The following is a 70,507-nucleotide window of genomic DNA, read 5'->3' on the forward strand; positions in this document are numbered from 1 at the left end:
TCTATCCTCCACCATTCTCATCATACCAATTCAACAATTCTCTTCTCATACTCTCTTAGGTTTTCATACACTCTTATACTCTCGATACTTTCTCTCTCTACTCTCCAATTCTCAAGTCTCTACTTTTTTCAAGTTTCAACAAGAAGAAGGCTTGCTCAAGTATCTCAAGTTAGCAATTTAGGAGGCTTGGAGGCTTCGACTATTGAAATCAAGTTGAGATTCTAAACCAACAATTTGGGTGAGTGCAATTAAATTAATTTTTTATTTTTTAGAATTAAAAAAAGGACAACTCCTCCCGAAACCAATTCCCAAGCATGTTCAATGTCGACGATGTTCAATCGCAACATGATAGTGTTAGCATTGATATAAATGCTATTAACATTGCTAGAGTTCCCACCCCTAATACTACTGCTGGGGGAAAGAAAAAGAAGGGAGCTAAATTGACTAGCCTAGTTTGGAAATTATTTAAAATAGAGGAGGTTGAGGGGAAGGGAAAAAGGCCCATTTGCTAAAAATGTAGGAGTAGTTTTAACTATTGTAGTTTTAGAAATACTATTAGAGCATATTCTTTGGACATTTTTTATTCATATAAAGAATATTTAATTTCTATTTTATCAGATCTTAATTATAGAGTTGCAATTACTTTTGATATTTGGACCTATAAATTTAATATAAGTTATATTTGTGTTATTAGTCATTTTATTGATGAAAACTGGGTTTTACAAAAAGGAATTTTAAGTTTTACTAGGCTTGAATGTTCACATATTGGCTAGCTATTGCTGCAAGTATTTTAAATACTTTACATGCATATGGAATTGACAATAAACTTTTTTTTCTATTAATTTTGATAATGCTAGCAATAATAATTCAGTAATAAAATATTTTAAAATCTTAATTAAAATCATGTTTAAATGGAAATTTTTTCATATTAGATGTGTATGTTATATCTTAAATTTATGTATTCAAATGCTTTAACTATTATTTCTCATCATGTTTCTAAAATTAGAAATTGTATTATATATATTAAAAGTTCTTGAGAAAAAAAACAAGAATTTAAATATTTATGTCATAATTATGGTTTCAAGTACAAACATTTTTTGTTAGTTGTTTGATGGAATCCTATTTTATGGTAGAAAGTCGTATTCCCTACAAACAAATTCTTACTAATTTTTATAATGCAGTTCCATCGGAGTTTTGTTTAGTGCAGGTACTAGGGTGCTAGATGATAGAAGAAGTTGCATGAATGATGAAAATCTAGAGATGTGCATCTACTTCAAAAGATTGCTTGGATGCTAAGGATAGATTACAAGACAAAGGAGTGCATGATACTACACCTGATGAAAGCATGACCAAAAATCAAGATGGAGATAGAGGTGAAACTTGAAGAAAAATGATATTATTTGATTTTATTTAAATTATTTGTTATTTTTTCAACAGTGTAATTTTTATTTTCAATTTATAATTGTATTATATTTTTTATATTTTATTCAATTTTGTTAAGTATTTTTGACCATTGTATTGTTCAATTTTCAAATTTAAATAAAATAAAAGTCCTATTTTTTTCCAATTTGTTGTCCATTTTGTATTTTTTTAAGATTTTTTTTTCATTTCTTTGTTAAAATTTTTAGGGTAAATTACAAAGACCCCCTTGTGCTCTGGGGTCTGTGACAAAGACCCCCTGTACTTTGTTTTGTGACAAAGACCACCCCTGTACTATGACCGTGAGACAAAGACCTTCCGTTAGCCTTTTGTCTGAAAAGGCCATTATAATATTTTTTAATTCCCATGCCACCCTTGTAATAACTATTTGAACAATTGAGAAAAAAGCACTGTTCATCTTCCCCAACCTCACGATAGACGAATACCAACAACGGTAATCCCTTCTACCTCAAATTCCTTCACATTCCTCTCTCTCTCTCTCTCGCTCTCTCGACCTCTCTTCTTCCCCTTCCCCTTTCTTCTTCCCGCTTTCCTCTGTTCTATCTGTAACCCGAATACAGGATTGTAATTAGCTGGTCAATAATCTCTTCATCATTGAGTTTGTATCTTGAGTCTTCTCCTCTCAATAGGCCACCAAGCATGTCATGGTGGATAGATGAAGAGGCTCGTCTTCTCTCTATGATTGTTTTCAAGATGCTAATGATATTCTTCCGTGCCTGTGGAACTACAGTAAGTGAAAATGTTCACCGAAACAAAAACAAAATCAAGAATCATGTTTTCAATAACATACCTGGAATCTACATCTGTAATTTGTCCCTGGTAGATTGATTGGCAGTGAAAGGGTCCCTAGAACCAGTTTATAGAACTCTGGCTTGAAGGCTTCAGCTATCAAACTGGATTCGGTGCCAGCAATCTGATTGAGTGATGACAACAGAGCCATCTGCACAGGAGAACAGAATACTGTAAATTAAAACTGGAAATGATCAACTAATGGGATTTTCCTCTTTTTTGTTGTTCTTTCTATTTTTCTTGGAAATATGCAAGTTTTTATTCTACCCGATGACTCGGTGAATGATCTATTGATTCTGCGAAGCTTAAAAAGTAAATTTATATTAAAAGCTAACAAATTTATATTAAAAGCTTAAAAAGTAAATTTATATCAGAAACAACAAAGAAATTTAGCTACGGTTAGTTGATAATGTGGTTCGTTTCTGGGTCAGAGTTGTTTTGGGTTTTGAAGATTCAACTAACCTCTTTCGTTTTCTCTTGGATATCGATAGTTTTTCCATCCCAGTTACTGAGGTGGGATCTCATAAACTTATCAATCTTTGGAAGAAGCTGCTCTCTGATCATGACAGGGCTTATGAGGCTAACCAGGGCTCCTCTCATAGACTTGTGTAGTGGACCATGAACAGCAGCAATGTTGCATTTCCCCAGAATATCCAACATGGACTGGGGGTAACTGGGAATAAGACCTTTTCCTTCGTTCAACAGTATATACCTGTTGAGCTCTGGATCCATGGAAACAATCGTAGGGCAGTCCAATATGTGTGAGTTGAATAAGCTTCCATACCTGTTTTGTGGACAAGGGAAAGGAAAACTTTTACATATTAATGAAAAATGTGGAATTACAGAGGGAAGCTGTAAGAATGATAAGTGACTCCGAATGGTAATTCAAATCTAAATCAGCAAGATTAAAACTGTTACATAGAAAGAAAACCCAAGACATAAAAGCTTTTTCATGCTTAAAATCTTCGTAGCCATTTTTTTTTAATCAAGAAATAAACCACTTTCTTGGAAGAACCAAGAGGTATTTCTCATTAACGGTATTCTATTCGTGGGAGGTTTGCTAGACTAGAAAGCCAGAAGACCAACTTATATCAGTAAAAAGGAGGTTCCCTTTTTGCATGTAAACTAACTTGGAATGAGAGCTAAAAAATAGATTAAACAGGATATACGTTTTTGTAATGGTAAGCACCAATGCGTCTGAACCAATATAGCCAGAAAAGAGAAAAAGAAGAAACCATCCCTCAAACAGGGAAAAACCGGTGATCTTAACCATCAAAAACAAGCCAGATAAGGAGAAACAACAAAAAAGAGCGGGAAAGACATGGTCGTGAATGAGTCAATATTTCATAAATGCATTAAAATGGGTAATTAGAACCGAGAAAAGAAGAAAAGAAGAAACACCAGCCATAATAAAAACCAGGGAAAACAGACCTTGCTCTCTGGTTTCTCATGAAGCTTGGTCCTTGCTTCAAAAACTCTGTAGTCTCTCCAACCACAGGCCACCCCATTGTCCCCGGAGGCAGCCCCTTCTTCCTGTATCTCACCTCATTCCATCTCAACAGGGTAGTGCAGATACAGAGTCCCAAAACCACCCCAAAAACCATCACCAAAACCGCCATTGGTGCTCCCAAGAAGCTCAAAACACTCACTACACAGTTCAAAGAGCCGTAAATGAAATGGGTATGCTCTGATGCTCAGTTGCTCACGTTCAAGTCAGTCAGTGGTATATATAGGCCTCTGGACTGCTTTCCAAGGAGAGAGACCACAGCCCACATAAGCCAAAGGCCATTCACGCCCACCCAGGATCCTATAACCACTCTATTAAAAACCCAATTAAGTAAAGCACGGGAAAGCGGGAAGAAGAAAAGGAAACAGATAGAAGGAAAGCGGGAATAATAAGAAAGGGAAAGGGGAAGAAGATAGATGGGGGAGAGAGAAAAATGTGAAGGAATCTAAGGTAGAAGGGATTACGGTCACCGCTGTTCGTGTGTCATGAGGTTAGGGAAGATAAACAGTGTTTTTCTCTCAATTGTATGGGATTACAGGAAGATTAACGGAAGGGGGTTTTTGTCTCACAGTTATAGTACAAGGGGGTCTTTGTCTCGCAAAACAAAGTACAGGGGGTCTTTGTCACAGACCCCATAGTACAGGGAGAGTCTTTGTAATTTATCCAAATTTTTTTAAGTATTTTCATTTTACTTAGAAAAAAAAAATTAGAATGCAAAAAAAAAAAAAAAATATAGCCTAGTTCAGCCCAGATCTAGGCTCGACCAACCCCCCAACTTATCTTAAGGGAGGGAAGTATGACCTGACTCAGCCCACTCTTTGTGCGAGCTGTGTCATGCCAATCCAACATGACCTGATTTACATCTCTAGGCTCAAAAAAAAGTGAAATAAGCCGAGACCCTTGGCTATAATATTCGGGCAGGTTGGCACGACCTGTCATGTGCCAGCTTCGTGCCATACCGTGCCGACAAACGGACCACAAAACTCAAACCTGGCACGACTCTGGATACAGGCAAGGCCTGGCATGCATGGGCAGATTGCTACAGTGACCAGTCTGTGACTGGCCCGGCCTACTTTATAGCCTTACCCAACCAACCCTATTTTTTCGGTTTGGGTTGGGCTTGGAATGGGCTCTGGATCAGCTCAGTGCAAACCTAAGCTATAACTGTGTAAGCTCTGGCCCAGGTTTGATTGATCGTCCCTCATTTTCTTCTCTTCCTGTTCAAAATTAGAGCACTCCTGAGTCCTGACGACTCCACCTTCAAATTGTCTCGGTCTCGGCATAGAAGCCAGGCAGCAGAAAGCTGGTAGTAGCGGCAAGAACAGCAACAAAATCGTCAAGACTCAAAAGCTTTGATTTTTAATTAAAGACTCGAAGAACAAAACCCTAGTTTCCATGGCGTCGAAGAAGAAAGCATCCGAAGGTATTGCCCTGTTGTCGATGTACAACGACGAAGACGAAGACATGGAGGATCTGGATGAAGACGCCGAGGAAGACGAGGAGACCAGAGAGGACATGGTCGCTTCTGTTTCTTCTCCTCAAACTTCAGCCACTCCTCCCCTCCCCAATGACGATTTCACCCCGAAAAGCGATAGGGTTGCACCTTTGACGCCGCAGCAACCCCAAACATCACTTCCACCCTCACCATTGAATCAATTGCCGCCTTTACAGCCTTCCCCTCATTTGGAAGGTCAGAGGACAAGAAAAGGGACTCTAGCCATCGTCGATTATGCTCACGATGAAACAGCAATGTCTCCCGAAGCTGAGGTACTTCCTGCCTTTTTTTTTCTGTGCTTTTCTATGTCAATATATCTTTTAGAACGACAACTTTCCTAACTCAGGACTTGCTCAAAGTTAATTTTCTTAATTCAGAATTTATTAATTGATAGTTTCTCACTGTATTTCCGACTTCGGTTGTCTGGTTGCAGGAAGGAGAAATAGTAAGTTCTGGTCGTGTCACGTTAACTGCAGAACTTCAAACTGCAAATGGTATAGTTATATTTGGACACGTGAACATGCGTTTTATGGCAAATTGGTTTCAATAATTACGTGTTCTCCATTTGTATAGTTTTTCTTCTTCATATGCAATTATGTATATGATAGAGTATATTCTCTTTGCGGAAGAATTGGAAAAGTGCCAAATGTTATAGTAGTTTCTGGTAAATAATGGTTTAAGTTTCAAAACTGTTATCTCCATATCTTCAATACTTTCAACCTTCATTAATGAATCATGAAAGGATACTTGTTTTATCATGTTTGGAATAATAGCATCATTCAAAGACATAGTAGTGATATTGGATTTCTAGAAGGTGCTTTTGGATGCAAATGCAATTTTTTAATAGGGGTGCATGTCGGGTTGCCTGATATGAAGAATTTCAGCTACATCAGGCTTGGCTTAGGGTTCGAGCCCATTGAAAATTTAACAAATTCCCAACTCAAGTTGCAACCTTGTTTTTTTTCCTGATCTATTGGACTTTTAACCTATTTTCCTTCATTTTTGAATTTATTTGCATTTCCAGGTGAATTCCAAGAAAAATCGCCTCCAGGAACAGTTCAAATTTTAACACCAGGCACTCAACCAACTCCTCCTCAAATGTCAGAACAGCCAGAGCTTTTACAGCTAAATAATAGTGCCATGATGAATTCTATTAGAATGGAAACCGAAGCTACAGGGGTCGAGGATGTTGTTATGGTTTCTGTAGAAATACAGGAAGATGATGATCCATTGGACAAGTTTCTTCCACCTCCTCCAAAAACCAAGTGCTCTGAGGAGCTGCAAGTAAGTATATCTTGCTAGAAATAGATATTTTGAATTGCAGTGTTTCTTTTTCCTTTTTTTTTTTTTTTTTGATGAGTCAATATTTCAACTAGGGGAAGACCCTAGCTGAATGTAGCTATACATGGTTACTAAGACAAATAAAATCCCTTAATTATCCATGTAAACAATTATAATCTATGCATCAAAAGAAGAATAGAAAAACCACTCTCCAAAGTTTCTTGTGAAATAGTTGTGGTTTAGTCTTGTAAAATCCTTCAAAGTCAATGACCAACTAACAAAAGTTCTATTGATCTTTTATTTTGAAAGGTAACAAAAAAAGATTCAGTAAAAAGAAAGAAGAATACATAAGAAAGGTGATAAGAAATCACCCAAAAGAGGAAGGACTACACATCTACACCTAAACCAAAAAACAACAGGATACAAATACATACACTGACCAAAGACATAAACTAGACTCCTCTTGCAACTAGACCTGTTCATGGGCCGGGCTTGGGCTTGGCTTTTGTCAAAATTCTAATGGGCCAGGCCCCAAGCTTGAGCTAATGCTATGTAAACTCAAGCCTGAAGCCTGGCTTGTGAACAGGTCTACTTGCAACCAAAATACCACCCCAAAAACCCCACCACAAAATAAACACAAACCTCAAGCTCCACTGAACCGAAGGACCAAATACTTCAACTGCTCTTAATCCTCCCCCTCAAACAATTCCTATCCATCATCATCTTCACTCCCAATTTCTCCTTCTTTCCCTGTTACATTTTTCTTCATTCGTTTTTCCTTTCTACTCCTCTCAAACTTTTTAAATGCTTTTCTGGGAAAATCCTCTCCACTCCAAAAGAACATCCCAAGGCTTTTACCCACCTAAACATCTCTAACTATTTTCTCAAGGTTCATGGGTTGAGCCAGCCCTTTGAGTTCCTGACATAAACTCCTCTTCTATTGTAAACATTCTTGTAGGACCTGCTCCAATGACCCTAAGTTTTAGTCTCAAGAACACCTTTGTCAAGTGAACTAAATGAAACTTGAGTTACGAGGTTTCTTAGTATCCATCTTGGTGAGATACCGCTCACCTCGGAAGCCCCTTCGAGGGTGGCTTAACCTCCTCAAACAGAAAATGGGGAGGAAGAAGAGAAGGGAAGGTAGGAAAAGAGGGATGCTGTGAAAGATAAAAACAGGGGATATTCATTCATTCCTTCTTTAAAAGAGTAGGGCCTTATATATCTGGCCTACAGGTGTAATCATAGAGGGAATATCCTCTGATTGGCAGAATAACTAACTGATAACAAACTCTAGGAAATATCATGGAGGGAATATCTTCTGTCGACAGAATCACCCTCTCTGTGTGTAACTAATTCTGAGGCTCTGTTGCCTGTCCCTGAGGCTCTGTCGCCTGTCCTTTTTGCTTCCTTGAGTACTGCTGATGGGTAGTGGCCTGCTCCACTCCCTGTGTTGGGTTAGGGGAAGGTATTTGGGTCCCAACAATTCCTCCCTTCTTAGCATTGACCTTGCCCTCAAGGTCTAGGTTCGGGAACCTCTCATTCAGCCTGAGATAAGGTTCCCAAGTGGCGTCTTTTGGGGGCAGCCCGGTTCATTCTACCTTGGCTTCTGGTACAACCTGCCCACCTCGTCGGACCCATCGAAAATCCACAATTTTGATGGTCTCTGTGTAAATGTCCCCTTCTTTAGTGAATTGGGGTAAGCTAGATGAGGTAGGAATATGATTTCCCACAACCTTCTTGAGAAGAGAGATGTGAAACACTGGATGAAGCTTCGAGGTAGTAGGGAGGTCCAATCTGTAAGCAACAAGGCCCACTCTTTCCAGCACCTTGTAGGGCCCATAATACCTGGGAGCTAGCTTGTGCCAAGCCCGTCTTACCACTGAGACCTGGCGGTAAGGTTGGAGCTTAAGGTAGACAAAATCACCCACCTAAAACTCTAATGGGCGGTGGTGAGAGTCATAGCTGATCTTCATTCGTTGCTGGGCCTTTGTCAAATTGGCCTTGAGCAGTCTAAGAATCTCGTCTCTTTCCAGTAGGCGAGTCTCTACTTCTGCCACCTTGGACGACCCATATTCATAGGGTAATATGGGAGGGGGTTCTCTGCCATATAGGGCCTTGAAATGTGTCATCCCTGCAGCTGACTGATAAGTTGAGTTGTACTAGTATTCTGCCCACGGAAGCCAGTGAGCCCATTGTCTAGGCTTCTCCCCTATGAAGCATCTAAGGTAGGCTTCTAAGCATCGATTAATGACTTCAGTTTGTCCATCAGTTTGCGGGTGATAGCTGTTGGATGGGTGTAGTCGGGTTCCTTGCAATCTGAAGTACTCCTTCCAAAATGAACTTAGGAAGGCAGGGTCACGGTCCGAGACAATGGATCTTGGTGTTCCATGCAGTTTCGCCACGTCTCGTATGAAAATGTCGGCCACCATCGCTGCAGTGTAAGGGTGAGGCAAAGCAGAGAAATGGCTATACTTGGTGAGGTGGTCAACCACTACCATGATGACCTCTTTTCCTGCGGAACGAGGGAGTCCTGTGATGAAATCCATGGAGAGGTCTTCCCGCACTTGCTCTGGAATCTTGAGGGGTTGTAGAAGGCCCGCGGGTGACTGTGAGGAGTATTTCTGCTGTTGGCAAGTTGGGCATTCTGATACATAGTGCAACACATCCTTGTGCATTCTTACCCAATGGTAGTGGCTGCTGAGTCTTTTTAGGGTCCGTAGCACCCCTGAATGTCCTCCCAATGCGGAATCATGAAACAACCTTAGCAGTTCCGTTTTGTGGGTGAAATTTGGAGCAACCACAAACCTACCCTTGAAGAAAAGACCCCACAATTTGGTAACCCGGAACCTGAGAAGGGTCACTTTTCCACCTTTCCCTGATGTCTTGCAGCTGTGGATCAGATCTGGCTTCTTGCCGTATAGCTTCAAATAAGGGAAAACTGGGCTGAGAGCAGGTTAGTTGGGTCAGCTCTTCTACCCGTGATAAGGCATCAGCTACTTTGTTGGCAGGCTCAGGTTTATACTCGATGTGGTAGTCAAATCCCATTAGTTTACTAAGCCATTTTTGCTGCTCCGGGGTGTGCACCCTTTGTTCTGCTATGTACTTCAAACTTCTTTGGTCTGTCCTGATGATAAATTGGCGTCCCAATAGGTATGCACGCCATTTCTGTACTGCCATTACCACGGCCATCATTTCCTTGGCATAGGTGGACTGATTTTGGTGGGCTGCTGAGAGAGCTTTGCTGAAATAAGCAATGGGTTGCCCCTTCTGCATCAGAACGGCCCCCACTCCGACACCCGATGCATCACACTCTATCTCAAAGGGTTGAGAGAAATCCGGAAGAGTGAGGACTGGAGGGCTAGAGACTGCTGTCTTTAAGTCTTCAAAGGCCCATTGGGCATCATCAGCCCACCCAAACGAATCCTTCTTTAACAGGCGTGTTAGAGGGGCGGCCATAAGCCCATACCCCTTAATGAAGCGCCTATAATAACCGGTAAGCCCAAGAAAACCCCTGAGAGCCTTTACAGTGGTGGGCTTGGGCCAATTTTGGATGGCACCTATCTTTTCTGGGTCTGCCATGACCTGGCCTGCAGCAACCACATGGCCTAAGTGCCGAATCTGTCTTTGTCCAAAGGAGCACTTTGCTAATTTGGCATGCAACTGGTGCTCTCTCAGAATTGTGAGGGTAAGTTTGAGATGTTTCATATGGGTGCCCCAATCCTTGCTGTAAACCAAGATGTCATCGAAAAATACCAGAATAAATTGCCTTAAGAAAGGCCTGAAGATGTCATTCATGAGGGCCTGAAAGGTGGAGGGGGCGTTGGTAAGACCAAACGGCATAACCAGAAACTCATAGTGGCCATCGTGGGTCCTAAAGGATGTCTTGTGGATATCAGCCTGGTTAACCCGGATCTAATGATACCCGGACCGCAGGTCCAGTTTGGAGAACACTTGTGCTTCCCCTAACTCGTCCAACAGTTCGTCAATGAGAGGTATTGGGAACTTGTCCTTCACTGTAATCTGGTTCAGGGCCCGGTAATCTACGCAAAACTGCCAATTACCATCTTTCTTCACTAGGAGTACGGGGGATGAAACGGGTTGGTGCTGGTCTGTATATGCCCCTTGTCCAGTAGCTCTTTTACTGCCTTCTCAATTTCTAGCTTTTGGAAATAAGGGTATCTATATGGCCTCACATTGGCTGGTTTGGATTCCGGTAAGAGGGGTATCTGATGGTCATGGGCCCGGGGTGGAGGTAACTGGTTCGGTTCCTTGAATATGTCACCAAACTGCTCGAGGATCGATCTTAGGCTCTGGTGTTGGGCTTCAGTAGGTTGATCACAGTCTTGATTGTTTAAAATCGGAACTGTGGGCCGAATGCCCAAATGCATAAACAAGGGCTGTCCAGTATCCTTGGAGGCCCGTATTATAGAGGCTAAGGTATCACCTCGGGGACTAGGGGGCCGCACCCCTTGCAAATGGCAGGTCTGTCCATTTTGGCAAAAATCCATTGTCATTCTGGCCCAATCACATAGTTTAAGACCTAGGCCACGTAACCAATGGATTCCCAAAATGATATCAGCCCCCAAGAATTCCAATGGGTGAAGATCTACCACAAAATTATGGCCCTGTACGAGGATCCTTTCCTTCTTACGTACACCATCACATAACATCTGATTCCGATTAGCCACATGGATTGAAAAGAGAGGAGTGGGGTGTATAGTCATACCTAGTTGCTTTGCCAAACGACAAGTGATGAAATTCAAAGTAGAGCCACTGTCAATCAAAACCATCACAGATCGGCCACCCAATCTTCCTTCTACTCGCATGGACTGAAGAGGGTTGAGGCCCATGAGAGCGTGTAGAGAGATCTCGGCTCCAACCGATTCTGGTTCGCCTGATATCAGCTCACAGTCTTCGAGGTGCTCTAGTTCTGTCTCCTCCGGTTCTCCCTCTGTTTGAAGGAGAAATATTCGCTGGACCCGACACTTATGGCCCGGCCCAAACTTATCATCACAATTGTAACAGAGGCCCTTCTCGTGTCGGGCCTGCATCTCAGCCCACGAGAGGCGCTTGAAAGGCACAGTGGGCTTGGGCAAAATGGGCTTCTGTGGATCCCCAACTTGTTTCTGGGGTTGCTGTTCGGCCTGTTGGAGAGCCCTCACATTCGGATAGGATGGCTTGCTAGTCCTGTGCATGCTATCAATCTTCTCTTCTTGCAAGCGAGCCATGCCCATCGCCGCCATGACTGTCGCTGGTTGAAGAGCTCTCATTTCCAGGCGGATGTCTTCTCTGAGACCTCCCACAAAACACCCAACCAAGGCCTTCTCCGGCCATCCGTGTACTCTGGTCGCCATTCTTTCGAACTCGAGCTGGTAGTCTGCTACTGTCCCCGTCTGTTTTAATCGAGTGAGAAGTTCGTCATAATCCACGAACGCCGTAGGCCCAAAACGGATGCACAGAGCTTCCGTGAACTCCGCCCAAGCTACCTGAGGATGGGTTTGTTGATACCACTAAAGCCAGAGAATAGCGTCTCCTTCAAGGTGAATGGAGGCGATGGCGACGCGCTGGTGTGCAGGGGTTTCATGGTACTCGAAGAATCTCTCTGCTCTGAAGATCCAAGGAATGGGATCTCCACCGGAATAGTTGGGAAATTGATTTTAGTAACCTTTCCGGCAGGGTAACCCCCAGTTCCCTGGCTTCCGGAAACAGAGGCGTCGGCCCCTGTTGGCTGACTGGTCTCGCCGGACTGTTGTTGGGAGGCGAGGTTAGAGATGATCACCTTGAGATCCCTGAGTTCGTTCAGTACTTGGTGGAACCCAATCTCAAGTTGGTCGACTCTGTCTTCCATGGTAGAGGATCTTGTCTGCGGCATAGCTGGTCTACAACCAACTTGGTGAGATACCGCTCACCTCGGAAGCCCCTTCGAGGGTGGCTTAACCTCCTGAAACAGAAAATGGGGAGGAAGAAGAGAAGGGAAGGTAGGAAAAGAGGGATGCAGTGAAAGAGAAAAACAGGGGATATTCATTCATTCCTTCTTTAAAAGAGTAGGGCCTTATATATCTGGCCTACAGGTGTAATCATAGAGGGAATATCCTCTGATTGGCAGAATAACTAACTGATAACAAACTCTGGGAAATATCATGGAGGGAATATCTTCTGTCGACAGAATCACCCTCTCTGTGTGTAACTAATTCTGAGGCTCTGTTGCCTGTCCCTGAGGCTCTGTCGCCTGTCCTTTCTGCTTCCTTGAGTACTGCTGATGGGTAGTGGCCTGCTCCACTCCCTGTGTTGGGTTAGGGGAAGGTATTTGGGTCCCAACACATCTCCTCACTTGCTGCTTTGTCTTTTTCTTCCACATTCCTCTTGCTCCCTACCTCCACCTAGTCTACCAACCATCACTTCCTTAATTAAAAATTTTTCAATAGGAGAAAACATGTCTTGGAGATCACCCCTATCTCCAGCAACTTTGACTATTTCCCCTTTGATGACACCACCAATAACTTCGAAATTCTCACACTTCACCACCTCCCCATCTTCCAACACTTCTCTCCCCCGATCTAGGCTCCACTCCATCAACTTTCTCCTTTGAGTCGGAAAAGAGCTTTGTGGCCAGAGGAGTATCAACTCAAATGCCAAGACGTGGAAAGCATTTAAGCGAAGCATCCCTTTAGACCTTCTTGATATCAATAGACTTCTTCTCATCAAACCAAGTAATCTTCTTCTTTCCTGATTTGTCGAACTTGAAAACCACCCAAATCCAGCCCTCCACCTCTTTTCTTCGAAGATTAAGCAACCTAGATCTGTTCGGCACGCCAAACCTTTTGTGCTTAAGACGTTTAAAATTGGAATCAAATGTCTTGTTCCTGTAACCTACCCATCTAGTTCCTACTCTTAAGCCCTAAAGACCTTTTCCTTAAAAATGTTCCTCACTTGAACCTCCAGCAGGCCTTGTGGCCTAACTTGAAATGTTGGTTTTAGTGTTTTCAAGGCGCAAGGACCATTTTGTGCTTGAGGCACAAGGTGCAAGGTGAGGTATTCAGAGGAATACCAGCTTCAAAACTCTTCAAGCACATGGTATTCAAAGGAATACCATCTTGATAAAACCACCTAGCAATATGCATGCATACTTGCTCTCTCCCTTATTTATTATATGTATCACTAATAGTGGTTTGCTTCATCTTTCTTCTCTCTTCTCAGATTCACAATTTCTTTGGACTAGTAGGAAAGAATTTCTCCAAAGGCCCCTTTTGCCTTTTTATGGGGGGCTGTTTAGACTTTGAACCATATCTTGAACCTGGAGTAGAGTTTACATTTCCACCAACACTGGAAATGCGATTACCACCATACACTTGCACCTTGTCCCCCATTTCATCTCCTTCTTCAATTATATTTTCAGAATCTTCAAAATATGGAATTCTGCCCCCTATCTCCAACCATGTCTTTTTTCCATTGACTTTTTTCTCTGCAGATACACTAATATCTCTACCTCCTTCGGGCATTTACTACAGACTTTACATTTGTCCTTCCACCAATTAAATGCTCTTTTGCTCTGAAGATCCCTCCATTTGTCAATTTGCCACAAAATTTGCAAGTGATAGAATTTGTGTTCTTTGGATCTTGTAAATAGCAATATTTCCATCCCATGTCTTTCTTATTGCTTTCTCGAGTGTTGTCTGACTCGTCTCCCATCTCTTTACTCTACTTGGCAAGAGCTAAGAAGTCTAATGTAACTCTTTGAAGTTTGAAGGTCAAGGTCTATAACAAAAAAGAAAATAAATTAGTTATCAATCTAAAATTCTAAATTAAAAAAATAAAAATATGCGATTGGTATTGGTTATTGTTATTCAATAACCAACTTGCAGCTATAAATAATCAACTTTACATAGAACTGCAAACGGGGTAGCAGATGCATTAGCTAAATAGGGGGTAAATATGCAAATTATTTTCTAGGCATACTTGTAAACAGTGTTACTGATGGGTATTGGAATTTTTCAACAGTTGTAAGTTTAAATTTTTAATTGGTGAAACCCTTTTGTCGATAACAAAATCAAATTTAAATAAAAAAATTCATAATAGGTTCAGAAATAAAATAAACTATCTATTATGATGTTATCCATATTCCATATCCTATATTAGACTCAAATACCAGCAGCTCTAACACGAGAAGAATGGAAAGAGGTGAAGAAAGGAGCTTTGTTCGTGCAAACAGGTGGAGAGAGAAGATTAGAGTGGAGGCAAAGACATTCGTACTGGAGGAAATCCTCACCAGAAGAGGAGTCGTATTGAAGTTCAATGTGCTCTCAAAGGTGATGATCTTGCTGAGGGGCAAAGCTATCTTGTGGTTCAAAGGTTTTCTGAAAGGAGCTATCCATTCACAGCGGAAGGTGAACTAGCAAGTCTCATACAAAGAAGGTGATACCATTTACTGGGCGGAAGTACTGGAAAACAAAAATGGAGCCTATGTGTCACTGGCTGAATTCTTTAGCCATGGAAAGAAAAAGCTGGTTTGCATCCCAGAAGGCAAGCTAATTAGGGGATGAAACTAGTGGCGGAAGCTCTATAACATCTTTTAGTATTACCAGAGGACCTGAGCAAAACTAATGGAAAGTTAGGGGAAAGAGAGGAAATCTCAGGTAAGCGCTTAGAAGAGAAGACATCAGAGGAACAAGCATCAGGCTCCAAGACAGGGGCACAAACAACTGTTAACGATCCCATAGAGTTGATTTGGTTCTCATCTGCAGAACAAAAGTTGTCCCTTGAAGGTGTTAAAGAGATTGGGAACAGAGGTATGTAATCATAGTAAACAAAGAGACACCAAATTGGAACAAAATTGTGGAGGATGTTTCTGTGAAGCTAAGCTTATCTGAACCATCTATATTAAGTCCTTTTGGAGTGGGTAAGGCTTTGCTGGATGTGGGAAATAAGGTTTTGGAGACCTTACAGTTGACACCAGTGAGGGTGTAGCATTAATTAATCGGTGGTGCCCCCTTTCAAACGAGTTGGTGTTTTTTGATGGAGCCCTTACTATTAAACTGTGAGGCTTGTCGTTCCTTCTCTGGATGGAAGCTACCTTTCACAGGGTCACAGTGGTGATGGGAGGCTTGTTAGAATTTTCAACTCTAAAGATTTGTCTGCAGCGAAATTTAAGTAATTGGAGTACTGTGGGAAGCGGTTCCAAGGGTGCTGCATCTACTAACAGAGGGTTGTTGGTACAAGGTTTGGGTTGTTTTGGGAGAAGAAGAGGTTCTCTGGGGAGGGAGAAGCAAGGAGGAGGGCGGAGTTGACGTGGAAGGGCGGGTGATGTGTGGTGCTAAAGAGAAATTTGGTTGGTGCCAGATGGTGGAAAGTGGGTCAAGGCCTAAGACTTTAAGTTTTCGAAAAAGGAAGTAAGCTGGACATTGAAAAAGCTTATGACCATTTAAATTGGAAGTGTCTGGACTTTGTGCTAGAAAAAATGAATTTTGGTAAAAAATGGAGAAATTGGATTAAAGCGTGCATTTCTTCCCCCAAATTTTCTGTTTTGGTAAATGGGCAATCTGTAGGTTTTTTATTTTTGAGAGCACTAGAGGGTTAAGACAGGGTGATCCTCTCTCTCCCCTTTTGTTCATCTACCTTATAGTTTGCATATGTCACTCTTTATTTTCTTGAGCCGATCTTGATTAGTTAGAGGTGTTACTTGGAGTTCTTTGTTGGTTTGAAGTGGTCTTAGGCCTAAAGGTGAACTTGGGCAAGAGTTTGATCATTCCTGTGGGACAAGTTGCCAATTTGGAGGACTGTGCTAAAGTCTTGGCTTGTAGAGTGGATTCCCTCCCTGTAAAGTATTTGGGTCTCCCTCTGGGGGCAAAGTGTACATCTGCCACTTTGTGGGGCCCTGTGATTGAAAGATTGGAGAGGAAACTCTCTTCTTGGAAAGCTAAATATCTCTCAATGGGGGGTAGGGTGACACTTATAAAGCGCACTCTGTCTAACGTTCCCACTTATTTCCTTTCCCTCATCCCAGTCCTAGCTAAATAGGGATGCAAATGGATCGGATTGGATTTGAATCATGGTATATCCGAATCCGAAGTGATACCATGGAGAGTAGATCCGATCTGATCGGATCACACAAACATGGATTTGAATTCGAATCTGATGAGGAAGTCAGATATTTGGATTTGATTTGATCCGATTTAATTTTTAAAAAAGTAATAAATTATTAAAAGAAAAATAAAATATAACAATTTTACATAAAGAAAAACAAAAAATACAAGTATCTATTCAACTATTCTGATCATATATATACATGTTTTTTATAAAAAATAAATAATATAACAAATTTACAAAAATGCAATATAAATAATATATTTATAAATAAATAAATAACATATATACATATGTATATATATCGGATTGGATAGGAGGGTGATCCGAATTTGATCCAATTTCTGATCGGATCCTATTATCTGATCCAAAATGGGGGATATCCAAATCCGGACAAAATGGGATTGGACTTCAGACTGTATGATCTGATCCATTTGCACCCCTACAGCTAAAATTGTCAAAAAAGCTAGAATGCTTACAAAGAAACTTCCTGTGGAAAGGGTGGGAAGAAGAAAAGAAAATCCATCTCATTAAGTTGGAGCAAGTCTGTCTTCCTATTGAAGAAGGGGGTCTGGGAATCAGAAAATTAAAATTGTTTAATACAACCCTCCTTGGTAAGTGGATTTGGAGGTTTGGTACTGAAAGGAACTCATAGTGGAGAAACCTAATTGCGGCCAAGTTTGGAGTGGTTGGTGCTCTCAAGATCCCCTTCCAAATTGGGGCTGTTCTATTTGGAAAGGAATCATGAAATGTTTTCCCTGTTTTTCTGAAGGGGTGGGGTTTAAGATAGGCAAAGGTGACAGGTTAAAGTTTTGGAAGGATCCTTGGTGTATGGACAGTACCTTGGCTGAAGCTTTCCCTCTCCTCTTCCAGTGGGCTTCTGATCAAGATGTCTCAGTGCTGATTCTTATGTCTATTCTGAAAATTAAGTAGTCTGGGTCCCTCAGTTCAGAAGAAATTTGTTTGACTGGGAGTTTGGCGAAGTGTTGGAGTTGCTGAACCTGTTACAGAGGCAAGAAATTGACATCAGCAAGGAGGATGAGTGGTATTGGAAGTGGAATGGTGATGGGTGTTTCTCAGTGAGATCTTTGGCTTCAAAACTGAGCAGATCTGGTCTTTCAGATTTCCCTAGTAAGCGGATTTGGAATCCTACCCCTCCCTCAAAAGTGAACTTTCTGATTTGGGTTATGACTTTAGATAAGTGCCTCACTAGAACAAATCTGGAGAGAAGGGGACTATATCTCTTGGATCTGTCTTGTGGCCTTTGTGGACTAGTGCTTGAAACAACTGACCACTTGAGTATACACTGTTCTGTTACTTCCAAGGTGTGGGATCATTTTCTCAATGCAGTTGGGATCAGTTGGGTTATGCCGACTGCCGAGCTCAGTCAAAGACTTAATGTGCTGCTGGAAAGCCCAAGGTCTGAAGAAAAAAGGAAAGATTGTCTGGAAGTCTGTTCCTGCAGCTGTACTCTGGTCTATCTGGACTGAAAGAAACAATAGAACCTTCTGTAACAAAGTGAAGAGTTCAGAAGACTTTAATCCATTATGCTGTTAGCAGACTGATATCTTGGGTATCTGTAAATTCTGAGTTCAAAAACCAGAATGTGTTTGAGTTGTTAAGATCCCATTCCCTTTGGAATTTGTAATCTGATCTGCTTTCCTGGCCAATCTCAGTGTGGTTAGGGAGCTGTTGTACTATTTGCTTGTTGTTTTCTAATAAAATTTATCTTACCTTTCACAAAAAACAAAAAAAAAGTGTACCTGGTGCTTACTATTGGAGAATTTTCTATTCTAAGGCAGGCTGTCAATAACAACTGTGACTTTTGCAACCTTTATTTGAACTCTGTGCCAACTTTTTGTTGGGTGATCAGGAAATTGCCATGAAATCCATGTTCATGCTAGCACTTTTTTTCTTTTTATAGGGAGGAGGGGTGGGGGTAGGTAATGATGTTCAATGCTGGTTTAGTTGCTCAAAGTGGGAAATGGTTCTAGAATTGCATTTTGGAAAAATGGTTGGATTGGCATTGGAAACTTTGTGGTTTATGCCTGTTTCTCTAGTAGATTTGCTGTATATAAGGGGCTGTTGGTTTATTGCATTATAGGTATTTTATGCATGTGCAACAAGGAAAGCATTTTTCCATCCATTTCTTCATAGCAGGTCAATTAGATATGGATGGAGTCTATTTGTTATGTTCCATATTACAAGTTGGTTGGATTAAGGGAGATTTTGACAGTTTTTATTACTTGTCCACCAGTCTGTCTAGAGTGAGTGCCAGGATCTGTTGGTTTATCCTTTGTTTGCTACCTGTTATCTCCAGTGATCCTAGTAGGTACATATTATGGAAGTAATGCAAAGATACTGTTTATTGCAACCATTACATCCTTGTGTTTTTTTTTGGACTTACCTACTCTATATCTAGATGTCTAAACCTTTTCAGCTTTAGCGGTTGCTTTAAATCTTCCTGCTTTTCTATTAATGGTTGCAGGAAAAAATAAACAGATTTCTTGCATATAAAAGAGCTGGGAAAAGCTTCAATGCAGAAGTTCGCAATAGGAAGGACTATCGTAACCCTGACTTCTTGCTGCATGCAGTGAGATATCAAGATATAGATCAGATAGGGTCTTGCTTCAGTAAAGATGTGTTTGACCCTCATGGATATGAGAAAAGTGACTACTATGATGAAATAGGTTGTTAGCAATTCCTTCTACATTTTTCATTTCTATATCCTGTATGCATTCTGTTATATCGTCCACTTTTTGACTTTATGTTACCTTTGTCAAATAAAGTGCAAATTGTCAAATGTAAATTCATCAACAGCAGCCTCATCTTACCCAGGGTGCCAGTTTTATGCTTTTACCATTTTAAAATCAAGAGCTGATAACATGTTACATATGTCAAGCTAGCTAAATTATAAGAGCAGGTATTTTATTGTTCTAGACAATATTGTGGAAACTATATGTTATTGGAAATATACAGTATATGGGTACAAGGTGTATTTCACAAGTTCATACTTTTATTTATCATTTCAGAGATTCATAATTCTTTCTCTTCACTATATTTTGGTCTCAACTTCTCAAGGATTCCCAAATGTTAGAGAGCAATGTCTTTTTTTATTGGACATGCACATGGACACCCACAAGCATCATTCTCAGCCTTGACACATGCAAAGAAGAAATAAAAGCAGAAAAAAAATCCAAATTTTTAGAGATATCTTATCTGGGCCCACCAGAATCAGTGGGGTCCACTAATCTGGATGCCTAAGGGACTTGTGTATGTTTCCTTGCAGCAGTTTCCTTGGATAGAAATCTTTGATTTTTGGAGGTTTGTTTATGTTTTTTTTCTTTGATAGCATTTTGTTGCTAGTAGAGGGAGAGGTTCCCTCAATATTACATGGTAAGTAGAAGAGGAGATAATGTAAGCCCCTAGATAGTAAAAGAAGGCTCAAAGATAATACAATCCCATCTATTCTTCAATAGGTTGAAATTGAAACGTTCAAGTTGCCTTAAACAACACCTATGGATCATGAGACACTCAACCTTCCCAATGATGGCCTCCACAGAGTAAGAATTTGGACTCAGAAATCCTCTTATTTCACTCTTGCCAAATGGACCAATACAATGTGAAAGGAAGAAGCCTCCAAAGAACCACTTTGTTGAGACCATCACTCCTCCAGACCACAATGGGCTAGGTTTGCTGGAAGAACACATTGCTGGTGGAATGGCTTTAAGAAGTGAGACCACACCTTAAGGGACAGGTTAAAATGGAGCAACATAGGACCAACCAGTTCCCCAAACACATTGCACAAGCAACCAATTCCTTGTACTCGTTTTTGGAGATTTGTAGATATTAAAAAAGAGGGTCTAGTGTATCATTCCCTTGCCTTTTTTTTTTGATCAATAACAACTTCAGTAATTTTATTAAAATATAATAGGAATAGTTACATCAAGGAAGATAAACACTCTTATCTTCCAAAGACAACTTAAGTCCTCAAAGAAAGAAAGGAAAAAAGAAGCAAATTAGTTACAACTTAGCCCAAACTCAGCCTGATTTCCATTTCCCACACCAGCCACTTGAACTTTCTTTTCTCATTTACTTCTATAATCCACAGTTGTCTTTCCTCAGCCACCCTATGACCACCTCCAAGTCCCCTTCAATTATGAGTTTTCTGACGTCCATTTCCTTAGCTTTCTGAACACCTTCCATAACTGCCAAGATCTCAACTCTAAGAGAGTTCCCCACTCCAATTGGACCTGAGAACATGGCTGAAATGACCCCATTCTCATCCCTAAAAATGCCCCCAATCCCTGACTGTCCAGGATTCCCCCTACAACTCCCATCAATGTTCAGTTTTAGGAATCCAGCAGGTGGGGGTGTCCAAGACACCTTCACAACTGATTTGGACTTCATACAACTTGTAATCTCATCCCACTTCCTTAACATGTCATCCACCGTGTAGTCTGTGAATAACTCTAGAGATTTCAGCCATTGTACAGCCCTGATATGGATCGCAGCCCTCAATTCTTCATCCCCTCTCTCCTTATCCGAAAAGATTCTAAGATTTCTTTCTTCCCATAAGGACCAACATACTGCAGCCCTCAGTCCTCCCCACATTGTCCTTCCCCTTTTCACGTGCCACCTGAACAAAGGAGAAAATAGGCTCTGCAAATTTGATGGAGGGTTCCACCTGCACCCAAAGAGAGAAAAAGCCCATTCCCAAATTGACTTTGCAAATTGGCATGACACCAATAAGTGAAAACTAGTCTCCTCATCCGCTTTGCATAGAACACACCAATGAGGTGATAAGCATGTATTGGGTCTCTTCTTTTGAAGCAAGTCACCAGTATTGAATCTTTCCAGATAGGCTTCCCAACAAAAACTACCAACCCTAGGAGGGATTTGTCTACACCAAACTTCATTAACTGGGAAAGGAGAGGTAGCGAGATTGGTGGATTGACATAAGACTCTGAAAAAGGAAGCACAGGAAAAAGAGCCCATGGGAGTCAGGGTCCAAGTTCTAGAGTCCACCTTTAAGGGGTCAATGAAGACATTATCAAGGAGGTCAAGAAGGCTCAAGACACTATGGAAGTCAGAGTCCCTCACAACCCTCCTCAATCCCAGGTTCCACCCAAACTCAGAACTGGAGGATGAAGGGGTGATGAAAAAAGAAATTGACTTATTTTTAAACTCAGAGAGGGCATACAGGGAGGGAAACAGGTCCTTAAGAGGAACATTCCCCACCCAAGTTTGTCCCCAGAATTTTATTCAAGTGCCAGAGTTCAAATCATACTTGACCAGTGGGGAAAAGACTGGAAGCAAATCATGAATGGCTTTCCAAGGTGAGTTGCTTGTGGTCCTTGCTCTGATTCCAGCATCCCATCCATTCTGCTCCATCCCATGTATGCTTTCCACTACTCTAGTCCATAACTTCTCCTACTCCAAAGGAAACCTCCACAACCACTTTCCCAAGAGGGCCAAGTTCCTTTTCCCAATATTCCCAAGCCCCAAACCTCCACAAGCTTTGCTCTTGGTCACCATTTTCCAGCTAACTCTATGGTCCCTCTTCTCCTCTCCCGGCTCCCAAAGGAAATCTCTCATTAATCTCTCCAACCTATTGGAAACCTTTATTGGAATTTTGAACACTAAAAGGAAATAGATAGGTAAGTTTGCAAGCGTGGCCTTGATCAGTGTGGTCCTTCCATCAAGGGAGAGAGAATTCTTTTGCCAAGAAGCAAGCCTTTTTTCAAACCTCTCCACCACCGGGCTCCAAAAACTCTCTCTTGGGATTGTCACCTAGGGGCAAACCTAAGTAACTCAATGGCCAACCTGAGACTTCACACCCAATCACTTCTGCATTCTCCCTAACCTCTCCCTCCTCCATATTCACACCCACAACACAACTTTTCCCGAAGTTCACTTTTAAGTTTGACATTTGCTCAAAAAGTTGAATCACTAATTTCAGATTCCTGATGAACCTCACATTCCCTTGCCTTTTCTTAGGAGAAAGAAGCGGGAGCTACAGACTTGCTACTATTTCTAATCTTGTTTTTTTAGTGTGTGTGTGTGTGTGTGTGTTGTGAGGATCTAGATCATTCCCTTGCCTTTTCTCAGGAGAAAGAAGTGAGAGCTACTGACTTGCTATTATTTCTAGTCTTGTTTTTTTAGTGTGCATGTGTGTGTAAGTTAGGATTTAAATTAGGCTTATTTTTGGAGTTATTTTAGCTTGTCTGGGAGTATTTCTGTAAGCAATAGGGATTTCTTCTAAGTCTATAAAAAGTGCAGTCCTATTTAAAAAACAGTATAGTGAAAGGATTGAATAAATAATGTATTTGGGAAGTTGTTTCTTCTCTCAATATATCCACTTTATCCCTTCTCTATTTCTTTGTTCTTGCTGTCGTTTTATTTTTATTATAGCATATTATCCTCTGCTTACTTCTCTCTAGTCTACTTTTTACTCATCTTACTCATTTCTGCACTTAAAGATTTATCCCACCTACAATACATATATCCCAACCCTAAAATTACCTTCTCCAGGATGACAGTCCATTTGTCCCACCTACAGTACATTTATTTATTTTTTTATCAGCTGGGTATGGCATATCCTACTAGTCTTGTATTATTAAAGTGTCTCTTGATTGCATTCCCGGTATCTGACAGGAAAAATTGGAGCAAAATCACAATAGTAGCTTCAAATTATTGCATTCGGCATGCATGTCTTTTGCACAAATATGTCAAAAATAATTCCACCTGACCATTCTCCTGTTTTGTAAACAGAGGCTGATATGAAACGTGAAATGGAGAGGAAGGAACAAGAGAGGAAGAAGAGTCCAAAGGGTGATTTTATTGCTGGAGGCACACTACCTGGTACAGTTGCTGCAGCACAAAAGATCAGCATTATTCCAGGTTTAGACCCCCCCCTCCAAAGGGAAAAATCTGTAGAGTGGATGCAAATTGGTTTCCTAAGTTTTTTCTTCTTCCCTCAAGCCCTCCAAAGAAAGGGATGATGTTTATCTGTTGTATTAATTATTAAATGGGTATGTTTTCCCTTAGAAAATAATAACCATCATTTTCAGGTGTTTCAACTGTTCCGGCTAGTGGATTGCACTCGCTTCCACCAGCTTCAGATGGCATGACAAAAGATGGCAGGCAGAATAAGAAATCAAAGTGGGATAAGGTGTTTACCTATGTGGAAGAAAAGTAACACATGAATTTTTTCCCTTGTAAGATAAAATGGAAATAAATACCTCATAACATTCTAATATGTTTACCTGGTTCTAGGTTGATGGTGATAGAAGACCAGATTCTGTGTCCACAGTTGGGGCACATGCAGCACTGTTATCTGCTGCTAACGTGGGTGCTGGATATACTGCTTTTGCGTAAGTTTCTTTACTTTTGCAATGTCATTTCTGCACTCTCTTTACTTATATGAATTTCTTCATGTACATGGTTCAAGATCTAGGTCAGTTCTGACTGAATGAGTTGGTTGATCCCTTAAATCCTAAATTATGAAGTTCTTAGGGATATGGTTGGTTTATGGGTTTCTAAATTGTGGAATATAATTGCTGTTGCTTTAATAGCTTTGTGGTTAGGCATCTCTGTTTTGTTAGTATTCAGTTTCACCAACCTTCTTAGTTTAGTATTACTAGTATCTTTTTTATGTGCTGCTAGATGAGCACTATATTGCAGATGCACATCAATCAGCTGATAATTTGGTTTCTGCAGGTGAAACCTCTACTGGGCCCAACTAGCAATACATGTAGAACATTTTGTTTGTTCCAATCTTATCTCTGTATATGTACACTACATACTAAGAAATGCTTATTGCAATGAAATGAGTGTTTAAAGAATCTTCCATTGAAATGCAATTAATGACTGATGACCCAAAACTGCAAGTCTGCAACCTCTGATATGTTGGATGATTTGGTAGTGAATTGCCTGAAAAATGGTCCAAATTAGATCTTTTAAGTATCAAAGAAACCCAAGAAATATCTATCCCAACAGATTTTGCCTTTTGTATGGTTCATGACAAGAAATTTAGAAGTGTTCTTGCAAGCATACCTATGTACAATCTATCCCTAATATATAGGCATCATTGCTGAGAAATTGAAAACATTCGGCAAGATATTCCTGTGGGATGGAGGTGTGATATGATTTTCATTGGTGAGGTGGGCCAGGTGGCATTGGGAATGCAGACCAAAGAAACCAGGACCTTGGAGGTCAAAGATATGCCTGTAAAAGACCTTTTTATACATGATCTCGAGGGTGTCTTTCCCTCCTTTTCATCGACTGAAATACATTTACACTTGCTTATCAAAAAAAGAAAAGAAAAGAAAAAAGGTTGGCTAAAAAGAGGCTATTGACTCGTGGGAACATAGACACATTTAGGGAGATCAATAGGCTTTGGAGCTGAGAACAAGTTACAAATGGACACCTAACAGCATTGTGGGTGGTCTAGTAAAACAAGGGATAAATACAGATCAGTTCTTTTGGGGTTTAAATCCCCTAGGGCTGTGAATGAATTGGGGAGAATCAAACCAACTCAATTTTATTGGGTCTGGGTCTACATTATGTGCCCCAATTATAATTGGGTTGGGACTTGGACCTGGTTTTGGTTGTTCCGATCTGACTAAGACCCAAACTGACTACATGCGTAATTATACATGTATATTAGTATATTACAAAGATACCCCCAGTCTAAGCTCTCTTATTGGGGGATTCTGTTCCTAATGAAATACAACCTAGGGATTCAGGACCAGGTAATGATAAGAATGGTTCAGATTAGGAGGAAGTTTGGAGCTGCAGGACAGTGGTGACAATCAAATTGTTGATCAAGAGAGGTTGAGAGAAAATTTGGACGGAAGTTGTTGAGGTGGAAGTGTGAGCAAGTAAAATTATGGGGCTTTTCTTCTTGGGTTGGAAGAGTTTGCAAGAAAAGCTTTCATGGAATTGGAGAAGGGAAGGGAAGGGATGATAAGGTCTGTGAATAAGGAGTTTGAGGGAGAGGGGAGGGGAAAGGGGGGGATGCATATTTTAAAAATTTTCTTTTTTTATGATTCTGGGTTGTTTTCTTGTTTTGTTTTCTCTCTTTTGTTTTGGGTGACCTCTCATCACATGGTGATGTATATTGTCCTGCTTTTAATAAATTTTCTTTTTTATTTATCTTAAAAAAATATATCATTATGTTCAGGCCTCATTGGTTAGACCCGATAGGCCCAATTACAGACCCTATAGGGTCTAGATTGGTACTGGATCCACCCTGTCCCAGACCAGACCCAACTCATTGACAATTCTAAATTCTCCAAGTGGGTAACTTGTAAAAGAAATTAGAAGTAGCCTTTTAGCTGACGGTAGCTACCCAGTTGGAGTGCTTTGCACGCAATTTATGTACTGTTCCTTTATCCTGATATTAATAAAACTTTAGTGTTATACTTCAAAATAAAAGATATTGATTGGCAAAGGGAATGATTAGAAAGAGAGATATAGGAGAATTTTTGAAAACAAGAAGAGAGAAGAGTTTGTTCTGACATTTTCTCTTTTATATTTGATTGGTTAATGGTGCATTCAGACTTTGGAGGCATAGGTAGAGTAGTGTTCAGTTTGGGATTTTGATATGCTCTTCATGCCATGTCTGAGAATGAAAAGAATTTTCATAGTGTTACTAACAAAGTGGAGGAAAGCATATAACCAAGAGTTAACAGTCTAAGCATCCATTTAACAACAGTTGGGGGATGCAATATGAAGAATAAATTGCTATGACTAACTCAATGCATTAGTAATTAGTCATATTTACATGCAAAGCTGAAGGCTTATTGAAACATCCCAAGCTATAGATTACATTGTTCAGGCAAAGACAACAGGGCCATGACAAATAGGATATCGAGTGTGCATTAGGAGGGCACAAGCAGCCTTGATTTGGATATAACTCAAAATCCTACATTTGTGTAGATGTAAGGACCACATCTAGTTGGTTACCGTCCAGCAGTTGTATGAGATTCTGCAAATTATTATTATTATTCTTTTGATATCTTTTTGAAGGGCTACACAATGGTGGGGGCGTAGCCCATCTCCCAATCCATACCTTCCTAACCCAGGTGCAGGCGGGATTCGATCCCAAGTCTCCACTATGACCAGTAGGAGACCTTACTAACCCACTGGTTGGCACCTTGCATTTCTGCCAGTTATCCTTCCTAGTGTTGTCAACATTTTATGTTAGTGAAAACCCAAATCAGCAGGCTATGAATTTTGTCATTTAATTGCACTTAAGAGATCATGAAACTGGCATTGGTGGAAATAAAAAGTGGATGTCTTACACAGATTAACTTTTTACATTTGATTCATTCGGATTGCTCAGCTTTTTCAATTGGTTGATGAACTTGTTATTAACTACCTAAAGTCAGGCTGAGCAGAAAACCAAGTAAGCGGGCTACTAGTTTACCATGAACCACTATGGTATTGTCACCCAAAAAAAATAGATTCACTATTATCATGTGTATGACAAAATAACTCTATGGTAAAGCATGAAACTAGCCTTTCTAAAGATAAAAATGGGAAATCTCACAAGAATTATTTCATTTGATCTTTTCTTGGTTGATGAACTGGTTAAACCTAGGTGATGGTTGTGACTGGATGTGTGTGTAATCCGGTGTCCTATTTCATTGGCAGGCAACAAAGGCGAAAAGAGGCTGAGGAGAAAAGATCTAGTGAACGGAAATTGGAAAGAAGATCATGAATAGAACTTCCTAAACCATTTATAGTTCAAATTTTTGCAGATTCCAATACATATTCTGAGAAATGCGTGTACAAGCAACACAATTGAGATAGAATAATGACAACTCAGAACTCTGTAACATTGTAGACAAACGGACAAAGCTCTATACATGGGTGTCAATTGGACTGGATTTGGTCTAATCCGATCCAGTCCCAATGAATATCTTGGACCATTTTGGACTGGTCTAATTCAATTTCTGGACCGTTCCAATCTGTTCAAATTTGTTTTGATATAGATTGGTTTCAACCCAAACACAGTCCATTAGTACATTCTTATCTTATATCAATGGATTAGATATTGGCTTAATTCAATCTAAGGTTCAAAGTATTGGTCCGTATTGGTCGATACGTATCATATTGGAACTTCCTGATATGTCCCGAGTATATTGGGGTTTTGACCGATTAAAGGGGTCGATGGTCCTTAAATTGGCCCCTTTAAACTGGATTTAAAAAAAAAACTACCAATAATGCCCGATATGCCTTTATTGGCGTATTGGACGTATCAATATTTTGAACCTTGATTTAATTCAATAAATTCAATATAAATTTATTACGAATGGATCAGATCTAATCCAATATAATAAATATTTTGGACTGGATTGATCTAATCCAATATATCTTGTTGGTCCGTCCAATCCATCCAAATTGATTTTGGACTGGACGGGGTCCAATCCAAAACCAGTCCATCGACACTCTTACTTATATATGGCCACTTTATAAATGAAATGCATCACTTCTCTATTTCATGCGTTACTAAAATCTGAAGGCTCGAGTTTTCACCCAAAAAAGGAAAAAGTTTACCCTGAAGTGGCTTAGGCCCTACGTCCCGACTTGTAAACCAACAAAAATGTACTTGGATGGGGATGTATGTGTGCTCGTGTAGGAGAGATGAAGTTCGGGCTTAAAGAGGTTGGCCCCACACAAACATCCTATAAGCTATATGTTTGGTGAAAAATTCAGTGCCCGAATTGACCGTCTGTCAGTCATTTGAAGGGCTGCTTGCTTCTACCTCTTAAGCAGCTGAATCAGCTTAATTAAATCTTCAGTTCAACTCTCTCAAACGGGGCCGTGCATTTAATTGTATTAAATGGTAGGGCATTGTTCTGCTTATAAATGGTCCATTTCCTGGGTTCACTCTTGCATTTAAGGCATAAATGGAGGGGGGAGTTGGTCAATGGTAACATTCCCATATACCACCAAATGGATATATCAGGCAAGTGATATACCCTATCATTTAGGTGGATAAGTAATTGCTATGGAAAAAGTTAACACTTACCAATAAAGGAAAAAATTGACAATATTATGAAACAAAATTGTTCCTTTTTAATAATTGCATTTTAGGTAAAATGGTTAAAAAAATTTAACTAATTATCATTTTTCATTAAAAAAACAAGTAAATGCATTTTTTATTAGGTAAGCATGGTTTTTGAACCCCTATTGATTTGGATGGTCCGACTATTCGGCCCAGAAACTGTTCAGGCAACCGGTTCCATTTTACACCAAACTCGATCTGTGGTAAAAAAACGTTGAATCAATCAATGATCCATTGACCTGGGTGGTCAAACCATTAACCCTAAGAGAGCAAAAAAACCGGAAAGTCAAACCGACTGGTTTGGTTTCGATAAACCTTGTACAAAAACCGATGATTAACCAAATTGGTACAGGTGAACCTTGTGCAATAATTACATTAAAAAACCAAATTTCGATTTGGTTTCAGTTGAGATTTTTAAAAAACCAATCAAGTCAGTTTGATTAAAAAAAAAACCCATGGTTTGGTTAATCAAACAGCGAGCACCCCTAATTGACCCGTTCAACAATTTTTTGACCGTTTTTTACTTTTAATTATTTATTTATTTTAAATTTTGTTTCATTATTAACATCCATTTGAACTGGACATTCAAACTATCAACCTGAAAACTGGTGGCCAAATCGATTCCATTTCCAGGTCATTTTTTAAAACCATGCATGCAAGTGCAATTACCCAAGTGGCTTACCAGAAAATTAATGGATTTAATTTTGAACTTAAGCCAAATAACTTATTTGTAATTACATACTCATCATTTTGATGTTGAGGTCTCCGAGTGTTCAGAGCAACGCCAGAAAATGAATGCTTCGTAACACTCGAATGAATAAAATCCAAGGCCATCTGATGAGAAGTGATTTTTGTTCATGTCTAAAAAATAAGTTAAGGCTCATTTCGTCTTAACTTTTATTTCATACAACTTTTATTTCGTCTTAAATTGTAATCATATAATTTTTTATTTTCCAATAATAATTATTACATTTTAAAATGCGCGACTTCTGAGCAAACGAACAGACCCTTAAACTAGCCATTGGATGGATCACTTTTTCGCTTTTGGTTTTTCATTTTTTGGCCTTAGCAAGACAGAAACGGCGTAGAAAACGTTTGATCGATGTTTTTTTGGTATAATGGAAGAAAGGATCTAAAAGAAAGGCGAGGGGTAGAGCTGGCCCCCCATCCAAAAAATTGATCGAACTTTAGTCAAACACCCCAAACTCACAAATTCACAGTTTCATACACAATTGCAACATCAGGACTGGATTTCACCACCTAAAATGTGCAGAATTACCAGCAATTTTTTCCTTGTAGAAATGCAATGTAGTTTGATTCTTTTTTTCTTTTCTTGGCTGTTTTTTTGTCACGTTTGTTTTGGGGTAGGCGAGGCTACCTAAAAGTAGAAATATTTCCTCAACAAAAACTTTCCTATTGCTGATAAAAAAAATCATAGTTCAGTTTCATACTTTGATTAAGCAAAGCTTCCAAATATATATCCAAGTGGAGATTGAACCACCAAAAAAACAAACAGGAGTTGAACTAAGAGTAGGAATTCGAAAACGAAATAACTAAAAATCCAAAATTTAATTGATACGCAGCAACATTGCACCAGAACCACTCTTGCCACAACAATTCCCCGGGTACCCAGTTTGAACGAAGATCTCACTTGAGAGGAATGAACCTTGACGAATGGGTAGCACCAATACCTGGCCTACCATGTTTAACTGGCTTGTAAGAGATAGAGAACTCGGCTAGGTAATGACCAATCATTTCGGGCTTGATTTCGACCTGGTTGAAGGTCTTTCCATTATAAACCCCAATGATGCTTCCAATCATTTCTGGTACTATGATCATGTTCCGAAGGTGAGTTCTAACTGGCTCTGGCTTCTCACCAGGTGGAGCCTCCCGTTTCTGTTTCAAGTCAGCAACGTATAACAAATTATAAGAGTATGACATGTATATCCTTTCTTTTTCCATTAGGAATGGATTACATAATACAAAATTCAGGTCAATCCCAAACAGTATAAAATATACTTCGCAAAAGTTGACCTACCATGAAGTTGCTAGATTGGTATCAGTCAGTATAAAAAAAAAAAAGAAAATGTTCCATTGTAGCTTTCTAGTGATTCAAGAACTTTCTGTTCGAACACATGGTATAACAGGAAGAATGACAAAGACCACATAATTTCGGTATGAATACATCAAATGGTAGACATGAAATAGAAAATTAAGGGCCAAACCATTGAATCACTAACTAGTAAATCAATACTCATGATGAGATCGCCCTGGAGGACTGAGCATTAATAGATCTATCACAGTGCCACTTTAAACCTTTATTTGTTTGTTTGCAATAATATCATGATCATATGATGATATATAAAATAGATAGAAGGAATAAAATAAAAGCAGGCAGCGGAGTTCATTTTTCTTCCAATTGTTGGTCTGTTGGCAAGGAGTTTCCACAAAGAAGCCGATACTCAAGGTCACTTTTTTAGGTGATTCCCAAACTTAGCCTATCCAGCCTAACTTTAATTTGTTTGCAAAATAAGCTTGTAAACTAAATGTTCAATATCATTCTTTTTTCTGCAAAATAACCAGTCAGCACCTAGGCACCAACTAGTAATTACACATAACAAGAAATGCCAAAACGAACAGTCATTGCTGCACTGCATTGACTACACTACGCATTATCTTTTTTTTTGGCACACTATTATCTAGATTGAATTTTCTAGTAGGAGATTTCAGGCATTTAGTTACTTCAATCCTCTTGGACACAAGTAATTGTGCTGGGTGTGGATCCACCAGAAAACCTCCCAAAACATTTCCAAGCTCATTTAAAAAAAAAAGTGGATACCATGCTGAATAAACCCATAGTTTGATTTTGGAGATGTCTGCAAAGACAGTAACGAACTCCACTAGAGTGAAGTTCAGTAGAAAATGTGGGACAGTCCCATCTCCAAAGTGATCAAGATCTTACTTCAGTGTTCTTTTTTCCTTCACAGCTTTTCTGAGTTTAGGCTAATAGAATTATTTATCTTGATCATTTTATCAAAATTGGAGTCTCGGATGTGAAGTTGGAAGAGTACACCAAATTACTACAAATAAGGTATGATGTTCATAAGTAAAGAGACATAAAGAACACTAGATTTCCTATTTTGATGGCCCAACCTTGTGTAAGTTCTTTGTATGTATTAGATACACTCTAATCTGCCCAACCAAACAGTTGGAATCAGAATATTCTGATTCCAATTCCAGACCCCTACTCCCGTGAACCAAACCAGCCATTAGTAGATTCTTCCTCAAAGTATCTGGCCCACCAAAGAAAACTTCCACCTTCCATAGGACTAATTACCCCCCTATATCTTTCCTCAACACACTGTAGAAAAAAAATGAGGTAAAACCCTCAAAAGTCATCTAGCAAAACTTTGCAGTTCAGGCTTCCAAGATCCATAAGAACTTCCAGAAATTACAATTCTGAAAGTTCAGACCATACCACCTGCCCCTCCATTACTCATTAATGAAGCATCATCTTGAAATGTATAGTATGTAGAGATTTAGGAAAATCTCACATGCATGAACACTACAAGATTATGACAATAACTCTAATAAAATTTCAAATCTGTCAAGATCTACCCAACAAGAAACCAATAATGATCTGGAAATTCCCTCTTCATTCCTTCTAGTGCTATATTTGATGAGTTTGCAAGGCATGAACCAGCCAACCCAAGGCCATCAATTTCTATTAACATATCAAACTTCATCTTGTACAATTTTTTGTAAGAGTTATCTTCAAAACAGTGGTACCCATTCTACATCTTTTAAAAGACCACAAGTTCAAAAATTTAAAAACCATAACAAGGCAACAGGCAAATATCTCTCCAATTGACAAACAATAATTGATGCAAATCCAAGCCCAAAAGAATGTCAACCAAAATATACACAATTTTAGAAAGCCAAGAAATTCGATAATTTATACTTCAGTAAGTACTATGATATTTCTGAGTGACATCATCGTTCTTTCAGCCAATAGACTTGGTTCAATAAAAGAGAGGTACTGATACGATATTAAAATCACTCACAGAATAAAAACATCCCATCTGACCAAGCCACATTTGAAATTTCATAATGCCCATAAGTAAAACAACACTGTAGGAAGGAAGCTAAATTTTATTCAGCCCCGAACTCCCAAGGATTTACGCCTTTGTAGCAGTTTAACTTGTGACAACCAAGGTAGGCACCCCCCCCCCAATGGTTCTCTAGGGTAGTATGTATTGAATGAACTACAAACTGAGATCTATGAGGGGTGGGGTGAGGAATAAAGGATTTCTTATAACCTAATGCTGGAAATGGCTAATCAGAGGGGCATGTTTGTAAACAAACCTACAACCCTGATCAGCATAAAATTTTCATACAATGGAAATGACTTGGAAAGAGCTGTCAAATTCATATGCATTGTTATTTCAAGCAAGTAGGTAATCTAGCTCGTAGTATTCAAGCAAAACAATGTAAATCACATCGCTGGATCATGATATACATTTATACCACCTAAAACACTTCTAACATCGAACAAAATCCAGGAAGGATTGTTTTCTACTAATTGACACTCGGAATTATGCAAAATGAGTGGAGATTAGGAGTGATAATAAATTAAAAAACTTACCGCCTTACGCAGTTTCTTGATCAAAGCCATCGGCTTCCTCTTCAGACCTCGTTGAAACCTGCCAAGAGAACCAAACGAGGCGCATAAATGAGCCATGGAAAACCAATTCACAAAACAAATGAAGGGCATAATACAGATATGTAGACTTGCCTTCTGCGAGCCCTAGCATGGAAGAGCTTCACAAGTTCATCAGTTGACATGTCGAGCAAAGCATCCAAATCGACCCCTCGGAAGCTGAACTTCTTAAAAGTTCTCTTCTTCGGCTGCCCTGGAGCAACATCTATTTCGGGATCCGCCTGCTAAAACGAATGCAAAATGGCTTAGTGTTAACGTTAGATTGTGTGTGAGAGTGAGAAGTGGAAATAGAATCAACCTTGAACTTACCATGACTGACGATGAAGAACCAAAAAAACCCTAAAACCCTTAGCAGCAAATTCTCTCCCTCTGTCACGGCTAGGGTTGGAGAAAGACGTGAGCTTGAGTATATATAGTGACTCGGACCGGATGGAAGATCGTGATGTTACATTTTTATTTTGCTAAGCGGATCCTATTGGTTCCTAATATAACATAAAAGTCCTCCAAACATTTCGTGAATGTTAGAAAAATCCTTGGTTAGGGATGAGCATGGGTCGAGTCAAGTTAGTTCTATAGTAGAACTTGGAATCAACCTCCAAGTTTTTCGGGAATTTGTTGTTTCTTTATTTCTCCCTTTAAAATAAAGAAAAAAAAAGCATGTTCTTTAAAAATTTAATTTTCAATAAACATATATTATCTTATTAATTATCATTATACGTTACAAAAGGTATAATTTAAATTTAAATTTTATAAATATAAGGAAGCGAAAGACAGGGAAGCCTATACTAACCTTGCATAGATTTCTTTGTCTTTCCCTTTTTTTCCCTGCCTTTTCCTTCAAACCAAACATAACCTTAATAATTCAATGATTACGGAAAGTTCACGTCCTCAAAAGTATTTTGGGTCTATTTCAAGGCAAGTCCGGTGCTAAGGCAGGTTCCACCAAGTCTAATCAGGGTTAGTTCGGATAGGGTAAATCCCTAAACCTTAGAATTAGACCCTACCCTATAACAGAATAGGTAGGATCGGTTCAAGGCTGATTCAAGTTCAGTTTCATTTGGTCCTAGGTAGGAGTGGCAAATGGGTGAGTTGGGTTGGATTGGATTGGGTAAGGGTTGAATACCAACCCACTCATATTAATTATTGACCCACCAAGATTAATCATCAATCCTTGTTAAAGGGTCATAACCCACCCAAGGTTTTAAGTATTGATACGATACGAATTTTGGTCGTATTGTATCGGTACTTAGAAACGGCCGATACATACTATTTTTTTTTAGTTTTTTTTTCAAAGTTTAGTTTTTTGGGAAGCTTATAAGATATTTTTTATTATTAAAAAAATTGGGGGTTCGACTGTATCTTTTTCAAAAGATACGATACGATACGCCTCGTATGGGGCATATCATATCGATACTTTGAACCATAAACCCACCTTAACCCTGACTCACCCATATTGACCCTTAACCACCCTCACCTGTACTAACCCACCTACCCTCACCTATAAATACAAAAATGGGTCGGGATGGCCTATATACCCAAAATAATAATTTTTGAGAGAAAAATCTCTCTCAAGGATGCCACGTGAAAGAACTGGGCTGGATCAACGCGTATACTCGAAAAAAAAAAAACATTTTTTAGAAAATCATCTCTTACGACTACCACATGATAGAAACAGGTTGGGTTGACCTGTATATTTGAAAAAAAAAAAAAAACATTTTTGAGAGAACCGTCTCTCTCAAGACTACCACGTGACAAAACGAGTCAAGTCAACCCGTATACCTAAAAATGCAAAAAAATACCAAAAAAATGTAGAAAATTAAAAAACAAAAAATACCAGAAATTTTCAAAAAATGCAGAAAGAATACCAAAAAATTACAGAAAATTCAGAAATTTTGTAGAAAAAATAGAAAACATGCAAAAAATTCAAAAACAATGTAGGAAATGCATGAAAAACACTAGAAAAATGCAAAAAGTATGTAGAAAAGCACAAAAAATTGTAGAAAATGCAAAAGTACTAGAAAAATTCAAAAAATATAGAAAAATACCAAAAATTTGCAAAACAATGCATAAAAATATAGAGAATGTAGAAAATAGCAGAAAAATTGTAGAAAATGCAAAAAAATACCAAATAATTTTAGAAAATGTAGAAAAATATCAGAAAATTGAAAAAAATGCAGAAAGTACCAAAACGTTACAAAAATAGAAAATGAAAAAAAATGCTTAACTTTTATAAAAGTGTTTTCGTAAAAGTACTTTTACAAAAGTACTTCCACAAAAGTGATTTCATAAAAGTAATTTTGTAAAAGTGCTTTCGTGTAAAAGTGATTTCGTAAAAGTCCTTTTCATAAAATTACTTTATAAAATTGCTTTTTGTAAAAGTGCTTTCGTGTAAAATTGCATGTAAATACGAAAGTTAATAAAATCTATTTTATTTCACTTTTAATCACAAAATGAAACGTGGCATAGTGGTTTGGAATTGTAATGAGATGTAAATGCGTTGGGAGACTTGAGTTTGAGTCACTTCATTAAATAGATTTTTGGCTCATGAACTTTGTAAAAAAAAAGCTACCTTAGACCCTAAAAATTGAAAAAGCCATTTTTGGCCTCGAACTATGATAGAAAGACGACATTAAAGTAATGTTTGGCATTGATGATGATTATTCCTTAATGTTTTTTCAAAAAACACTTCAAAAATTAGTGATTTTTGAAATCAATGTTTTTTTTTTTTTTAAAATCGGTAAAATTTATTATTTGGTATCATTTTTGCCATATAAGCTGATTTTGAGAAATCGTCTTTGAGTTAATTTGGTGCTGATTTTGAAGGGCCGATTAGTTTTGTATTAGAGTTATTATTCAATGCCATGTCTTCATTATATTTTATTCATTGTCTAAAAGAACCCTTCATGACATCTCTAACAGTCCCTTTTTGGCTTAACGTGACATTTCCATCATAGTTTGAGAGTGAAATTGGCCATTTTCAATCTTTAGGGTCTATAGTGTTTTTTTTTTTTTAACAAAATTCAAAGATTGTTAGAACTAAAAAAAATCCCTATTTAAATATACCCTATGAAGCAATGACCATGAGGTCCTCACTTGGTGAAATGTTTGGACTGTTTGTACACGATATCATGTCACATGACAATTAAATTCTTTTAATTAAAACCCTAATTTGCTCTTTATGGTTAAAAGTACCCATTTGCTAATTTTTTTAAAACATGCCATTGATCATCCTTTACTGTGTGTCCATTGTGTTTATGCATCGGAAATTGGAAAAAAAATAGTATGGGCATGATGTGTGATGCAACAATTGTTTATTGTGTTTTATTTGTCTTTATTAAAATTAAATCTCTTAGGTTTTAATTGTGTCCATTAAAATGCATCATTAATCTATAATAAGATCATTCTTAAAACTCATTTTCTCTCTCTTCAATATTCAATACTTAATGTTTGTAACATCTTTATTCTTCCCCCACTAAGTCCATCTTTTATTCTTAAATCTCTTTTAACCCCCTTCGGTTCTTTCTAATAAAGTAAAGGGCAGACATGTAATAGATGGGTTTCGTCAAGGGCCAAAGTCTCAAGACCAGCCCTAAATATGGACCCTATCTTAAACCTAAACTGATATTAAAACCCAAATATGGCCCCAACTTTGGTTGGCTTGGGTTTGGAGTTTGACTACTTTTCCATGAGCCCTGAACCCTGATGCAAGCCTACCATAGTCGAAATGAAAAAACCGATGGTATTGGTTTGGTTTGCAAAATTTGCCCATGGTTAACCGAACCGTGGACATCCCTACCCAAAACAACTCAAAATGGAGCTGTTTGTGTCAAGGAAATGAGTAAGGAGATGATTAAATGGGTATAGAATCTAATCTCTTATTTAAATCAAAGCAGAGATGACCTACTCCGATGATATGCCCTTTAGGCTGTGTTTGGTTGCAATGTAAACACAAATATGTACATTGCATATTTATCCTTTTTTTGGTTCATGAATGCAAACATGGCTCACATTTTAAACTGTTTTTGCACTTATGTTGTTTGTTTGAAATCGGTGCAAAATGTGGGCCCATCATACTCCGACTATCTCTTTTCAAAGTACATAAAGTATCAGAAAATACATTTTTATATGATAATCATTACTTTTTTACATATCAAACAAACGCTTGCAAACACAAACCGAGATACATAAATACCCTGGTTCGGTGTTTGTATCACAAACAATCGGAGCCTTAACATATTTGCTCAAGGTATATTTAAGTAATTCCTTTTTTTTTGAACTTAAAATGATCAGTGTAAAAGAAACATCTATTAAAATCACTTTTTCAAGATTAAGTTATTTTAAAGGATTTTATTGTGCAGCAAGACTAGGGCTACCGGCTATAAACTTGGGTGGGCCAAGAACTGAGTTTGCATGGTCGTGAGTTTTTGGGCTGTGAGCTGGGCTTAGGCTTGTGTGGGACTTGAGTACGTTGCTTGATCCCGACCTGCTAACCCATGCATGCATTTTATTAATTTATATAAAAAAAATATTTTTTTTTCAAATATATATAACTATTTATGAGTGTAATGTTTTAAAGTTGCATTCTTAACAAAGTATAACTATTTATGAACACTTTCAATTTTGATTGAGGGAATGTGGAACAAAATCTTGCAAAAATTTAACTACAATGGGAACTTGCATGCACGCAGTCACCCACTAAATTCTCATTATATTCAACCTTGGCCTCACTACTTGTAACTTGGGTTTCAGATAAAGTAGGTTTTTTTTTTTTTTTTTTGCTTTATTTTGTACTTTGTTTTTGCATTCTTTAACAAAGACAAAAACATATTTTCTTTTTTCATATTTATTTTATTTAATTAATCATTTATCTAGTTGGTTTGTAACAACATAATTCTAAAATCTAATTTTATTTGCAATAACGGAGAAAGTATGTAAAGAAACAATATTTTCTTTTCTTTTGTTCTTAATTGATACAATATTTAAATAAAACAAAATTACTAGACTTTAAGACTTAATGAGCATAATTTTAGAATAAGGAAAATTAGTGCAAAGGTTTCCTCATAAATAGAAGCAATCTGTTGCAAGTTAAAGGGGCTAGTAGGGCTATGGATACAAAGACCAAAATGGGAATGCGTTAAAATAAAATGATGGAAGTACTCATAATTTAATAATAGATGTCTTTAAATAGAATGGAATGGTAAAACAGGATTCATGTAGCTGATCCCATATAGTTGGGTTAAGGCTTGGATGATGATGATGATACTAGTTGGCATCGGGAATTAAAATCATACCTTTTTGGTATATACATGATAAATTAATCCCTATTTTTCATATATCATTGAATTATAAATTCTTGTTTTTCTTTTAGGCTTTTGTTTGTTTGCAATGTGAATTTCATTTGCATCGGTGTATATGTATGTGATTACAATATATAAGTTGAGTGTAAATTCTGGTTTATTTTAGCTTCAAATTTGACCTTGTCTTATTTGTTTGTAAAGTAAAATGGTATGGTCTGGAAGTAGGAGAAGGGTTATTTGTTTAGGAGTGAGGTTGAAAGCAATATGATGTAGGAGGAAGGTGGTGCAATACGAGAGAGAGAGAGAGAGAGGTGGTGCAAATTTATATCATGCAAAAATTTTACATTGACAATGAGTGCAAATGAGACAAAAAATACAAATTTTATATGAGGTAAGAATGCAAATCATAGCTACAAACATATGGATGCAAAGCTGAATCAGGTACAAAATTTGTATTCAGTTCAGATTTGAACTGAAAACGAAAACGAATGGAGCCTTAAATGTGAGCTTTGTCTTATGCTGTTGGTCCCAAACCCAAGCCCAGATAAAGGAGGAGGGAAAGTTAGATTGGAACCTGGCACAAAAACTTTTGTATGGATCTTGATGACTTTATTGCATTATACTATTGGGTGCCCTACCGTGCAATCGTTGGCACAGCTTGGAGAAACAAGCTAAACTAACACTGAAAAATCTCCAAATTGAAGGTGAAGAGGTACAAGCTCACTCTGAAAAACACTGAATTAATTCTTACAGCTGCATTTGGAAATGGTACAAATATGTAGAGTGTAAAACGGTTCATATAAATTGTAAAATTGGGTTAGTTTTGCACCGATAAATTTACCTTCTTACCAAACAGACTTTTAGCTGTAATAGATGCAAACGTCCAATAAAGCATATGTTTTTTTTTTTTTAATCAAAAGCCCACTTAAATGCAAATTTACTTCTTTTTTATTGATGTGATGTACTTTTACATCTTATTATCAATATAAATATGCATTAGTATGTCATTTGTCAATGCATAAATGTAATGTTGCCAAACACAATGCAAAGTCAACCAAAGTGCAAATTTACCCTAAATCAGGATTTACACTCCATTTGCATGATTTTCAAACGCAGCTTACATTTCAAATCATGATAGCTTAAATTTTATTAATATATGGTAATACAAACTAAAAACAGTCTCAAAGACCACAATATATTCCATTGATGAATGCGCCTTCTGCAGAAGTATTGGCATGATTTATTGAGCTTTACAAGAACAAAATTCACATTCAAGCTGAAGCAAGTGCTCACTCCCTCACACAACTTTCTCTTGGGACATGGATCATGATGAGTCTGACGATGCCCCATTTATTTCTTCTTAAACCTGCTCTTCGGCCATCTTGATGGAAATCTTTAGTTCCTCCTGAATGCTTCTTCTTGTAGGTGACAGAACAAAGTCTTTCCAAACAGAACTAGCTGCTTCACTACTAGTTGGGTCTTGTTGTTTATTGTAAACTTCATATATAGACTCTGCGTTTTCATTCAGCATGCTTACTGCCTTCAAACAGCGGATATCTTGTGGATCAACCAGCAAACAGTTGTCTCCATCTTTCCATCCTATCAACTGAACCCACCTCAGTTTTATCAGTCTCTCAGTCAATATTGTCAATTCGAATAACTTTCATTTTTGCAACTAAGAATAGCATTTACAGAATTCCTTGGTCTTAACAGTAGAAAAGGGGGGAAAGGAAAGGGTTCATTGGTCATGGCCCCTAGAGATGTAAGCCTGTAAAGTGGGCCATACCAAGTGCGGTTTCACCCAGTCACTGTAGCAACTGGGCCAAGCCACGGCCCAGCCCATACCCCGGGCTGTCTTGGGCTTAGGTTTTGAGGCCCATACGTTGGCACGATTTGATACAAATAATTGGGCCATGCTGGAACGGGCCCATAACCTGATAGGTCGTGGCACGCAGCAGCCTGACATGACTTTATATATGTATAATTTTTTATGGGAAAATTACTTAAAACTATTCCCTAGGGTTTAGTTAATTGACTAATTTTACCCTGTTGTTTGACTATTGTTTTAAAGTATTCTTATTGTTTTTGACAATTGACTAGCTCTATCCTTGTTGTTAATTTGTGTTAATGTTCTGTCAAAATCTGTACACATGTGACTCTACATGATGTATAAATATTTTCAAAACTCAATATTACCCTCCATTCTCTTCAACCCACCAAATGAGAGGCAATTCGTTTCAGTGCCTCAGTCTGACTACGATCTGGAAAACAGGGCCCCTCTTAAACTCGATAATGGATAGGCAGGGGTCTACATCCAATTCCACTCTCTCCTAAGGGTGTCAATGGACCAGTTTTGGATTGGACCCCGTCTAGTCCAAAATCAATTTGGACAGATTGGACAGACCAACAAGACATATTGGATTGAACCAATCCGGTCCAAAATATTTATTAGGTTGGATTGGACCTGGTCCGTCCGTAACAAATTTATATTGGATTGGGTTGGATTAAGCCAATATCTAATCCATTGATGTAAGATAAGAATATATGTGTCAATGGACCAGGTTTGGGTTGAAGTCAATCTAAATCAAAATGATATTGAACAGAATGGTTGGTCCAAACATTGAATTGGATCGGTCCAAATTGATCCAAAACATTCATTGGATTGGATTAGACCTGATCCATTTATAATGGACTCACATTAGACTGAATCGGATTGGATCAAATTCAATCCAATTGACACCCTTACATGTGACCACTTTCATTTGCCCTCACCCAAAAGACTCACTTAAAACAGATAGACAATACCGCAAGTCCGGCAATCATCTGAAAACTTAGTGATATAAGTTTGCAAACCACTAGAGGTCATTGAGATGAATGACTAGAAGAAGAATCGTGTTTTTGAATTGGGTTCTCTTCCATATTCAACATAGTTTCAGGTAAAGAAATTTACAGGATGAAGAGACACAAGGCAACAAAATCCAAAATCACATTGTTAAAAGACGATGGGATCTTATTCCAAAATCACCATTGGAATAAGATCCCATCGCCTTTGCCTAATTCTATCTAGTTATATCTGTACAGCAGAGCAAACAAAAGATATTATTCAATATTGGGCTGCCCTTATTCAAATCAGAACTGTGGTCTGATGATGCAAAAGAAAGGGATGTTGCATAGTGGCCAGGAGAAATTTTTTCAGCAGTTGGGTTTTATTTCGAAAATTTGAGAAATAGTAGAGGACAAATTCAACATTTTATTTTTTTCATTATGATTTAATGATGGTGATGATTGTCAGAAACAGTAGGGGTACTTTAAGACAAAACTGAAACAGTAGGGGTATAGTTAATCAACTTCCTAAACCTTAAGGATAGTTTAAGAAATTTGTCTAATTTTTATTTTCAATTTATTATACTATTTTATTCTAATTATATTATATTTTTTAATTTCATATATAAATAACTGTATACATCAAAATTCATATAGAATAAAATTTTCAGATTCTTTTTCAATTTTTTTATCCATTTTTAATTTATTTAACTTTTTCATTTTTTTTAAATCATGCCTCTCATGGCCCTGTCCAGCCCGGCCCCTGCATTAACTCACCTGGGCTCGTGTCATGGGCCATATCGGCCTAACCTTTGAAGAGTTTTAGGGTTTTAGGCTATATATATATATATAAAAGCAAGTTTTAAAATCCAAAATTTGAATAGACAAATCGCTTAATGGATTAGGTATCAGGTATCAGATTTTCAGAGTCTAACAGACATAGCCTATGGTATGAATGAGAAAAGAAGAAGAGAGGAATGAAAAATATATCTCTAACAATAATGCCAACCCTAATCAACCCAAATGGTTTAAGACATTGTTCAAGATTAACCTAAGGGGGCTGATATGGGCACAACTCATTTGGTAGGCGACCCACATCCCTAGTGAAAAGACAATAAAAACCATTATTTGGTAATAAATAAAGGTAAAATAATGAGAGCATTTTTGTTATTTTTTGCCGAATTAATGATGTGTCCCTCTATAAAAATGGTGGGATGTGCCCAAATCACTACCCTTAAACTTAAACTAATCCATTTGTAGAAGAATGAAATTAAGGATGGAAAGGAAGGTATTTTACCTTGGGTGGGCCTCCTGTAGAATTGGTGCAATATAACCTGGCATTATCAACTAGCATACAGTATCTTTCAAATGCCTCAGCAAACAGCTTGTGGGACTTCAACTGTGACTTCACCCTCACAGCTCTCTTTGTCATAATAGCTCTCCTGATGCCTCTCATAACGGCCAAGTAAGCATCACACACCACTCCCACCAGCTCTATTCTGTATGGTTTCCTTGCCTGTTTCTGCTCCTCTTCCTCTTCCCAGTAGTTCTCAGTCACAGTCCCGTCCTCGGCAACCTTGTATCCGACCCCCATCCGGTAGCGCCGGAGGTAGACGTTCCTAGCCATGGCGATTGTCTGGTGCACAAAGGGTTCCCAGGAGAGAGTGCCGTCCATGATGACATCCCGCCCTTCGTTCAGGGCTGTTACTAACAGGGATGATGCAGCATCCGTGGATGATTGGTGCACCTATTATCAAGTAAATGCTTAGAGAGAGAGATAGATAGATAGATAGATAGATAGGTAAAAGAGAGAGAGAGAGAGGGAATGGCAACGGGGGCGTCCTATCCTCACCACCAATGGGCACAGGATTTTCCCCCATAGGGATCTCCACTCTCCGCCATTTTTTTGAGATATCAAATTCATTTTATTTTTTTTTAAAGCCTTTTAAAATAAAATAGTTACTATCATATAAAAATAAGCTTAATTATATTCAAACATATTTTTAAAATTATTTACAATCTCCACGGGTGAAGATCAGGGACCCCATGGGGCAGCCTCCATGCCCTGTTTCCACCAATGGAGATAGAGATTTCTCCATTCCCATTTCTATCCCATCCCCACCCGATTCAGAATGGATCCCACAAAGATTGAAGAAATGGAAAAAATTGACATCCTGGGGGGAATGATCACCAGCTCTGCAGTTTGGAGCATGTCATGGGGGTGGCCTTTAGAGCTGAGGGCTCGGTAGATGACGTCAGACTCCTTGAAAGCATCTGCCTCAACTACCACTGCATTCTCCGCTGCCTCTGTCCAGAAAGCTCTGCGTGCACCCATTTGTTTTTTCAGGTTAAGAAAATTCAACTCATCCCAATTCACTCTTACTCTTGAATCAATTGAGAAATGATTCATTTTTCTACTACAATTACTAATTTACTTCTCACTTTTGAAATTTAATTTTCAGATACAACCAAACATCACAAAACAACAAGAGAAATTATTTTATATGCTAATAACTTTTTTTCCATCATTTTTAATTTCATGCCCTTGAATGAAGTCTGTGTTACTTTGTATAAAATCTGCACATTTCAAACAAGTGGAATTTAAAAAAAGAGAAAAGAAAGAGATTCTGTGAGTCCCAAAGTTCCATCATTCACAAGCTGAGAGTCTAACACACTACAAGATTTTGTTCAGCTCCAAAAGTTTGAGTTGGGATGATCATGAACCGGGCCGGCCTGGGTTTTTATGGGCTAATACAACTTTCAAGGTGAGATGCAATTTTAGTCATGGAGCATAAATTATGGCATTCAATTTTAATGGGGAGATGGGATCTATCGAAAATAAAAAATTAAAAATTCAAGAAATCCCATCTCTACAATGGTCATGTTGAAGAATGTTAGTGCCATGAGCCATAACATCCATGAGCTAATCCCTTGCAGGTCAGTGGAACAACGAACCATAGAAGCTTTCATCATCATCATCATCGTTACTTACTACTTCAATTCATGTTCCTTTTAAGCTTCAATGGTGTAAAAACAAAATATAATTAGTCCCTGTTTGATTCACAGGAATAGGGATCTGGAATCGGAATTGGAATAGGTCCCAATTGTTTGGTTGAGTGGAATCAGAATCCCATTCCCATTCCTGCTGGAATGGCATTCTCCATTTGAGAGAATGGCCATTACTTGCCTCTCCCTTGGGAATGACATCTCATTCCTGCTGATTTCAGGGTCCGTTTGATTCACAGTCAGAATCAAAATCTTTTGAAATTGGAATCGGAATGGCCTATTCCCATAGTCTGTTTGGTTAAGATAAGAATAAGAATGAGAATTAGAATCAGCAGGAATGGGAGGGGCAGGGAATGGCCATTCCCTTAAATGGGGGAGTGCCATTCCAGCAGGAATGTGAATGGGATTCCAATTCCACCCAACCAAACAGTTGGAATTGGAATTGCCCATTCCAATTTTGATTCCAGACCCCTATTCATGTGAACCAAACAAGGCCTCAATTCCTATTTCCATTCCAGCCAAACAAATTATGGGAATAGACCATTCTAATTCTGATTTTGAAGGATTTCAATTCCAATTCCGGTTCTGGCTGTAAGCCAAATGGACCCTTAGTGTTTTTTGAGAGAGTAGGGGTGTTCACATTAAATGTCAAACCGGCCCGACCCAACCCGACTTGGTTAGTTTTTCAAAATTACTGGTCGGTTTTGGTTTGTATGAGAAAATAAACCAACAATTCGGTTCTCATGTATGAAAACGAAACGAAATGAAACCGAACTGAAACAATCCTATATTTTTAAGTAATTATTAATTAGTCCCTACCCTATATGTTAAATGCTGATATATTTTATTTGTGTTTTGTTTGAATATACAATGGTACAATTTTTAATTCAGTTTTGTATAAATTTAAATATATATTGACAAAAAAATCAATTTTGCATAAAAAACTAATCAATTTAAATATATATTTTGGTTTTGCATAAAAACTAAAAAGAAATAAACTTAAATATAAATAGATATTTTAGTTTAAAATATATATAAAAACCGACTAAACCGATAAACCGACCCAAGCTGATCCTTTGGTTTTGCTTCAGGGTCAGTCGGTTTGGATTTAATCAATAAGTAAACCGACTAGGTCGGGTCAGTTGAAAAAGATCCAACCCAACCCGTGAACACCCCTATGAGAGAGGAATAACCTATTTTAGGCTTTCTGAATTTTTACTTATATGAAAATCCTCCCAAATAGACACTTAATTGTTAAATTATGGGCTTAATTGATTGGTATATATTTTTTTGTTTAAATAATAATGAATCGAGTTCTTACTGTTTGAGTATATCCTTGAGGACGGTGCTCTTGCCAGCACCCATGCCACCACCCATCAGAAGAAGTACCGGACTCCTCTCATCGTGGGCCACTGGAACCATCACGTCTGGATGCGAGTTTCCGATTGCTTTCATCTCGTCCACCAGCGTAGAGAACACTCTCGTTACCTTCAAGTCCTTAGTCACTCTATCAAATCTCTGTTTTCTATTCAACACCCAACACCAACATCATTTTTGTTAATCTTTTCAAATAAACCATGACATGAGTAAATGGCAAAAACAATGTCTGATTACGAGGGGATGTTTGGTACTCTCCTTATTTCCATTTGAAACTTATCTTAAACCAACTAGTATTTTAATCTCCATACCCCTCATCAAGGGTTTAAAAAACCGTTTTGAGGACCGATTCTTGGGTCAAATGGTCTAATCATTCGGTTCAAATAGATGATCAATTCTGATTTAAAAAAATAAAAATAAAAAAGAAATCATTGTTTGGGTCAACAGTTTGACCACCCAAATCAACAGACAGCTGACCAAATCAACAATTTTTGGCCCAAGTCCAATTTTAAGGTGAAATGGAACGGCTGTCTGACTGGTTTCTAAATCAACCAGTCTGACTGTCTGGTCCGGTCTGATTTTCAAAACCATGCCCCTCACTGGTTCACTGATGCGATATTGACATGACGGATGAAAAACACATATTTCTCACCAAATAATGGTGTTTGTATTTTAAGATCGTAGGTTAAAAGGTCAAACCTTATTAGATATGAATAATTAACGCCTTTGTTTTTTGCAATACAATTTCAATTTATACTGGTTTAAAAGTATGGGAGAACAAATTAACTTTGGATTTTATTAAACAAGAATGAACCAAAACTTACACTATTCTCATTTGCACTCACATTTGTATTAGTGCAAATAAAATTGCATCACAAACAAACTGAGCCAGAAGCATCATCATTATGAAACAAATGTTAATGTAACTTAATTGGTTGATAAAAGATAATAAAAAATATCCATGTTGAAGTTAAAAAATTGAGGGGAACCTTTTACAAGCACCATTTTCCTTGTTTTTTATTAAGTTACGGAAAATAATATAATCATATAACACAAGTAATCCTTTTCACGTGTTAATTAATATTAGAATATAATAGATTTATATGAACCCAAAAGTCAACTTTCTGGTTAAATTATCAGAACTAACTTCTCTAAAGCAGCTTAATCATGATGGAAGCCCTCTCAAATGACATCAGAGTTGCTTCTTGCAAAGTGTACCTCACACCAATCTCACAGTGCATCCTAACCATGCATTAAGAACATCTTTTATACTTGACATTATCATTCATGAAAAGATATTCCTAATACACAACTGCAATACACTGTGAAGTTAATATGGAACGCACATAGATCGAAATTCCTCCCAAATGGGCTCTTAGATTAGGGTTCGGGCTCAGCCCATGCAACCCGGCTTATCAACGAGATAATTGATCGTGGCTCATTTACAGCTAATTAGGTGCTACTTGCTGGGTATGGGCCTTTACTTCCTTCACAAATGGATATTTAATATTCCTCTCCTACCAAAAAATATTTAATATTCTTGATTTCCTCATGAATCACATGGAGGGATTATTTATTGACCAATGGAGAAAAGATGGCAGTATAAGAAATTTGTGTTAGTACAGAACTAAAGCAAATTTTGTGGTCCAGTTTTGAGTAAATTTGTCTTTTCTGACGTTTTCACTCTCAAAAAATGAGAAATTTAAGGGTTTTTTAGGTATGGAAGTGGTCCGATTTGTTGATAAGAAATATATGTTGCAAATACATGTAGTATAAGAGAATGTTTTAGACAGATCTAGCAATTTGTATTGATCAGTTCAGAACAATGCGAATTTATTTCATTGATACAAAATCATGGTAAGGTAAATTATGATTTATTTTTATTTTAAAATTTATCTTATTTTGTTTGATTGTAATATAAATGAAGCAAAACAAAATTAAACCAAAATTTATATTCTTTTCATTTGCGCTTCCATACATTTGCATTAGTGCAAATAAAATTGCACTGCAACCAAATACAGCTTGACTCAGTTTGGAATGAGTACAAATACAAAGTATGTAAAATGCAAAATCTTTTAATCTTTCTCACACAATTTTTTATTTATCAACCCAAAATATAAATGGCAACACAGTACCAAACACCCCCTTAACCATCCTCACCATAATCAATTTGTTTGGAAAAAGCAAAAGAAAAGAAGTATTCAGCTCATTTGGATTCAAATAGTTTGACACCGTAGTGATTGTTTTTTTTCCAAGGAAAGCTTCAGAAATAAAAAGCTAATTCTGTTATAAAAGTTAACAGAAGAAAGAGAATAAAACCCACCTTGTGGCTGCCATGACCATGTTCTTTAACTTTCTTTTTGATTCTGTATCAGCACTTAGTACCTGAAACCAACCCACAGAGAGTCCAACCAAAAAAAAAAAAAAAAGACCACAGAAAGAAAAATAAAAGAGTTGCAAACATCATTAGTTGAGTTCTTTGTTTTTAGGTACACATATAATAAAAGCTTGATTAATTAATGCATTAACAATGGATAATGAAGCTTGCCTGACTGATCATAAGAGAAGCATGGTTCCAATGGAAGGCAAAGTAACTGAGGATGCATCTCTCGAACTCCTCTACCAGCTTTACAAACAGGGAATCAGCATTTGGGTCATTAACAAAGAAGGCATAAATGTTGTCTTCACATCCTTTTGATTTCCTCAGGTAATCGTTTGCCAACTTGGCCAGCTGTGGACACTCGTTTATCTCTGCAAATCCTATCTGTCTAGCTGCAAACCCAAAACAGAACCAAAATTTAAGAGAAGAAAGAGATCTGTCTTTGGCTTATAGGACCCTTCTCTTTTCACTTTTTTTTTTCTCTTTTTCAATAAAATATGAATATGCTCTCAATTAATTATAATTGAACAAGAACAAGTATTAAAACACCATTAATGAATTAAGCATATATATCTTTATCAGAAACAGTGCAGAATGATTAAAGCACAGAGAATCTGAACATGGGTTAGTTAACAAGTTTCCCAGAGCATTATTCATCTTCCATTACCTACATACTGGGAGAAACTTTCAAGCTCATCGACTTTGCCGGATTCCGTCAGGCGTAACTGCGGAATAATCTTTCGGTCCCTCGCCGCCGGGCGATTCCAACAGTGATAATAGAAGGAAGTAGCGGCAGCAGCAGTGACGGAAGATGCGGCAAGGATCCGTAGAAGTTTGGATGTTGCAGCTCCACCATCTAGAGAGATTGAGAGGGAGGAAGTGAATTATTCATCAGTTGATAGAATGAAAATTAGAGTACTGGAATAGTTGGGCTTACCTTTCTCCATGACTCTGAAGAGACAGAATAGAGGAGAAGAAGACTTTTTGGGAGGGTTGATTTGAGAATGGAGAAATATCAACTCACCATTGCTCGTGTATGAATGAGCTTGTTTTATATAGAAGCATGGATTATCTTGTCCTTTTATTTGGGGTGATTAAGTTAATATAGAAAGCATGGAAATGGACTTTGGGACATATTTAAATACATAGTCAGTTCTTTTGCTCCAAGGGGCTATACAACTGGGTAGCCTGTCCCCCGAACCCATACACTCGCCAACCCAACACTCCAGATATGCTATACACAAATTGTTATCACATTCATACCCACGGAACACCATCTAGGTAAGGATGTGGGAACAATTCGTGGGTAGTAAATCCGAACCCCTAACCCAAGTGTAGACCGGATTCAATTCTAATTCTTGGCTACAACTAGTAAGACACTTTACCGATTTCAATTCTCAATTTGATTTAGAGAGAAATAAATGGGTCTGATCCATTGACTCTAAATCTAATAATTGATTTTTGCTATTTAATAAACTGTCTCTTATCCAAATTACTGTCCTTTCCCTGGTCAAATAGCAACTCTCTAATGTGTGGTCTGTTTTCATTTGGAGAAAAGATAGGAAAAATCAATCAAAGCCCACTCATGAATTTCGATAAATACCACGTGAAACACATTTATTTATGATACCGGTGAATCCACGCAATGCACGGACTGGTGTCAGAAAGATGCCCATATTACATTCAGTGTCTTAATTGAATTGGTTGCTTGTGAACTTAAATAACCCCACATTTAGTTTCTTATTTAAAAATTCAAAAAAAAAATCACAAAATTATAAAAGGCTTGAAAAACAATATGAGAAATTTGATGTATACAAAGCATATGGTTTGTGATGACCGGCAGCGCTAATGCAAACTTTAACTTTTCTCTCTTTGGGGTACTTGTCGGACAAACTGAAATTAATAAGAGGTATTCTTTCTCAATTGATGCCTGAAAATGGTGCATTTTCTTTTTTTTTCCTAGAATTTAATTTTCTCTTAGGTTGAGTTTGGAAACGATGCAAATGGAGTATAATTTCCCGTTCGGGTAAACTTGCACTTTGGTTCACTTTTGCTTGTGTTTGACAATATTACATATTTACATTGATAATAAGATGTAAAAGTACATCAATATTGCATTCGAGTAGGCTTTTGATAAAAAAAAACATATGCTTTATTGGAATTCGTATTTACATCCATAAAGTCAGTTCTGTAAGAAGGTAAATTTGTCAATGCAAAACTAACCCAACTTTGCAATTTATATGAACTGATGGTGTGCAATCCAGGCACTCCTAGCTGGCAGCTGACTGGCTCCTCGCTGGCGACGGACGGTACCTGAGAAGAGAGCGGTGAAGGATTCCCGGGGGACTTGCTCGGTGGGAATACTCCGATGCTTAAGTTAGAACGCTGGAGAAAGTAGTAAAGAGTGTAAAGAAGGCTAAGAGTGTAGGTCGCGGCGCTAGATCACTGAGTTAGCTCGAGAGAAGGTTCGAGATATTCAAGATATGATATCAGATCTTTGAGAGAGTCCTTCCCTTCAACTAGGGGGCTCTTATATATGAGCGTTCTTGTCAAATCGAGTGTAACCGCCACTGGACCTCTATCGCAGCCATTATCCGCCAGGGCTGCGCAGGTAACCGTTTCAGTGTACTACCCAATCGGATGAGTGATACGTCCCGGAAGGACAGACACGCCACCACCTGTCAAGAGGCGTGGGCGCAGACTTTTCGGGCTGGCAGGGACTGCGCCGTCGGTCAGGAGACGTGGCGCAGACTGGCGGGTACGGTCTTGTTAGATAGAAGCTTCCTGAAAACATCGCGTCGCTCAGTAGCGAGCTGCCCTGTAGTGAGCTACCCTATCGCGGGCTGCCCTATAGCGAGCTACCCTGTCGCAAGCTACCTTGTAGCGAGCTCCTGAGGGTATTGTGAGGTGATTCCTCCTGAAGTGGCCCCTTAGGCAGTTTTTCTACCTAAGTATTGGAGCGAGCTGGTTACCCCAACTCGCGAGCTAGGATAGAGTTGTCTTGGAGTATTCCCTTTTAGTACATCGGGGGTTCTTGAGCTCGCGTTGTAGCGGGCTCCTCCTGTAGCGAGCTATGACGTAGAGAGCTGTCCTGCGGGCCCGTTACTTAGTCACAGTCAGGTTATGATGCTGAGCTGTTACTTATGCTGAGTCATGTCCACGTGTCACTGTCCCAAGGGGTCGGGTCAAATCACCCTCCATTAATTGCCCCCCACTCCTCGGGCTAAGAGTGTTACCTTAGCGTGAGGAGTTCATGAAGTGTGACGGGTGGATTTGACTGAATTTCAAACTTGATTGACTGCTCGCATTAAATGTGCACGCGAAAGTCAGGGGATTTTTGACTTTTCGAATGCCGAGAAATGCACCAAAGCGGCTCTTAACTCCGGATGTCGTACAACCGTCATTACCTCAATCATGGGAGACGTGCAGCAGCCAATCACATTTCAGTTTCAGAAGACGTGCGATCAACTTGACTGTGAACCGTCAGATCTGTCTCAGTCCGAGCCGTCGATTTGAGGGCACAATAGCTATAAATAGGAAGGCCCCAGACCTCACTTTCTTTTACGCTAACTTGCCTTGTCTTCGGATTCTGAGGTCGCGTCTCTATTTAGCTTCCCGGGCTCTTTTCCCGTTCACACCGTTTCTTCTTTTTTTGTGAGTCTTATCATCTTGTCAATATGTTTGGATATCCGTACCACGTCTATTCCCGGGACGGTAACCAGGATGACGCCCCCTTGAGCTCAGGGAGAGCTTGGGGCAGGCTCCAAAGGCTCGGGAGGCCTCCGGCAAGACAGCTTCCACTTCTCGGGGCAGGGTGCTCGACAGCTTCGGTCCCTCCTCTATGTCGATGGAGAGACTTAGATCTTTAGTTCTTCATTTTAACCTTCCCGGAGACCTCATCCACAGTCTCCCTTCTAGTAACTTTCCTTGGGAGCATGGTCCCAACAAGATAGTGATCTTTCAGGAACAGCTCGAGGCTGGCCTGCGTCTTCCTCTGCATCCTCTGATAGTGGAGGTTTTGAACCATTTCAATGTCACCATTGACTAGCTTCACCGAAACTCCATTCGAAATGTAGTTGGGACTATTTCTCTATTTTATGAGTACTGTCTTCCCCTCAATCTTGATATCCTCTCCACCATCCTCTGCATCAAGAATGCTTCTCCCGGAGCGCCTCCAGAAAGGTGTTCCTACTATTTTTCTCCCCGCCGCAGCTTCAAGCTCTTATACGAGCTGCCGAATAGGATCCCGAAGGGTGGCCCTTCCCAACTCACTGGAGGGCCGCCATCCAGGATTCAGGGGGTGAGTTGGACCCCGAAGTTCGGAAAATGCTGCAGTCCTGGGCAGCAGTTGGCTTCCATTGGTCGGACTACTTGACCGAGGAGAAGCTCGCGCAGGCTGGTCTAAGCCCAGGTAGGTTGCCTTTTAGGTCGCGTAGTGCCTTGTAAATTTGTTTTTTTACTAGACTAATACCTTGTGATTTTTTGGTAGCCATCATGTCGGGTATTGACGCACGCCGCCTTCTGTCCACCAACCAGAAGCGCAAGGCCAAGAGGTCGCGTCCTGACCAAGCCTCCACTTCTGGTTGTGCTGATTTCAAGTTTGCTGACCCGGTCTTCGATTCTCCACCACCTGAGGTTCCACCTGTCCCATTCGAGGGAGTCGCCACGGAAGGTGGTGTAGAAGGGCCCGAGCTCCTGGTGCAAGGGCAGTTTCCTTCGTCTGGGCCATCCCGCCCCTTCCCCTTCCCGTAGTTCCCTACCGGGAACTGGGAGGGTGTTAATGACTACATCGTGGCTGCACAAAAAAGCCAAAGGGCGATCTGCCACGAGGAGGTCGCTAGCTGGGGAGAGATGGACCCCAAGGAGCTCGCTAGGTTTGCCTCCACCTACTGCATGGTAGTAAGTGTCCTTTCTCTTCCTCCTTTATTTTTTCTCCTTTTCTCCTTTCTGACCTTAGTCTCCTGTTGGCAGGTGAACTCCGCCATCCACGCCATGGCCCTCCGGACCAACATCCACTCCGGCGACGCTCGTAATCAAAGGTCAACCGTGCAGAAGCTTCAGGGCGAGCTCAACCGGGCTCGAGGTGAAGTCCTTCAGGCTCAAAAGGGGAGCGAGGCCCAGGAACTGCTCGTCCGGGACCAGGAGGCGCAGATCACCCGGCTATCTGAGGAGAGTGCTCGCTACCGGGAGGAGTCGTCGAGGGTGGCGGCGGAGAGGGAGCTTCTTTGCCAGCAGGTTCAAGACTTGGAATCCACTCTTCAGGACTGAACTCGGAACTTCGATGCCATGGTGGAGGCTGAGCGGGCTAAAGCGGTGTGGAACTTTAAGGGCTCCCAGGAGTATCACGACCTCCAAGTGGAGTATGGCTCGGGCTTGTACCACTCCGGATTCAAGCTCTGCCACTGGTTGGTCCGAAAGAAGTTCTCTGGGCTCAACCTCGATGGCATAACGATGAAGGGCCTGGATCCTGAGACGGCAGACCAGGTGATGGAGGAGGAGCCTGACTCCCCGGAGGATGATGACGAGGTGGAGGAGGTGGACCCTTGAGGCTGGCGGCTCTTCTATTTTTTTTTCTTCTGACTGAATTCTGGTGGTTCTCGGGTGTTAGAACCCGATTTTCAAAATCTCTTTCTTGGGCAGTTGTGCCCTATTTACTTTTGTTGAACTCTCACCGGGCTATCTGCAGGGAGGGTCCCGTGTAGCAGGAAGCTCGCGAGCGGGTCAATCTAGCTCGGCTCTGCTTGACAGACAAGAGCGACCTCCTCTGACCCCTGAGAATGCTAGGCCGAGGCAGGTTCTCTATGTACACGGTTCTCATGGTGTTATCACTGGTGCTGGCTAACCGGGACAGGGCGTCGGCCTCAGCGTTCTCCGACCTCGGGACTTGTCTGATGAAGTGTGATTGGAAGTTGAGCAGAGCCTCTCTTACTTTGGCTAAGTAGGCTATCATAGTCGGTTCGCAAGCTTCGTATTCGCCTGTGATTTGGTTGACCACGAGCTGGGAGTCGCTGCAGATGACGATATGCTTGGCTTACACTTCTTTGGCTAGAGCCAGCCTGGCTATCAACGCTTCGTACTCCGCTTCATTGTTGAATGCCACAAACTCGAAGCGTAGTGCGTACTCCAACTTTGTGCCACTTGGGCCGTACAGAACGATTCTGGCTCTGCTGCCCTACTGGTTCGAGGAGCCATCTACGTGAAGGATCCATGGCTCCTCATCCCAGTTCGTGCTTGGCCTCACTAGGAGAGATGCTGCACTGGCTGCTACCTCACGGTGCTCGGACTCAACTGGCCTGGAAGCTTCGAGCTCACCAGAACTGGGGGCCTCATGCTCAACGTCCACCAGACGGTCGATTCTGGGGAGTGGGAAGCAGTCCTTTGGGCAAGCTCGGTTTAGGTTGGTGTAGTCGATACACATGCGCCATTTACCGTTAGCCTTTTTTGTCAGAACGGGGTTGGCCACCTAGCTTGCGTAATGGACTTCCCTGATAAAATCAGATGCAAGGAGCTTCCCGACCTCCTCATCGACTGCCCTCCATCACTTTGGGGCTAGGTTGCGTTTCTTTTGTCTAACGGGCTTGACTACAGGATCAATATTTAGCTTATGAGTGATAATGCTAAGGTCCATGCCGGCCATTTCTGCCGCAGACTATGCAAAAACATCTAAATTTTGAAGTAAGAAGCGTACTAGTTTAGATCGCAGAGGCTCCTCAATGGAAGCATCGATTTGAAGCGTTCGGGCTGGGTCCTCCGTCGATGCCGGGATGGAGACGGTCTCTTCTATGGGCGCAGCTCGCTCCTCGCTCTACTTCGTAGGTCGCTCCAGCTCGAGGTCGTCGGCCACCTTGGCTTTCCCTTTATGGGCGGCGACGTAGCATTTGCGAGACTCAAACTGGTCACCTCGCGCTATCCCGATCCCGAAGTCCGTAGGGAACTTCATGGCCAAGTAGTAGGTGGATACCACAACTCGTAAGGCATGAGTGATCGGCCGACCTACTATGGCGTTATACGGGGAGGGGGTTGCGACCACTAAGAAATCGTGGCTGAGCCTCACTATGCTAGGCCAAGTGCTGACTTCCACAGGTACTGTGATCCTTCCCAGGGGCCTGACTTCCTCTCCGCTGAAGCCTACAAGGGGAGTGTTCGCAGGCTTCAGGTCGCTCTCTTGGAGCTGAAGCTGGTCGAAGGTTGCTTTGATGAGGATGTCTGCTGAGTTGCTTGAGTCAATGAGGACGCGCTTGACTTCAAAGTCATTGATCTTCATCTTTATGACGAGCGCGTCATCATGGGGGTAGTGGACCCTACGCGCGTCATCTTCTGTGAAGAAGATGTGATCTTCCATCCTTGGCCGCTTCGGGGGGTTCTGCTCTTCCCTGACGGCCTCACGAGCTGATGCGCGAGTTGCAGTTGAGGTGCAGCCTGCCACAATCGAACTGCCAACTATCACGTGGATGGTCCCCCGAACTGGTCTCTCTTCGGAGGGCTGCTTCTGCGTCTGTTCTGCCTGCCTGCTGGACTCGGGAGCATCTGTACTCTGCTCTCCTTGCCGACCTGTTTTATTATTACTATTATTATTTTGTACAAAATTTCTCAGATACCTGCGGCGGATGAGCTTTTCTATCTCGTCGCAGAGGTTTTTATATATCTCGGTGCTGTGACCGTGATCTTTATGAAAACTACAATACAAATTTTTATTTCTAACATTAGGGTCTGCCTTCAGCCGAGTTGGCCACTTCACATACGGGGCGTCCTTGATCACCATGAGGATCTCAGCCCGCTTCGCGTTGAGGGGCGTGTAGCCCCTTTCTGCTACTGGAGCTCGGAAAGGCAGATTTGGCTTTGCCCCCCGAGCTTGGTCCTTCTTCTTCATGCTGTCGCCCTGAGTTGAGGGCTCTGGTTCCCTTTTCCTTTACTCGAGGGCCTACTCGCCCTTCTGGTTGATCTCCTCCTCCGTTCCGATAAACCAATCCGCGAGCTTGAGTAACTCGGTCACGGTCTTGGGCTGGTTGACAACCACGTGCCACTTGAACTCTTTGTGGGTAATACCTCGCTTGGCTGCGGTGAGGCGAACTGCGGGGTTCAGATCGGGTATCTGTAGACAAGCGTCATTAAACCGCTTGATGTAACTCTGAATGGACTCCCCTTCCTTTTGAACTGTGTCGAGGAGGCTTTCTTGAGTTCTTGGGCACCTCTTGCTGGTGACAAAGTGAGGGGTGAAAACTTGCATGAACTGCGCCCAACTTCTTATCGAGCCGGGTGCGAGGTTTCGGTACCATGTGCGGGCTACCCCTTTGAAGGTGGTGGAGAAGGCCATGCACATGCAGGATTCACTGACCCTTGCCAAGTGCATCTGGGACTGAAAGGCGTCCACATGATCATTCGGATCGAAGGATCTATCATACTTGTCCAGTGGAGGGAGCTTGAAGTCTCTTGGCTTGGGGACAACAAGAAGTTCTGGAGATAGTGGGGAAGGAACCAAGAGGAGAGGAGTAGCTTTTACTTCACCTGAGCTCACCTCCTATTTACCTTTGAGCTCGAGCGAGACACGGGTAGCAGTTCGGCGAGCTCGCCGGCGTCTTCGCTGCTGCTTTGTCGGCTCAGCGTTGGTGCTGCTTGGTTCAGTGTTACCGAGCTCGATGGGCTCAGACTGCTGGTGGTAGCTCTGGACCGAAGGGCCCTGCCTGGTGTCTACGGCTAGGACCCCAAACGAATTTTCTGTGAGCGGGAGCTCGAACTGCGAGTGTTGGGGCAATACGGGCTTGACTGGCTGGGAGACCCCCGACCTGCCCGTAGGCTGCGAGGCGGGGGTGACTGACCTCTCCTTTATGCCATGGGAAGAGGCTTGCCTCTTGGAGAGATCCTGGGCCTGAGAGGCTTCTCCCCGGCGAGGTCGTTCGCTCCGGCGGGAGGGCTTGGTCTTCTTCGAGGCTGGGTGCCTTGGAGGGAGTGGCTGCTGGGCCTAAAGCAAGGAAGGGAACTTCTGCTGATACTGGTACTGAGAGACCTGATGCAACACTTGTTGCTGGTAGAGTTGGAACTGCTGGAACTGCTGCATTTGAGCTTGCATGGCTGGCATGCACTGCACTAAGTCTTCCAACTGATTCTGGTTGGTTACTGGGGGCACAATCGAAGGTTCAGCAAAGGTCGCTCCAATCGTGGAAGGGAGTGGAGCGTTCACGGGTGCCACTGTGAGAGGCACGTTCAGGCTGGGGATCTCGTCCATAGAGAGGGGAACAATGAACTGTTCGATACAGACAGTGGGAAGCTGGGGTTGCTCTCCAGAAGTGTTTTGGTTGGCACCACGCCCGACATTGCTGGAGGAGGCCATGGATGCTAAGTTCTTGAAAGAAAAATGTAGAAACTTAGAGGAAGGCTTTTTTGAAGCGTTTCTCACAGACGGTGCCAAATGATGGTGCGCAATCCGGGTACTCCTAGCTGGCAGCTGATTGGCTCCTCGTTGGCGACGAACGGTACCTGAGAAGAGAGCGGTGAACGATTCTCGGGGGACTTGCCCTGTGGGAATACTCCGATGCTTAAGTTAGAACGCTAGAGAAAGTAGTAAAGAGTGTAAAGAAGGCTAAGAGTGTAGGTCGCGCTAGATCACTGAGTTAACTCGAGAAAAGGTTCGAGATATTCAAGATATGATATCAGATCTTCGAGAGAGTCCTTCCCTTCAACTAGGGGGCTCTTATATATGAGCATTCTTGTCAAATCGGGTGAAACCACCACTAGACCTCTATCGTAGCCGTTATCCGCCAGGGCTGCGCAGGTAACCGTTGCAGTGTACTACCCAATCGGATGAGTGACACGTCCCGAAAGGACAGACACGCCACCACCTGTCAAGATGCGTGGGCGCAGACTTTTCGGGCTGGCAGGGACTGCGCCGTCGGTCAGGAGACGTGGCGTAGTCTGGCGGGTACGGTCTTGTTAGATAGAAGCTTCCTGAAAACATTGCGTCGCTCAGTAGCGAGCTGCCCTGTAGTGAGCTACCCTGTCGCGGGCTGCCCTGTAGCGAGCTACCCTGTCGCAAGCTACCTTGTAGCGAGCTCCCGAGGGTATTGCGAGGTGATTCCTCCTGAAGTGGCCCCTTAGGCAGTTTTTCTACCTATGTATTGGAGCGAGCTGGTTACCCTAACTCGCGAGCTGGGATAGACTTGTCTTGGAGTATTCCCTTTTAGTACATCGGGGGTTCTTGAGCTCGCACTGTAGCGGGCTCCTCCTGTAGTGAGCTATGACGTAGAGAGCTGTCCTGCGGGCCCGTTACTTAGTCACAGTCAAGTTATGATGCTGAGCTGTTACTTATGCTGAGTCATGTCCACGTGTCACTGTCCCAAGGGGTCGGGTCAAATCACCCTCCATTAATTGCCCCCCACTCCTCGGGCTAAGAGTGTTACCTTAGCGTGAGGAGTTCATGAAGTGTGACGGGTGGATTTGACTGAAGTTCAAACTTGATTGACTGCTCGCATTAAATGGGCACGCGGAAGTCAGGGGATTCTTGACTTTTCGAATGCCGAGAAATGCACCAAAGCGGCTCTTAACTCCGGATGTCGTACAGCCGTCATTACCTCAATAATGGGAGACATGCAGCAGCCAGTCACATTTCGGTTTCAGAAGACGTGTGATCAGCTTGACTGTGAACCGTCAGATCTGTCTCAGTCCGAGCCGTCGATTTGAGGGCACAATAGCTATAAATAGGAAGGCTCCAGACCTCACTTTCTTTTACGCTAACTTGCCTTGTCTTCGGATTCTGAGGTCGCGTCTCTATTTAGCTTCCCGGGCTCTTTTCCTGTTCACACCGTTTCTTCTTTTTTTGTGAGTCTTATCATCTTGTCAATATGTTTGGATATCCGTACCACGTCTATTCCCGGGACGGTAACCAGGATGACGCCCCCTTGAGCTCAGGGAGAGCTTGGGGCAGGCTCCAAAGGCTCGGGAGGCCTCCGGCAAGACAGCTTCCACTTCTCGGGGTAGGGTGCTCGACAGCTTCTGTCCCTCCTCTATGTCGATGGAGAGACTTAGATCTTTAGTTCTTCATTTTAACCTTCCCGGAGACCTCATGCACAGTCTCCCTTCTAGTAACTTTCCCTATGAGCATGGTCCCAACAAGATAGTGATCTTTCAGGAACAGCTCGAGGCTGGCCTGCGTCTTCCTCTGCATCCTCTGATAGTGGAGGTTTTCAACCATTTCAATGTCACCATTGACCAGCTTCACCCAAACTCCATTCGAAATGTAGTTGGGACTATTTCTCTATTTTATGAGTACTGTCTTCCCCTCAATCTTGATATCCTCTCCACCATCCTCTGCATCAAGAATGCTTCTCCCGGAGCGCCTCCAGAAAGGTGTTCCTACTATTTTTCTCCCCGCCGCAGCTTCAAGCTCTTATACGAGCTGCCGAATAGGATCCCGGCCTGGAAGCGGGACTATTTTGTTGTTCGCAACCCCGAAGGGTGGCCCTTCCCAACTCACTAGAGGGCCGCCATCCAGGATTTAGGGGTTGAGTTGGACCCCAAATTTCGGAAAACGTTGCCGTCCCGGGCAGCAGTTGGCTTCCATTGGTCGGACTACTTGACCGAGGAGAAGCTCGCGCAGGCCGGTCTAAGCCCAGGTAGGTTGCCTTTTAGGTCGTGTAGTGCCTTGTAAATTGGTTTTTTTACTAGACTAATACCTTGTGATTTTTTGGTAGCCATCATGTCTGGTGTTGACGCACGTCGCCTTCTGTCCACCAACCAGAAGCGCAAGGCCAAGAGGTCGCGTCCTGACCAAGCCTCTACTTCTGGTTGTGCTGATTTCGAGTTTGCTGACCCGGTCTTCGCTTCTCCACCACCTGAGGTTCCACCTGTCCCATTCGAGGGAGTCACCACGGAAGGTGGTGTAGAAGGGCCCGAGCTCCTGGCGCAAGGGCAGTTTCCTTCGTCTGGGCCATCCTGCCCCTTCCCCTTCTTGCAGTTCCCTACCGGGAACTGGGAGGGTGTTAATGACTACATCGTGGCTGCACAAAAAAGCCAAAGGGCGATCTGCCACGAGGAGGTCGTTAGCTGGGGAGAGATGGACCCCAAGGAGCTCGCTAGGTTTGCCTCCACCTACTGCATGGTAGTAAGTGTCCTTTCTCTTCCTCCTTTATTTTTTCTCCTTTTCTCCTTTCTGACCTTAGTCTTCTGTTGGCAGGTGAACTCCGCCATCCACGCCATGGCCCTCCGGGCCAACATCCACTCCGGCAACGCTCGTAATCAAAGGTCAACTTTGCAGAAGCTCCAAGGCGAACTCGACCGGGCTCGAGGTGATGTCCTTCAGGCTCAAAAGGGGAGCGAGGCCCAGGAACTGCTCGTCCGGGACCAGGAGGCGCAGATCGCCCGGCTATCTGAGGAGAGTGCTCGCTACCGGGAGGAGTCGTCGAGGGTGGCGGCGGAGAGGGAGCTTCTTCGCCAGCAGGTTCGAGACTTGGAATCCACTCTTCAGGACTGAAGTCGGAACTTCGATGCCATGGTGGAGGCCGAGCGGGCTAAAGCGGTGTGGAACTTTAAGGACTCCCAGGAGTATCACGACCTCCAAGTGGAGTATGGCTCGGGCTTGTACCACTTCGGATTCAAGCTCTTCCACTGGTTGGTCCGGAAGAAGTTCTCTGGGCTCAACCTCGATGGCATAACGATGAAGGGCCTGGATCCTAAGACGGCGGACCAGGCGGTGGAGGAGGAGCCTGACTCCCCGGAGGATGATGACGAGGTGGAGGAGGTGGACCCTTGAGGCTGGCGGCTCTTCTATTTTTTTTTTCTTCTAACTGAATTCTGGTGGTTCCCGGGTGTTAGAACCTGGTTTTCAAAATCTCTTTCTTGGGCAGTTGTGCCCTATTTACTTTTGTTGAACTCTCACCGGGCGATCTGCAGGGAGGGTCCCGTGTAGCAGGAAGCTTGCGAGTGGATCAATCTAGCTCGGCTCTGCTTGACCGACAGGAGCGACCTCCTCTGACCCCCGAGAATGCTAGGCCGAGGCAGGTTCTCTATGTACACGGTTCTCATGGTGTTATCACTGGTGCTGGATAACCAGGACAGGGCATCGGCCTCAGCGTTCTCCGACCTCGGGACTTGTCTGATGAAGTGTGACTAGAAGTTGAGCAGAGCCTATCTTACTTTGGCTAAGTAGGCTATCATAGTCGGTTCGCAAGCTTCGTATTCGCCTGTGATTTGGTTGACCATGAGCTAGGAATCGCTGCAGATGACGATATGCTTGGCTTACACTTCTTTGGCTAGAGCCAGCCTGGCTATCAATGCTTCGTACTCCGCTTCATTGTTGATTGCCGCAAACTCGAAGCGTAGTGCATACTCCAACTTTGTGCCACTTGGGCCGTACAGAACGATTCCGGCTCCGCTGCCCTACTGGTTCGAGGAGCCATCTACGTGAAGGATCCATGGCTCCTCATCCCAGTTCGCGCTTGGCCTCACTAGGAGAGATGCTGCACTGGCTGCTACCTCCCGGTGCTCGGACTCAACTGGCCTGGAAGCTTCGAGCGCACCCGAACTGGGGGCCTCATGCTCAACCGGCCTGGGGACTTCGGAGCTAAAAGTGCATTCCGTGACGAAGTCTGCTAAGGCTTGGGCCTTAATAGCAATTCACGGCTTGTATTGGAGGTCGTACTCTCTGAGCTCAATGACCCACTTCGTCAGTTGACTAGAGACCTCGAGCTTGAGCAGAACTTGCCTCAGAGGTTTGTTGGTGAGGACGACAACAGTATGAGCTTGAAAGTACGGACGGAGCTTTCAGGCTGCAATAACCAGTGTGTAGGCCAACTTTTCTATCTCCGGATATCTCGTCTCTGTTCCCTACAAAACTTTACTAACATAGTAGATAGGTCGTTGGACCCGATCTACCTCTTTTATTAGTATCGAGCTGACCACTTCATCACTTGCTGAGTGGTATAACTCTAAAACATCGCCCTGCACGGACTGGGTTAAGACCGGTATGCTAGTGAGGTACTTTTTGAGCTCGTCAAACGTGAGCTGACAATCTTGGGTCCATTCAAACCCTTTGCTTTTAATTGCTTTAAAGAAAGGTAGGAAGGCTGTCTGCCGACTTGGACATGAAGCGGCTCAGGGCGGCTATTTGGCCATTCAGCCTCTAAACCTCCTTCATTTTTTGGGGTGGTCTCATATCTAGGATGGCCTTTACTTTGTCCGGGTTAGCCTCAATGCCTCGCTGGTTAACGATATACCCCAGGAGCTTACCCGGGGTGACACCAAAGGCACACTTATTCGGATTCAACTTCATGTTAAATCTACGCAGAATTTCAAAAACTGAATGCAAGTCTTATATTAATTCATGCGAAAACTGGGTTTTGACGACCATGTCGTCTATATAGCACTCTATTTTTCAGCCAATCAATGGCTCAAACAATTTATTTACAAGTCTTTGAAAGGTTTCCCCTGCATTTTTTAGCCCAAAGGACATGACCTTGTAGCAGTACAGGCCAAGCTCGGTTATGAAGGCAGTCTTTTCTTCATCAGCTGGGTCCATCCTGATTTAGTTGTAGCCAGAATAGGCATCTAGAAAGTTCAGCAACTCGTGCCCTGAGGTCACGTCCACCAGACGGTCGATTCTGGGGAGTGGGAAGCAGTCCTTTGGGCAAGCTCGGTTTAGGTTGGTGTAGTCGATACACATGCGCCATTTACCGTTAGCCTTTTTTGTCAGAACGGGGTTGGCCACCCAGCTCGCGTAATGGACTTCCTTGATAAAATCAGATGCAAGGAGCTTCCCGACCTCCTCATCGACTGCCCTCCATCACTCTGGGGCTAGGTTGCGTTTCTTTTGTCTAATGGGCTTGACTACAGGATCAATATTTAGCTTATGAGTGATAATGCTAAGGTCTATGCCTGCCATTTCTGCCGCAGACCATGCAAAAACATCTAAATTTTGAAGTAAGAAGCGTACCAGTTTAGATCGTAGAGGCTCCTCAATGGAAGCATCGATTTGAAGCGTTCGGGCTGGGTCCTCCGTCGATGCCGGGATGGAGACGGTCTCTTCTGCAGGCGCTGCTTGCTCCTCGCTCTACTCCGTAGTTCGCTCCAGCTCGAGGTCGTCGGCCACCTTGGCTTTCCCTTTATGGGCGGCGACGTAGCATTTGCGAGACTCAAGCTATTCACCTCGCGCTATCCCGATCCCGAAGTCCGTAGGGAACTTCATGGCCAAGTAGTAGGTGGATACCACAACTCGTAAGGCATGGGTGATCGGCCGACCTACTATGGCGTTATACGGGGAAGGGGTTGCGACCACTAAGAAATCGTGGCTGAGCCTCACTATGCTAGGCCAAGTGCTAACTTCCACAGGTACTGTGTTCCTTCCCAGGGGCCTGACTTCTTCTCCGCTGAAGCCTACAAGGGGAGTGTTCGCGGGCTTCAGGTCGCTCTCTTGGAGCTGAAGCTGGTCGAAGGTTGCTTTGAAGAGGATGTCTGCTTGCCTGAGCTGAAGTTGTTCGCGGGCTTCAGGTGGCCCTGAGTTGCCTGAGTCAATGAGGATGCGCTTGACTTCAAAGTCATTGATCTTCATCTTTATGATGAGCGCGTCATCATGGGGGTAGTGGACCCTGCGCGCGTCATCTTCTGTGAAGAAGATGTGATCTTCCATCCTTGGCCGCTTCGGGGGGTTCTGCTCTTCCCTGACGGCCTCACGAGCTGATGCGCGAGCTGTAGTTGAGGTGCAACCTGCCACAATCGAACCGCCAACTATCACATGGATGGTCCCCCGAACTGGTCTCTGTTCGGAGTGCTGCTTCTGCGTCTGTTTTGCCTGCCTGCTGGACTCGGGAGCATCTGTACTCTGCTCTCGTTGCTGACCTGCTTTATTATTACTATTATTATTTTGTACAAAATTTCTCTGATACCTGCGGCGGATGAGCTCCTCCATCTCGTCGCAGAGGTTTTTACATATCTCGGTGCTGTGACCGTGATCTTTATGAAAACTACAATACAAATTTTTATTTCTAACATTAGGGTCTGCCTTCAGCCGAGTTGGCCACTTCACATACGGGGCGTCCTTGATCACCATGAGGATCTCAGCCCGCTTTGCATTGAGGGGCGTGTAGCCCCTTTCTGCTACTGGAGCTCGGAAAGGCAGATTTGGCTTTGCCCCCCGAGCTTGGTCCTTCTTCTTCTTGCTGTCGCCCTGAGTTGAGGGCTCTGGTTCCCTTTTCCTTTTCTCGAGGGCCTACTCGCCCTTCTGGTTGATCTCTTCCTCCGTTCCGATAAACCAATCCGCGAGCTTGAGTAACTCGGTCACGGTCTTGGGCTGGTTGACAACCACGTGCCACTTGAACTCTTTGTGGGTAATACCTCGCTTGGCTGCGGTGAGGCGAACTGCGGGGTTCAGATCGGGTATCTGTAGACAAGCGTCATTAAACCGCTTGATGTAACTCTGAATGGACTCCCCTTCCTTTTGAACTATGTCGAGGAGGCTTTCTTGAGTTCTTGGGCACCTCTTGCTGGTGACAAAGTGAGAGGTGAAAACTTGCATGAACTTCACCCAACTTCTTATCGAGCCGGGCGCGAGGTTTCGGTACCATGTGCGGGCTACCCCTTTGAAGGTCGCCGGCGTCTTCGCTGCTGCTTTGCCGGCTCAGTGTTGGTGCTGCTTGGTTCAGTGTTACCGAGCTCGATGGGCTCAGACTGCTGGTGGTAGCTCTGGACCGAGGGGTCCTGCCTGGTGTCTGCGGCTAGGACCCCAAACGAATTTTCTGTGAGCGGGAGCTCGAACTGCGAGTGTTGGGGCAATACGGGCTTGACTGGCTGGGAGACCCCCGACCTGCCCGTAGGCTGCGAGGCGGGGGTGACTGACCTCTCCTTTATGCCATGGGAAGAGGCTTGCCTCTTGGAGAGATCCTGGGCCTGAGAGGCTTCTCCCCGGCGAGGTCGTTCGCTCCGGCGGGAGGGCTTGGTCTTCTTCGAGGCTGGGTGCCTTGGAGGGAGTGGCTGCTGGGCCTAAAGCAAGGAAGGGAACTTCTGCTGATACTGGTACTGAGAGACCTGATGCAACACTTGTTGCTGGTAGAGTTGGAACTGCTGGAACTGCTGCATTTGAGCTTGCATGGCTGGCATGCACTGCACTAAGTCTTCCAACTGATTCTGGTTGGTTACTGGGGGCACAACCGTAGGTTCAGAAAAGGTCGCTCCAATCGTGGAAAGGAGTGGAGCGTTCACGGGTGCCACTGTGAGAGGCACGTTCAGGGTGGGGATCTCGTCCATAGAGAGGGGAACAATGAACTGTTCGATACAGACAGTGGGAAGCTGGGGTTGCTCTCCAGAAGTGTTTTGGTTGGCACCACGCCCGACATTGCTGGAGGAGACCATGGATGCTAAGTTCTTGAAAGAAAAATGTAGAAACTTAGAGGAAGGCTTTTTTGAAGCGTTTCTCATAGACGGTGCCAAATGATGGTGCGCAATCCAGGCACTCCTAGCTGGCAGCTGATTGGCTCCTCGTTGGTGATGGACGGTACCTGAGAAGAGAGCGGTGAACGATTCCCGGGGGACTTGCCCTGTGGGAATACTCTGATGCTTAAGTTAGAACGCTGGAGAAAGTAGTAAAGAGTGTAAAGAAGGCTAAGAGTGTAGGTCGCGCTAGATCACTGAGTTAGCTCGAGAAAAGGTTCGAGATATTCAAGATATGATATCAGATCTTCGAGAGAGTCCTTCCCTTCAACTAGGGGGCTCTTATATATGAACGTTCTTGTCAAATCGGGCGAAACCGCCACTATGTAAGATGGAGGGAATAGATGAAAGGCCCAAGGAAAAAAAAAACAAACACACACACATAGTGGACCAATAGATTAGAGGCCATTAGACCCCATGGCTAGAGACTCTTGACACAGAGTCTTGGGGACCATCAAGATTTGCAACCTTTTGCCTCAGATGCCTAATTTCGGCAAGCAACTTGTGGACAATACCGTCAAGGCACTCACATTTGTATGAGATATACATATAGTTCAGATAGTTCACATCCTCCATATGTATTGCATAATATTGTTTGAGCCTCCTTATAGCATTCTGGCAGGCATATTGCTGGGCCTCTGAAATAGTAGTGTTGGGCCCCCAGTGAAGGTCCATTTCTCATCGTGAACAATAAGTACAAGGCTGGTGTTATAGCCACGTTCTTCATTTTCCACCAAGTACACAGGCTCAGGAATTTCGAGGAATCGAAGCAAACCTCTCAGGACACTTTTAAAACAAATAGGGAAAACAATGTTATCCTGGCAATCCATATCTGCAAAAAATGTGTAGTAAGATTATATCACAGAAGGAGGCTTATAGCATTGAAGACACACATTTATTCTATGAAGCTTCATTGTCTCCTATAGCATTGAAGGCACACATTTGTCATAATCCTACCCGTTGACTCATGGTCTAGATTTACATCTCCTATCCTGACCCTAGATATTCACATCTTGCACCACGTTGCAAATACGAATAGAATTATTCATTGAAGTCAAGAAAGGCTCATCGGGTAGATGAGTAGGTCCATTATATAACATGAAAGCGGTTCAAGAAAGAGACCTAAGTATCTCATCAAAAGCATGTATACAAAAAATTAATAGATTAATCTTGCTTCAAGGAAAACATGAAAGTGGTTCAAGAACTCTAGAAGGGATGAATAAAGCATAAAGGGTTTTAAAGTATGAGCATGAAGGGATGAATAAAGAACTCCAGAAGGTTTATAACCACTAGAATACAACCATTTTTACCACAATCAATTTCTCTTTTGGAAAGCCCTAATAATATAATCGTTTTATGTTTTCTTCTCAGGTAGCTTAACCAGATCTTCAGAATTAGGCTTAGGCTTACCAAGTCTCCAAAGAAGTTGCATCAAATGATAGGGATCAATCACAAGATTTCAATGATAGGTGATGTAACCGTTTCTGGTTACGTACCAATTTTTTTTTCATGATGTATCAATTTTTGGCTAAGTACTTCGTCATTTGACCTGCTTCCAGGTGTCTTGTGACTCAGAGGATGATGGAGCTCTCTGGTGGCGAACTGTCTGGTGGTGAGCTACTTGGTGGCGAACTCCCTGGTGGTGAGCTAATTGTTGACGAGCTCCCTGGTGGTGAGCTAATTGGTGACGAGTTCCCTGGTGGTGAGCTACCTAGTGATGAGCTCCCTGGTGGTGAGCTTCTTGGTGACGAGCTCCCTGGTGGTGAGCTACCTGGTGATGAGCTTCCTGGTGGTGAGCTTCTTGGTGACGAGCTCCCTGTTGGTGAGCTACTTGGTGACGACCTCCTTGGTGGTGAGCTACTTGGTGACAAGCTCCCTGGTAGTGAGTTACTTGGTGACGAGCTCCCTGGTGGTGAACTACCTGGTGACGAGCTCCCTGGTGGTGAGTTACTTGGTGACGAGCTCCCTGGTGGTGAACTACCTGGTGACGAGCTCCCTGGTGAGCTACTTGGTGGCAAACTCCCTGGTGGTGAGCTACTTGGTGACGTGCTCCCTAGTGGTGAGCTACTTGGTGACGAGCTCCCTGGTGGTGAGCTACCTGGTGACGAGCTACCTAGTGACGAGCTCCCTGGTGGTGAGCTACTTGGTGACAAGCTCCCTGGTGGTGAGCTACCTAGTGACGAGCTCCCTGGTGGTGAGCTACTTGGTGACAAGCTCCCTGGTGGTGAGCTACCTGGATGACCTGCTGGATGCGCTGCCTTGTTGGCAAGCCTCCTAGTGTAGTGCAACCCGACTGCCATCTGCATGAGATGATCTGCTCCTCCTTGTAGTCGATGGGAGCCAATGAACCTGCGAGAACTGAATCAGAGGACCCGGGGGTGTTTACCCGGCGGGTCCACTCCGATGGCTAAGTTAGCACTCTGATAGTAGAGAGCTTGAAGATGATATTAGAGAAATGAGAGAGCTAAAGAGCAGGGGTTACCTCCATTTTTCATCCCCCTTCCCCTCTGGGGGGTCGGAGCTTTTATATAGCGGTGTCCTGACAGATCTGGCATAACCACCTCAGACTCTCTACCGCAGCCATTACTTGCCAAGGCTGAGCTGGTGGGCGCAGGTAACCGTTGCAAGGTACGACCCTGTCAGACATGAGGCGTTGCCAGAGTTAGCAGGCACGACGCCTCCTGGCCAGAGATGTGGGTGCAGTCTCCACATTTGGCAAGTACGGTTTTCATGTATGAAATCTTCTTGCGATACGCCGAGCTGCCCCTAAGTGGCGAGCTACCTATGTCGAGCTGCCTGTAAGTGCCGAGCTGCCCCTAAGTGGCGAGTTGCCTGTAGGTGGTGAGCTGCCCCTAAGTGGCGAGCTACTTATGCCTAGTTGCCTATAGGTGCCGAGCTGCCCCTAAGTGGCGAGCTCTTCGTAAGACGCCAAGCTGCCTGTGGAGTGGCTAGCTGCCTGTGGCGATCTGCCTATGCCGAGCTGCCTATAAGTGCCGAGTTGCCTGTAGGTGCCGAGCTGCCCCTAAGTGGCGAGCTACCTATGCCGAGCTGCCCCTAAGTGGTGAGCTACCTAGTTGTCAAGAGGCTGCACTTAGTTGGCATGAGGTGCCAAGTGTCATAATTTCACTAGAGGGCCAAATCCGCCCTCATCATTTGCCCCCCACTCCCGAGCTGAGAGTAACTCGGCGAAGGGAGTAGATTTCTCCTTTTGGCCCGTAAGTAGATGAGCTAGTAAGCAGTGATCCAATTTCTTAGGCTCTGGGAGCTGCCTGTAGGTGGCGAGCTGCCTATAAGGTGGGGAGGTCTCCGCCAGTTCAGTACTGTAGCCCTTAGGCTCTGGGGGCAACTTATAGTCCACTTTTGCTGATTTTTCCCATGCTGAAGAAGCGACTGGGTCTTAAGCATTAATGTGGCCCGTAGGCTTTGGGAGTGACTCATAGTCCACTCTTCTTGACTTTGCCCATGCCAAAGAGGCGACTGGGTCTTAAGCAGTTGTGTTGCCCATGTCGTAGAGGTGATTGGGTTTTTCAGCAGTAATGTTGCTCGTAGGCTTTGGAAGCGACTTGTAGTCCCCTCTTCTTGACTTTGCCCATGCCAAAGAGGCGATTGAGACTTATGTGGTGTCGGGTTGACCAGGTGCCGAGCTACCTGTGAGGTGTCGGGCTGACCGGGTGCCGAGCTGCCTGTGAGGTGCCGAGCTACCTGTGAGGTGCCGAACTAACTAGGTGCCGAGCTACCTATGAGGTGCCGAGCTGCCTGTAAGGCGCCGAGCTGACCAGGTGCCGAACTACCCGTGAGGTGCCGAACTAACCAGGTGTCGAGCTGCCCAGGTGGGTGCCTTAGAGCTATGATTGCGCTGCGTCAGCCTCGTAATGCCGGTCACCTACTCCTACAAGAAGCTAATAGGAGTTTGACCTTCAGGGGCAGCAATACTAACTTTAGGTCACCGGCTCACACGGGAGCCTTGGAAGGCTCGACTAGCAAGGGCGCCTGTGTAGTCTGTTGGCTGCCAACTCCTGCGGAAGCCACTAAGAGCTCATCTTTGTAGGGGGGACCTAACGAAGAGGACTGGCGAGGTTTTATCTGAATTGAAAGTAAAGTTGGTAGAGCTACTTAGCCTGTTAGCTCCATGCATAGTCTTTGAGTTCATACAAAATGGAAACTATAAAGCGAGAGCTTCAGTTTCTAAAAAGTGAGGACTTAGCTTTTTGGGAGGAGAGGACTTAGCTTTTTGTAGGTTGAGAACTTAGCCTTTGTAGGATGAGAACTTAACTTTTGTAGGATGAGAACTTAGCTTTTTGTCGCGTGTTCCCACCGATGGCGCCAATTGATGTAACCATTTTTGATCATGTACCATTATTTTTTGTGATGTATCAATTTTTGGCTAAGTACTTCGTCATTTGACCTGCTTCTAGGTGGCCTGTGACTTAGAGGATGATGGAGCTCCCTGGTGGCGAACTGCCTGGTGGTGAGCTACTTGGTGGCGAATTGTCTGGTGGTGAGCTACTTGGTGGTGAACTCCCTGGTGGTGAGTTACTTGGTGACAAGCTCCCTAGTGGTGAGCTACTTGGTGACGAGCTCCTTGGTGGTGAGTTACCTGGCGACGAGCTCCCTAGTGGTAAGCTACTTGGTGACGAGCTCCCTGGTGGTGAGCTACCTAGTGATGAGCTCCCTAGTGAGCTACTTGGTGGCGAACTCCCTAGTGGTGAGCTACTTGGTGACGAGCTGCTTGGTGGTGAGTTACTTGGTGACGAGTTGCTTGGTGGTGAGCTACTTGGTGACGAGCTCCCTGGTGGTTAGCTACTTGGTGACGAGCTCCCTGGT

At 42.1% G+C, this 70,507-nt stretch overlaps 4 protein-coding genes across 8 annotated transcripts; 1 reads left to right on the plus strand and 3 right to left on the minus strand.

Moving 5' to 3' along the window:
* Positions 1–1,358: 1,358 nt before the first annotated feature.
* Positions 1,359–4,015, minus strand: LOC104609612 (cytochrome P450 85A-like). The gene is made up of 4 exons (XM_010275985.2): positions 3,661–4,015; positions 2,692–3,013; positions 2,231–2,380; positions 1,359–2,156 (listed from the first exon to the last, which is right to left on the minus strand). Exons 1-4 carry the CDS (start codon positions 3,846–3,848, stop codon positions 1,980–1,982), a joined length of 837 nt encoding a protein of 278 aa, XP_010274287.1. The 5' UTR covers positions 3,849–4,015; the 3' UTR covers positions 1,359–1,979.
* Positions 4,016–4,922: 907 nt separating this feature from the next.
* Positions 4,923–27,612, plus strand: LOC104609535 (uncharacterized). 3 transcript variants are annotated; one of them, XM_088900788.1, is made up of 8 exons: positions 4,923–5,503; positions 5,665–5,725; positions 6,256–6,515; positions 19,081–19,282; positions 23,367–23,456; positions 23,666–23,766; positions 23,871–23,968; positions 27,255–27,612. In XM_088900788.1, exons 1-8 carry the CDS (start codon positions 5,132–5,134, stop codon positions 27,319–27,321), a joined length of 1,251 nt encoding a protein of 416 aa, XP_088756914.1. In that variant the 5' UTR covers positions 4,923–5,131; the 3' UTR covers positions 27,322–27,612. The 3 variants fall into 3 exon arrangements, with proteins under 3 accessions (XP_088756914.1, XP_010274170.1, XP_010274169.1); XM_010275868.3 differs by lacking the exon at positions 27,255–27,612 and adding an exon at positions 24,315–25,581 and having other exon boundaries at positions 23,367–23,495; XM_010275867.3 differs by having other exon boundaries at positions 4,924–5,503; positions 23,367–23,495.
* A 2,452-nt stretch (positions 27,613–30,064) lies between these two features.
* On the minus strand, positions 30,065–33,842 carry LOC104609534 (small ribosomal subunit protein uS19). Of its 2 annotated transcripts, none has more exons than XM_010275864.3 (4): positions 33,701–33,842; positions 33,467–33,615; positions 33,317–33,374; positions 30,065–30,567 (listed from the first exon to the last, which is right to left on the minus strand). In XM_010275864.3, exons 1-4 carry the CDS (start codon positions 33,701–33,703, stop codon positions 30,319–30,321), a joined length of 459 nt encoding a protein of 152 aa, XP_010274166.1. In that variant the 5' UTR covers positions 33,704–33,842; the 3' UTR covers positions 30,065–30,318. The 2 variants fall into 2 exon arrangements, with proteins under 2 accessions (XP_010274166.1, XP_010274167.1); XM_010275865.3 differs by having other exon boundaries at positions 33,467–33,612; positions 33,701–33,840.
* A 5,968-nt stretch (positions 33,843–39,810) lies between these two features.
* On the minus strand, positions 39,811–49,359 carry LOC104609533 (calmodulin calcium-dependent NAD kinase-like). Of its 2 annotated transcripts, none has more exons than XM_010275863.2 (8): positions 49,212–49,359; positions 48,942–49,130; positions 48,443–48,666; positions 48,218–48,279; positions 45,839–46,042; positions 43,703–43,832; positions 42,809–43,258; positions 39,811–40,294 (listed from the first exon to the last, which is right to left on the minus strand). In XM_010275863.2, the coding sequence occupies exons 1-8, from the start codon at positions 49,219–49,221 to the stop codon at positions 40,049–40,051; spliced, it is 1,515 nt and encodes a 504-aa protein (XP_010274165.1). In that variant the 5' UTR covers positions 49,222–49,359; the 3' UTR covers positions 39,811–40,048. The 2 variants fall into 2 exon arrangements, with proteins under 2 accessions (XP_010274165.1, XP_088758349.1); XM_088902223.1 differs by having other exon boundaries at positions 40,095–40,287; positions 49,212–49,344.
* Positions 49,360–70,507: the final 21,148 nt, after the last annotated feature.

Source organism: Nelumbo nucifera, chromosome 3 (assembly GCF_055504915.1).
Source record: "Nelumbo nucifera cultivar China Antique chromosome 3, China Antique-T2T, whole genome shotgun sequence".
Lineage (NCBI taxonomy): Eukaryota > Viridiplantae > Streptophyta > Magnoliopsida > Proteales > Nelumbonaceae > Nelumbo > Nelumbo nucifera.

Bases quoted from the DNA above. Each gene is read 5' to 3' on its own strand.
- LOC104609612 (XM_010275985.2), bottom strand. From the start codon at position 3,848: ATGGCGGTTTTGGTGATGGTTTTTGGGGTGGTTTTGGGACTCTGTATC. The intron at 3,014-3,660 runs GTCTGTTTTCCC...TCCACAAAACAG, and splicing joins ATGAGAAACCAGAGAGCAAG to GTATGGAAGCTTATTCAACT. The intron at 2,157-2,230 runs GTATGTTATTGA...GTAGTTCCACAG, and splicing joins ATTACAGATGTAGATTCCAG to GCACGGAAGAATATCATTAG.
- LOC104609535 (XM_010275867.3), top strand. From the start codon at position 5,132: ATGGCGTCGAAGAAGAAAGCATCCGAAGGTATTGCCCTGTTGTCGATG. The intron at 19,283-23,366 runs GTTGTTAGCAAT...TTTTGTAAACAG, and splicing joins TGACTACTATGATGAAATAG to AGGCTGATATGAAACGTGAA. The intron at 23,969-27,254 runs GTAAGTTTCTTT...TTTCATTGGCAG, and splicing joins GCTGGATATACTGCTTTTGC to GCAACAAAGGCGAAAAGAGG.
- LOC104609534 (XM_010275864.3), bottom strand. The intron at 33,375-33,466 runs GCAAGTCTACAT...TTCTCTTGGCAG, and splicing joins CATGCTAGGGCTCGCAGAAG to GTTTCAACGAGGTCTGAAGA. The intron at 30,568-33,316 runs GTAAGTTTTTTA...GACTTGAAACAG, and splicing joins TCAAGAAACTGCGTAAGGCG to AAACGGGAGGCTCCACCTGG.
- LOC104609533 (XM_010275863.2), bottom strand. The intron at 43,833-45,838 runs GTAAGAACTCGA...GGGTGCACGCAG, and splicing joins CTCAAGGATATACTCAAACA to AGCTTTCTGGACAGAGGCAG. The intron at 40,295-42,808 runs GTAAAATACCTT...AGGTGGGTTCAG, and splicing joins CTACAGGAGGCCCACCCAAG to TTGATAGGATGGAAAGATGG.